General features: G+C 35.9%; 1 protein-coding gene across 2 annotated transcripts; it reads left to right on the top strand.

Annotated features, from left to right (window-relative positions):
* The first annotated feature begins 42,652 nt into the window (after positions 1 to 42,652).
* LOC104898850 (E3 ubiquitin-protein ligase RSL1) lies at positions 42,653 to 60,612 on the top strand. 2 transcript variants are annotated; one of them, XM_048633708.2, is made up of 4 exons: positions 42,653 to 43,064; positions 43,145 to 43,569; positions 44,395 to 45,164; positions 60,019 to 60,612. In XM_048633708.2, the coding sequence occupies exons 2-4, from the start codon at positions 43,159 to 43,161 to the stop codon at positions 60,404 to 60,406; spliced, it is 1,569 nt and encodes a 522-aa protein (XP_048489665.1). In that variant the 5' UTR covers positions 42,653 to 43,064; positions 43,145 to 43,158; the 3' UTR covers positions 60,407 to 60,612. The 2 variants fall into 2 exon arrangements, with proteins under 2 accessions (XP_048489665.1, XP_010684265.2); XM_010685963.4 differs by having other exon boundaries at positions 42,654 to 43,028.
* Positions 60,613 to 60,948: the final 336 nt, after the last annotated feature.

The following is a 60,948-nucleotide window of genomic DNA, read 5'->3' on the forward strand; positions in this document are numbered from 1 at the left end:
AGATGCGTTTAATCTACTAGTATATTTCAGAAAACGAGTTTGAATAACTTGGAGTTTAATAGGATAACATCGTTACATGTTAGTATATTATATTTGTAAACATTTACAAAATTAAATTAGTAAGTTGTGTGGGAGACATTTGGATTGTGATAGTAAAATGCAAGATCCAAAAACCCCCATGTTAGTTAATTGAAAAACCCCAAAGCACCAAGGCCTTCATATTTCTCCCTCGGGTTTCATTTTCCCCCAAAACCCCAAACCCTCATCACTCTTCCTGTCTCTCCCTCTTTGAATCTTTCTCGCCAGTGCTGCGCTTTCATGGTCTTCAGTTGGCCGAGATTCGTTCGCCGCCTTCCCGTCGCAAGCTACTGATGACCCAATCTTCTCCCTCCTCTATTCTTGTGGTCGCGGTTAATTTCGCGAATTGACGGTGATGTTGTCGTGTGTGGTGTTGTCGCCTTCACTGACGTGCGGTGTTGTTGCCGCCACTGTGTGCGGTGTTGCCGCTCTATCGAGATTCATCATGAGATGCCACACTCTTCCTCTCCTTTCTCCCTAGATTTATATGACATTGCTTAGGTTTTTAGAATTTTTGATTGTTCACATGTGAAATGAATTGAACTACAAAAACCTATTTCGTTAGTTATATTTTAGATGTGAGTTGAATTAATTTGTATATTGTGATTTAATATTACAAGTTCTGGGAACTCAACTCTTTATGATATGAGAATTGGCTTTGAATTATGGTCAATTTATTGAGTTATTGGACAAATTATTAGAACTAATAGATACTTGTATACTTTATTGAGTTGCATTTTAAATTTTAAGATAGAAATGTTGGACTAACTTATCATTAAAACTAGTATGCATAGTAATTCTCGTGACTTGATTGTACAATGTAGACCTTGGAAATGATAAATCTTTCAATATATACCATGCGGAATTTTAGTTAGAACTTAAGATTATGGAGTCATGAACTATTTTGATCCTTAACCAGCCTTAATGAGATGTTGAGTTACTCGTTGAAAGTTATTATTGAATTTGTTAAAGAGTTACTATGGAGAGATGTGTTTTGTGAGATTTAGAGTATGTAAATTATATTATTAAAATTTACAAGTTTATGAGTTTGTTATATTCCGTTTTATGAATCATGATATTATTTGGGTACATTGACTTACTTGAAGTATATGTTTATTATAGTTGTAAATCAGCTTGATTTCTAACTGTTGGAAATGGATATGGAATCACATGAAATTGACTTGGACTCAAACTCATAGTTTAATTGTAATGGAATTACATGAATGATTGATTTTTTTTTTTTTTTTATCATTGACACCTTGAAAATATGGATGGGACTAGATTGAATTGAGACCCAAAGAGGTTAGTTGTGTTGATCATTATGAAAGAAAGATTGTACCCTTGTTCTTCTTGATTTCTTAAAAGATATTAATCGTGGAAAATGAAAGATTACATGGACTAACTATTGGAAATATAGATGTTTTATTATATTATCTTTGCCCGAATTGGGAAGATATTTGATTGATTGATATTCGCGTATGTGGCAAGATACTAAACTGTCATCTTCTCTAGCGTGGTCGGCCGGGGCTCCCGGATCACATAAAAGCTTGAGTTGAGGGGTGTGCACACTATAGGTTATTGGCCATTGATATTATTGATAGAACGGCCGGGCTCTCGGGTTTACATTATCATAGACCAGGCGGGACTCCCGGGTTTATCATCTGCTATTTAGTGGGTCGGCCGCAGCTGTCGGATCCACTCTGACTTTATCTTTGGACTATTTGATAACTCTTGTTTAATGGAATGATCTTTGGACTTGATAATAATTGATATTTACTTCACGTCTTGTATTTGATTATCAAAGATGAATTACTCATGAGTATGGACTCAATAAATCGTTATTAATATCTTAAGATACTCAAACGTTGTGACCTTCGTAACTTGTCTCTTGATTACTTGTGATTTCAGTGATGAAACCTTTGGTAGTTCTATTTGACTTTATTCTGGTCTACATGGTTTACATGGTTCTTTTACTTATCATGATCATGTAACTTTTTTTTGTAAGTTTAGGATTATGAACATTGAGTATAATTAGTGTAGCTTCAAGATACTAATCCTTTAGCTTTGAATGGATATAGATTGACATAGAAAGTTTATAAAGGGAAAACTTCAGATAAGAATATAATGAGAATTTGAGTTATACTTTTATCTTTTGAAGTATATATTTTGATGTTTTCTTGTTTGCTTAAGGTGGAGTGTTGGTACTCAGCTTTTGCTAACGTTTGTTGTATTTGTTTTTGTTCGTGGTTGTTCCTTCCCTTGTGGGGTTGAACCTGTGATGACTCATATACTTTGTATAATGGTGAGCAGTTGATACTAGAGCAGGTTTCTTGTTGGATTCGCGAGGTTTAAGGTGAGGATCGAAATTCATAAAGGAACTTTATATCCGAAGACTTTCAAATGTAAATTATACTTGGGTTTAAATATGTATTGATTATGTGATTCTTGTTAAGGTTTCGATTAAGATTTCTTAGATTAATTTGTAATATTGATTAGTTTCATTGGATTTGATTCCCTCTTGAGGTTGTTTCCGTCAACGCGTCGACAGTTTAGGTTTTGAGATTGAGAATATTATATTTTATTGAGTTTGTAAACAGGTTTAAATTATTTCCCATTTTTGGGTTGTCCAATTTTAAGAGAAAACGCTGTCGAAATTTCGAATCAAATTAGGAGACTATTTTATTAAGGTTTATATTAATTGAAGTTGAGGATCGGGCGTTAGAAAGAAAGATTGGGTCATCAGTAGCTTGCGGTGGGGAGGCGGCGAACGAATCTCGGCCAGCTGAAGGCCATGAAAGCGCGACACTGGCGAGAAAGATTCAAAGAGGGAGAGACAGGAAGAGTGATGAGGGTTTGAGATTTTGGGGGAAAATGAAACCCGAGGGAGAAAGATGAAGGCCTTGGTGCTTTGGGGTTTTTCAATTAACTGGCATGGGGGGTTTTTGGATCTTGCCTTTTACTTTCTATCACAATCCAAATGTCTCCCGCACAACTTACTAATTTAATTTTATAAATGTTTGCAAATATAATGTACTAACATGTAACGATATTATCCTATTGAACTCCAAGTTATTCAAACTCGTTTTCAGAATTATACTAGTAGATTAAACGCGTCTAAGGTATTGTTTAATTAATTTATAATATCAATAATAATAAATTATAAGAATAACGTTAATAAATATAAACTTCATATTCCAACTTAAATATGATAAGAAGATCTAATATATATAATTTTGAATAATAATGATAATTAAAACACTCTTAAAAATCTGGATTGTTACACTCTACCACCCTTATAAGAAGTTTCATCCTCGAAACTTGGAAATAATTATTTATAAACAACAATAAGTAAAACAATTAAGAAACCATCCTAAATTAAGAAACAATTAAGAGACACTTCATACTCATGTGTCAAATTCATTTTAATAAAATAGACATCTCAAACTTTTAGGACATTAAGCATCCAACCTCCATTTTGCCATCATCTTTTGTATCTCTACTTCAATTTGACTCACCAAATGGAGGAGCAAACAAGACAAAAGGGGCAAACTTGTGGGCAATGAATTCTGATAATCTCATTTGAAGCAAAACTTGTTTTAATATTTTTTTTAAAACTGTTCAAATCATAAAAAGTCCACAAAGTTCATACTTCAATCCAGCAATTAAAATCATACACAATTACAACATACAACATAAAATACAACATAATTTGAGCTGTAACAATTATAGAAACATATAAAACATTACATATAATGGAGTACATCATGGAAATGTCTCATATTGTTTCAAGGCTTAAGGTCCTAAAGATCGAGATATCGGAAGATATTCTCGTGCATTTGGTCTTGAACTCTCTTCCAAACGAAACTTTTGAATCATTTAAGGTCTGTTACAACTGCCAAAAGGAGAAGTGGTCCCTTAACGAGCTTATTTCATTTTGTGTTCATGAGGAAGAGAGGTTGAAACAAAACAAGACTGGAAGTGCTCACTTGGCAAGCACCTCTAAAGAAAAGGGTAAAAAGAGGAAAAATGGTGCTTATAAGTGTTGGAATCAAGGCTTGAAAAGCCTTGTTATCTTCTGTTGTTAAATGTCCCACATTGCTTGTGGGAGGAAATACTTCCTTGCTTTATATATTCCCCCCCTCCTTCCTCTTATTGAGTTGGTACTTGAGATGTTATGTGGTTGGATGTCATGCTTGGGTTTGGGCTTGCTATGACAAGCGCGTGCGCCGCCCGCCCGGACGCCTTGGGCCTTGGGGAATAAACTTAACTTAACTAACTTTTTGGACACAAGCTCGCTGGGCGCGTGTGTGACTGATGAAGATTTGTAATGTTTTGAGTGTTAGGGTATTAATGGCAATCCCGTGATATCCTCCCCTTTTACTGCCTTCCATTTTTTGCCTGATTTCTTTTTATAAAATCAGGGCCTTCTGATCAGTCCAATACACACAAAAATATTCTCTTCCTTCTCTTCTATCTCTTTTCCTGGGTTTGTGTTATTCTCCAAAGTCTATACTGCTAGTGGTGGCAGTTTAGGCTGCTGTGTTAACCTTGGGGAGCTTTCCGATCAGATCGGTTACCACCATTGTTGGGCCGCAATTGCTTTCAAGTCAGTGGTCTACTACCACGGCATAACCTTGAAATCATTGTCCCTCTGCCATTGCGATTGTCAGTTTCTAACAATTTGGAAGCAATTAAATAATTCGCAATGGCTGATAGTTCAACCAAATCCATGGCTCACCTTTCCAAACTTGAGTCTCTTGATAGAAATAATTACAAACGTTGGGCTCAGAAATTGCTCATGTTTTATGAACAATTGGACATTGACTATTACTCACTTTTAAATAAATAATTTAATAAATAATATTTGAGTAATTTAGGAGTATTACCGCCACGTGACTAACACGCTTTCGGCAACCAACTACTAACTAACCAAAATAACTTGCAGCGGAAGACTTTAACCAAAAATAATAATACTTCTTTATTAATAAAAGTAAATATTGTCTCAATACTCAAAATATATGAAACACTCTAATCTAGGTGAAGATCCCTTCCTAGTATGCTCCCATGCACATCCAAAATTCACCTGCAAATCTGCTTACCAAAAAGGTAAACAGGGCAAAGCCAAATAGGAAAAAGAAAATACGCGTCATATAAAACTGAGTACGAAATGTACTAGATAAGTAACACATTTGTTAGTTCGTAACAATTTTTCATTTCGAAAACTCCATCACCAATAATTCAAGAATAACTCTTTAAGAATAAACTTTTTCAAATACTTAATAATAATTCAAGAATAACATTTTAAGAACAAACTCTTGCCAAACACTTGAATAATAATTCAAGAACAACCTTTTAAGAACAAAATCTTTCCAAACACTTGAATAATAATTCAAGAACAACCTTTTAAGAACAAAATCTTTCCAACACTTGATAGTAAATCAAGAATAACCTTTTTAAGAATACAAACTCTTTCCAAACAACTTGGATTAAAAATAATCCTGAAAACAATTCCTCTTCTTATCTCCCCTTCTATTTTGCTAAGTGTGCACACCCCCCAAGCTAGTCATCCCATCACGGAGCTATATCAAGGGGTGATTTTAATTGCCAACAAGTGGACTTTAAATCTCTTGTTATTAATCAAGCGGAAATAATAATAATATGACTTGTAAGTCATGAGTAAACCTCCTTCCTCATAAACAACTTTTTGAACATTCAAAGTTCATAAAAACCAATCAACCTTTCCTTGTAAAAATAATTTAATTTTCCAAAAAGGATAACAAAACTTCTATATAAAATGATTGATAAAATCATTCATTCTTTTCACTTTCAACAGTGAATAATAAAACATTGTAACAATTTAAATCAAATTTCTAAACCAATCCAACTAATAAAATCAATAAACAACTTTATCATATAAACCACATTTTAAAAGATCTAGCTACATAACGTACCTTGATCTTGCACAAACTAATACTAGTATCTTCACTCATTCTTATACTTGAGCTTTCTCATAGCCAACCAACAAGCAATCTACCACATGAACTTAATCATGAATTTAAACATGAATGATCTATCATGAGCATAATATTTTTGAGTAAGAAATATGAAAATATTTTTCTTAAACAAAAGAAAATTGAAACTTGAATAAGAAATATAAAACTAGAATAGATAGGAAGAGAAAGAAGAACTTTGAAGTAAGAGAATATGAATTCTTCAAAGTTGTTGTGTGGAAAAGATGCCTTAAGGTATGGGGTATTTATAGGAGTAGAATAGGTAGTACTTAATTTCAAAAATTAAATAGTTTGTAACCTTCACCATAAATTAGGGGATTAAACCAAGATTTGTAACATCCATCATAAATTTGGAAGTTATAGGAAAACAAAACTCCCTCCATTCACCATAAATCCCGTAGGAATATATGGCCCCTAAAAAAATTTTTTTTTTTTTTTTTTTTTGGTTTTCTAAAATTTTTTTGACTAGGATTTAATACCAAAAGCTTAACAAATTCAATTTTGGCGCCATATTCCCGCCAAAATAATTAAAAATTATTGAAAATACTAAAATACCCTTTGTTTAAAATATTTATTTTAGAAAATAAATATAAAATAAATATTTTATTATTTAAATAAATACTAAAAATATGGGGTATTACAACTATAATCTGTTCGACGACTGTCCTGCTGCCATTACTGCTACATGTGATTCATCCTCTTCTCCTTCTGCTACTGTTATTAAGCAGAATGAGGACGAAATTTTTAAATATGAAAAAGATAATAAAACTGTTCGTTTCTATCTCCTTAATCTAATGATAATTAATCTGTTTGATTTATTCATGGTGTATAAGTCATCTGAACTGATTTGGGAGGCCCTTGAGAAAAATATGGGGCTGATGATGCTGGGAAACAAAAATGTGTTGTCGGAAAGTGGCTGGCTTTCCAGATGGTTGATGACAAACTTGTCATGGACCAAGTTCATGTCTACGAAAATCTGTGTGCTGATATTTTAAATGAAGACATGAAGATTTGCGAAGTTTTTCAAGCGAATGTATTGCTGGAAAAATTTCCTCCTTCCTGGAGGGAGTTCCGTAACAATATGAAACATAGGAAAGAGTTTATGTTTGTTCAGGAACTAATTAGCCATATGAGTATTGAAGAGGCAAACCGCATCAAGGATAACCAGGACTCTGTTCTTGTTAATGTAACCAAAGCTAATCTGGTGGCACTGTTGCTACTTTATCAGGTTCTGATAAGTTTAAGGGTAAAGGTAAGAAGGTCAACAATAAAGGTAAGAAGCAAGGGAAATTCAACAAACCTAATGATAAGATTCAGAAGAGATTTGTCCTTTGCTATGTATGCGGCAAGCCTGATCATAAGGCTTATCAGTGTCCTCAACGCCAATGGTCTGTCCAAAAGGAAACACCTCAGGGCTAACCTTGCTGAATCTAATGATATTGTTGCTAATGTGGTCATTGAAGCGAATCTGATCGAGAATACTTCTGATTGGATTTTGGACACCAGGGCTTCAAGGCATTTCTGTTCAAACAAGGAGCTTCTCCATGACTTTCAGGATGCTACAGAAGGTGAGTGTGTCTACATGGGCAATGCGGCAAATACTGGAGTGCTTGGACAAGGAAAGGTCACTCTAAAACTTACCTCTGGAAAAATCGTCTCCCTTTCAAATGTCTTGTATGTTCCTACTATGCGTCGCAACCTAGTTAGTGTCTGGTGCCTTGTTAAATAAAGCTAGTTTGAAAATTGTTTTTGAGGCTGACAAGGTTGTAGTGACTCGTGGTGGGGAATTTATGGGGAAAAGGGTATTTAAGTGGGGGTTTATTTATTTTGGATGTTGCTTCTTCTGTTGTTCCTTCTATTAAACTATTTGTGTGGTTCTGCTTATATTTCTACGTCTTTAAATTTATGGCATGGTCAATTAGGGCATCTGAATGTTGCTTTTATTAAGAAACTAAGGACCTTAGCTTTAATTCCTAATCTGTCCTCAATAGAGTTTTCTAAGTGTCCAGTTTGTGTTGAAGCAAAATTTACTAAGAAACCTTGCAAAATCGTAACTTAAATGACCACACAACTTCCAGAATTGGTTCATACAGACTTAGCTGACTTTCTGAACACTAGAAGTAGAGGAGGAAATTTTTGTACATTTCCTTTGTTGATGATTACTCGAGATACACTAAGTTATACCTTCTTAAGGCCAAAAGTGAGGCAGGGCAATCTTTTATAAAGTATAAGGCTGAGGTAGAAAACCAACTTGATAGGAAAATCAAGAGGGTAAGGTTTGATGGGGGTAGAGAGTATGAGAACTTCTCTTTGAATGACCATTGTGAAAAATTGGGTATCATTCATGAACTTAGTGCTCCCTATGTACCTCAACAAAATGGTATAGCTGAACGGAAAAATAGGTCCTAGAAAAATATGATGAATGCTATGCTTGTAAGTTCTGGGTTGCCTGATAAAATGTGGGGGGAAGTAGTTCTTTCAACCTGACATGTTCTTAACCGAGAGTTAGATAAGACTCCTTATGAACTATGAAAGGGATATCTTCCGAACTTGAGTTTCCTTAGAGTGTGGGGATGTCTAGCTAAAGTTGGGCTACCTGACTATAAGAAGTCAAACATTGGACCCAAGACTTTTGATGATTTGTTTATTGGCTATGCTCATGCTGCTTATAGATTCATGACTTTGAGTGATAGGTCTATCTCTAAATACAAAGATGCTGAGTTTTTTGAACATGTTTTTCCTTTGAAAAAGGGGGATATTGCATTTGTGCCTTCTTGTTCTTCTCCTGCTGTTGAGTTATCTACTTGTTCTACGCATGATGTTGTTTTACCTACTAGTGATAATCCTGCTGATATGATTTTAAGTAGTACTTCAGTTGACATGCATGCTAGTAGTTCTTCTGCTGTAGATGAGCCTAGGAGAAGTAAAAGACCTATAGTAGCAAAAGACTTTGGTTCTGATTTTGTCACTGCTTTTTTGTTTGAAAGTTATTGTGTGAAGAGGCAATGAGATATGTGGATGCTAGTTTTTGGAAAGAGGCCATTAAGAGCGAGTTAGATTCCATAGTGTCTAATTCTACTTGGGAGCTAACTGACTTACCTAAGGGATCAAAGACCATAGATAGTAAATGGATCTTTAAAAAGAAGTTGAGACCTGATGGGACTATTGAGAGGTTTAAAGCTAGGCTTGTCATTAGGGGATTCACTAAGAGGAAAGGACTAGATTACTTTGACACTTATTCTCCTGTGACTAACATAGCCACCATTAGGACCCTGCTAGCTCTTGCTGCTATTCAAGACTTAGTTATACATCAATATGGATGTTAAGACTGCTTTCCTGAATGATGACTTAGAGGAGGAGATTTACATGTCTCAACCTGAGGGTTTCATGGTGCAAGGTCAAGAAGATAAAGTGTGTAAGTTGAGAAAGTCCTTATATGGTCTCAAACAAGCACCAAAATAATAGTATGAAAATTTTGATAGTATTATTGTGTGAAATGGCTTCATTGTCAACAACTCTGATTCCTGTGTGTATTCCAAATTGATAGGATCATATTATGTTATTATATGTCTTTATGTGGATGACATGCTGATTTTTGGTAACAACTTAAAGGTGGTTAATGATACTAAACTTTTCTTGTCATCAAAGTTTGAGATGAATGATTTAGGAGAAGCTGATGTGATTTTAGGAGTAAGACTTAAGAAAATCTTCGGTCGCATTTCCCTTAGTCAGTCTCATAATGTGGAAAAGGTGCTTAAAAAGTTTAATTCCTTTAATGTTGTTCCAGTGAGTTCTCCCTATGACTCTAGTATTTATTTGACCAAGATCTTAGGTGAAAGTGTCTCTCAAAGTGAATATGCGAAAGTCATAGGTAGTTTCATGTACCTCATGAGCTATAGTCGACTTGACATAGCTTATGCAGTGAGTAGATTTAGTAGATATACTCATAACCTTAGTAATGAACACTGGAATGCTCTTCATCGTCTTCTCAGATACCTAAAAAGAATTGTTGATTTTGTCTGCATTACTCTAAATTTCCTGCTGCTCTTAAAGGATTTTGTTATGCAAATTGGGTATCTGGTAATGATGAGATCAGTTCAACTAGTGGCTATGTGTTTACCCTTGGTGGTGGTGCTATATCGTGGAAGTCTTCGAAGCAAACTTGTATAGCACGTTCCACCATGGAGTCTGAGTTCATTGCCCTTGAGTTGGCAGGGCAAGAAGCTGAATGATTAAGAAATCTGTTGTCTGATGTTCCCTTATGGGGAGGACAGGGTGCACCTTCTCTCTTTATTGTGATTCTCAAGCAGCCATTGTTATTGCTAAGAACAGTGTCTACAAGGGTAAGAAGAGACACATACGGATCAGACATGGAGTCGTCAAATAACTCCTGAAAAATGGGGTGATTTCTTTGGACTATGTGAAGTCCGAAAGAAATATTGCAGACCCCTTTACTATATGAGAGTTGTCCTAGAGTCGTCGAAGGGGATGGGGCTAAAGCCCATTAGTTGAGATTATAAGGTGGATACCCGTTTGAGGTCAAACGAAGCAATAAAATCTTAACTTGCACTACATCTCTCATCCATATGATGCATGGTAGTGTTTTTTAATCCATAGCCTATAGGTGGTGCTATTGTGACGCACTTGATGGATTCATATTGAGAGGTTGAGCTCTTGCTCTTAATAGTTCCATATCCCTTCGAGGTGGTGTTATTGAGAAACACTTGATGGACTACCTATGTAAGTGTGGAGGTTAAGCCGCTTCTATGAAAGACTGGGATGTCTTTCTAGAGCACTTATTAGACCCAAGGAATGCACATGGCTATAAAGCGCTTGTGATGTATCGCGGAGACTGCACGATCTTAAGGTAGGTATGTGTTATGGGGGTCTCAACGGAACTCTAGTGAGTTCAAGAAAAATTCACTCACTAGATAGTAAGTTGTTGCCTCATTTCACTATGCATTAATTCAAATCAAAAGATATTGATGCTTAAGTACTTTCCTTTCCTTACCCAGTAATTTCTTTTGCTTTTCAGAGCCTTTGTAGGGGATTGTTGGAATCAAGGCTTGAAAAGCCTTGTTGTCTTCTTTTGTTAAATGTCCCACATTGCTTGTGGGAGGAATACTTCCTTGCTTTATATATTCCCTCCCTCCTTCTTCTTATTGAGTTGGTACTTGAGATGCTTTTATGGTTGGATGTCATGCTTGGGTTTGGGCTTGCTATCACACACACGCACGCGCCGCCTGTCTGGATTGGGCCAGGGCCATGGGCCTTTGGCCTTGGGCTTTGGGGAATCTAACCACCGTTGTCGGGCCGTAATTGCTTTCAAGTCAGTGGTCTCCTACCACGGCACAGCCTTAAAATCATTGTCCCTGTACCATTGCGATTGTCAGTTTCTAACAATAAGAATGAAGCTGCTAAAGGCCCAATACAAAAGAAACAAAAAGAAGGTGAAACCAATTGTTTTTTCTATAAAAAATCTGAGCATATGAACAAGGATTGTACCAAATATCAAGCTTGGAAGGTTAAAATGTGTATGATTCTTACTTTTGGTTTGTTCTAAGAACAATTTAGCTTCAGTACCTAGAAAACACATGGTGGTTAGATTCCGGTGCAACTACTAACATCAATGTTTCAATGCAGGGTTGTTTGAGCCACCACAAGCCAAGTGATGTTGAGAGATACATCTATGTGGGAGATGGCAAGTCGGTGGAGGCTGAAGCTATTGGGCATTTTAGATTGTTATTGTCGCCTAGTTTCTATTTGGATTAAAGACACTTTTATTGTACCGTCTTTTAGGCGGAATTTGATTTATGTTTCCTATTTGGACAAGTTGGGTTATTATTGTTCTTTTGGAAACTATCAAGTTATTTTGTCTTTGAATTCAAATTTTGTAGGAACTAGTTCATTCATGGTTTATGAAAATCTTTATATGCTTGATACAATAGTTTCTTATCATGAAAATTTGAATGTGGAATCCCGAGGTACTAAGCGGAAAATTGATAATGCACAATCAGGAGCATTATGGCATAAACGATTAGGAGACATCTCTAAAAATAGAGCTGAAGGACTCGTGTCTAATGGGATCCTTAATTCCATCGATTTTGCAGATTTTAATGTCTGTGTTGAGTGCATTAAAGGAAAACAAACTAAACATAAGAGATTCGGTGCACGATAAGCTACGGATGTCTTAGAACTCATACACACTGATATTTGTGGACCATTTCCTACTCCATCATGGAATGTTCAATAATATTTTGTGTCATTCATAAACGATTACTCTAGATATGCATGTTTCATTCTTATACATGAAAATCTCAAGTCTTAATTAGATGTGTTCAAATCATATAAGGATGAAGTTGAAAATCAACTCGACAAACGCGTGAAGAAAGTCAAATCCGACCGTGGTGGTGAATATTACGCTAGGTATGACGGTTCAGGTGAACACCGTACATGACCTTTTGCCAAATACTTAGAGGAATGTGGGATCGTCCCTTAATAAATCATGCCAGGTTCACCTAGAATGAATGGTGTAGCTGAAAGGAGAAACAAAACCTTTAAAGATATGGTAAGAAGTATGATTTGTCATTTTATCTTACTTGAATCACTCTGGGGTGAGGCATTAAAGATTGTAGCTTACATTCTAAATCGAGTACTAACTAAAGCAGCTGCTAAAACACCTTATGAGCTTTGGACAAGAACATAACCTAGTCTAAAGCACTTCTGTGTATGGGGTTCCCCAGCTGAAACGTTGCCTTATAGGCCACATGAAAAGAAATTGGACCCCAGGACTACAAGCAGCTACTTTATTGGTTATTCAGAATGATCTAAGGGCTATAAGTTTTTTGATCCCAAGGAAAACACAATTTTCGAGACGGGAACTGCGACATTTTTTGAGGATGTCGAGTTTGGGGGAGAAATAAGGTTAGAGACATTGCCTTTGAGGAAGAAACGGTCTCACTTCCGCAGCCGTTTCATACAGATGTTACTTATGAAACTATCGAAGAACCTCAACAAGATAATGTTGTAAATTCTCCTAACCAAATTGAAGATGTTGCTCGTAATGAGAAAACTCATCATCCTCGAGAGAACATAGAGCAAGAATAAGTGCCTTTGTGACGATCCACTAGAGAAAGATTCCCTATGCATCAGTTGTAGGGAGTCGATTATATGCTCACGTATAAGAGATCAGAGCATTTGGAGATCATTGGATACTCCGACTCTGATTTTGTGAGATGTGAGGACTCTAGTAGATCTACTTCTAGATATGTTTAAATACTAGCAGGTGGTGCCATATCTTGGATAAGTGCTAAGCAATGTATAATAGCCAATTCTACGATGGAGGCAGAATTCATAGCATGTTTTAAGACATCAAATCATGGAATATGGCTACATAATTTTGTCACAGGGCTGCGAATTATAAACGAGGTTGAGAAACCAATAAAGTTATTTTGTGACAATAAGTCTTCAGTGTTTTATTCCAATAATAATAGGAGCTCGACTAAATCAAAGCACATCAAGGTTAAGTATCGAGCTGTTAAAGAAAGAGTTGAGAATAAAGAGATTTCTATAGAATATATAGGGACAAACTCCATATTACCATATCCTTTAACCAAAGGTCTCCCTCCAAAGGTTTTCCATGAGCACACTGTTCACTTAGGAGTCTTAGAGTTTGAGGAGTCTCAAGCTCAGTGGAAGTTTGTCAAATGAGTTATATGTTAGACAATATACGTATGTTTATTTTGTATTTTTCTGATCAGAAATAAAGTTGAGTATTTAGTTTTATATGTGTTCTGAACAGTTAAGTTATCTATAGTTGATTAAAGTGTGAAAGGGCCAGTTGAAAATCAACATGTACAAACCACCTTCGTGCGATTTTCATGCTACTCATTTCATGATTGATCTATGTCATTTGGTTTCATTCCTATAAATGATTGTTTTTGGTGAAGTTATTATTGAAATAACCAAGCTGCAATGGTCCTATATTGATGTGGCTAATGGACAAGATTGATGCGGTTATGCAAAGTTTATGATGATTAAATTTTTGAGCTCATAAGGAATAACACATTTAATTAAGATGCATACATGGCCTAGTAGGAGATTTTTAGAATAAAATTATACGGCCACATATGTTACTAATTAAAATGTGAATCATCATATATAAATAAGCCAACTAAAGTGGTTTATGAATAATTTAACTTGGCTTAAAGTTGTAATTGTCATGATATAATTATCATGTAGATACGGGAGCAATATCACTAATTTGGTGACGAGTCAAATTAGAAATATTGCACTTAAGTTAATTATCAAAAAATGGTTATGGCCCCCGTTGCATGTTTATTAAGTTATGCTCATAAAGTTTTGAGTTCTAATGGGTGAATAAAGGGAGAACAATAAAGGCAATTAAGGTTCAAACTCCTCATTCTTCCACAACCGTTACACTTTGGGCCTATGCATCCCATTTATGGAGATCCAAAGGAGCATCGCAAAATTTAGAACAAAACATAGCACTGGAAGGTTATTTACCGGATATAAGAATCAGTTATTCAAAGAGTTAGAATTGATCATTCTCATATGGCTGCCATGGAAATTCAATGTAGGTTTTTTCAATCAATTCAAATTTATACCTTTCATGGAATTACATGGTTATATGTATTTTATAATTAATAATCTCCTTTAAAAGAGAGGCGATGAGAGAGATATGAGGATGAGTGGACGAGTGAGGAGAGAGGTTGTGCGTGTGTACGATCATCGGCGAATTGCTGATGCGACAATTATCGGTGATAGAGGATGAGAATTGAGAAGATAGCGAGGAGAATGATAAGCTTTGTGTGAAATGGGTTAATTCTTGTTATCTGAAAAGGCATGATATTTATATTATTGATATTAGTAGCAGTTGCGGATTATAGAAGGGGAGGGTGGGGACTTGGCTCCCCATAACTATATAAGATAAATTAAGAAAATTGCAGTTCATGTCACAAAATAAATTGTGGCACAGTGGCAGTAAAGCAAGGTGTAAAAGGAAGTTGGAGCTCTTGAGGTTCCAAGTTCAAACCTTGCATCAACACATTTGGACTTTTTTGTTTTTCTTCATTTTAAGTGCTTCTCTTTTTCCTTTTTTTCTTTTTTCTTTTCCTTCTTTCTTTTTTACTTCTCTCTTTCTTCATCTCCTTTATCTTTGGCTTATATCAATTTTTCTAATTAAAAAAAATCTTTTCCATTGATTGCACTATCTTCTATTCATCTTCTCTAAAAACTTCCTTTTTATATAACTATAATAGTACATTTTTTTTCCTCAAACTCATTCCTAAAAATCATAAAATATAAGTTTTATCTCTTTTTTGTGACTCAAGAAAGCAATTTGGTAATTTATTAGTTTTTTTTACTGGATTAATTTATTCAGTTACTAATCAACTATACCTTCAGTTTCTTAAAAAATTACTCAATTTCTTGAAGATTTCATAATGGTCAAACAAATAAATGGAAACATTTCTTGAAAATTGTACCATTGAGATTTTGATTTATTATATTAGCTACTAGCTCTTTGTAGCCACTAATAATAGTATATTTATATTTTGGTGTGTATTAGTGTTTTTATTCATCATTTAAAATTTTAGACTAAAACTTTTAATTCATCAACTCGGCCCCTGTTAAATAGTTGGTCAAGATCCGCCACTGATTACTAGCAACATCTCATGGCTGCTCAGGAAAATGTTGGATACTAAAGAGTTGCATATAGTAGTTGGAGAATGGGATGTTGTTGTTATTAGTGGCAAATTCAGTATTAAGAAAGTTTGTTCTATCCTTTAAGGGGATTTAGAGAAGGTGGAGTGGAGGAGGCTTATTTGAAACAACAAAGCAAGTCCAAAGAGTAAGTTTGTTCTTTGGATAGCTCTTCAAACAGATAAACCACTACTGACAGACTTAGTAAATGGAATGTTGTTTGTAGCTTACTGTGTTGTTTATGCGGGAAGACCATGATACAATTCAACATATTTTATTTAGCTACCATTATGCTTCATAAGTTTGAGTTGTATCTTACAAAGGATTCACATGAGGAGTCAAGTTTTTGGCTTTCAAGAAAAATGCAGAATTGCTAAAATTAAAGCTCATATTAGAATAGGGGTGTCTAAAGTGTATGCAACACTCTTAACTTAGATTGTGTATCGAGTATGGTTGCAGAGAAATAGCAAGGTGTGCATACTGCTACTTGTATCCCTCTTCACCTTCTTGTAAAAGATATTATTTTCAAAGTTGTTTGTAACTGTATAGAGGATGAGAGAGTAGTCCTCCTTCAAAGAATGTTTTGTTGCTTTAGTGTGGTGCTTTAGTTTTTGATTTCGTTTGTGTGTAGTTTAATTTGTTGCTAGTTATTTTATGCCTCTGCATAGGCTTTGCTTTCCTTATATTTTGGTTGTAATTGTAAGTCCTATTGACTATCAATCGTAAAATAATAATAGCAAACAATAATAGAATATCAAACAAGAAAGCAGGAAATAACACACCAAAACTTTTAGGTGGAAACCCAAGAACTGGGAGAAAAACCACGAATATGCACTAGGAATCGATGAATATTCAAGAAAGATTACAAAAGCGCTCAAGAACTCTCTATATAGCCTTTTCTCTCTCTAATATGTGAATAATGATGAATAATCTAATAAAAGGCGTATTAGGGAACCTATTTATACCCCTACTAAGAAAAACGAGTTTTCGGAACTCAACCCGCGTAAAATCAGCCCCGCCCGATCAGGTCGGGCGAGACCTGGCCGATCGGGCACTTAAAACCAAAGTAAAACGTGCCTCGGGTCCCGACCGGGGAAGACACACCCGAGTCGTAATACGTTGTCTCGCCCGATCGGGCGAAGTGGCCCGATGCCATCGGGCGAAGCACAAAACACGCTGCGCTGGAATTCGTTGCGCGCCCGATTGCGCTTCCTCGCCCGATCTGATCGGGCGAAACGTAAAACAGCCACAACTTCTTCGTTTCTCAGCAGAATTGGGCATATGCCTATCGTTGGAAAGCTCTCGGAATAAGCTATCACCTCCAATTTGAATCACCTCAAAATCATTTATATATTGAGAGATATGTCCATTCAAAGTTAGCCTTATGCCACATATGACGTTTTCCTTCTACGCAACCTCATCTCCACACCCATAACCTCCATGAGCTCCATATGACGCCATATACCCAATAATCTCCCACTTGGAGATAGGTGTAAGTGAAAAAAACTTCATACCTTCATCATCCTCTCATTCATCATCCTACACACAACTCCTACTGCAAAAGCAATCTCTAGTCGTGTCCAAGCCATGCCATACATCAAGCATCCCATGACAACATCTCCCCTACAACAAGGAACCTGACATTGAAGTTTGCACTAACTCCAATACAAAAGGTGTTGAACCCTAGTTTTGATAATGACAAAGAAACAAAGGAACAAACTAAGTAGTGAACTAATGAATTATTTAAGTGTATGGTGTCTAAGGTATCAATGCAAGGAACTGGGAGAATACAAAGTCAATGAAGAAGTCAAGAGAGGATTTCAAAGGCTAAGTAAAGAAGTTTCTATGTTGATACTGGACAAGCATTGGATCAAGAATAATAGAAGCTAGGCGTTTTATTTTCTAGTTCCAATGTAAAGGAACAAAGAAAGAATGGTAAGGAACTGTGGCAGAATATTTGAGAATGAAGTGTTTGTTCCTCTGTAAGGAACAAACTCAGTGGCACTTAGTAAATATGTTAAAGGAACTGAACTAATATAAGGAACTAGACTTAGGCGTGTAACGGTTAAAAGATAATGGAGTTAGTCATGCCTAGATTATAGGAAATTAGTTATTTCTAATTTCAAATGATAAAATCAGTTTTATAAAAAGAAAATCTGTTTTGGAAAGATATTATTTTTCGGAAAATAAGAAAATAATTATCCGGTTGTTAGAAAGATATTATTTCAAAGATATTATTTTCTTAAAGATTAGAAATTCAGATTTAAAGATAAAAAGAGTTTATAAAAACTGATTTTCGGATAATGTTGAAGGAACTCCTATTAATTAGGAGTAATGGCTGCATTTTATCCACGTACATTTATAGTTCATGGGATCATGGGACATGATGTATAACGTGTTCCTTAGGGGAAGGAACATCATGGGTAAATGGATTAAAACGTGTACCTCAAACATTACTCCCACGTTCTTCATGATTACCACTATAAATATAGAAGTCTAGATAAGTTCCAAATTGTGTCTGACTAAGTAATTAAGTGAGTTTAACTTATTAAGTGTCAGTGCCTTCATTCTCTCATAATAGCCATTTGTTCTTTGCCTTCTTACTCTAATTCCACTAAGCTTATTTCGATCAATTGTATTTTGGTTTTTGGGGTAAGGGAACTTTGAGTGAAGTTCTGTAAGAGAAAGGCTTTGAGTGAAGCTTGTATGTGTGAGAAAACTTCGAGTGAAGTTGAGAGGAACTGCTGTTAAGGGAACAGTGGTTCAGGAACTTGAGTTTAGGAACTCAAGGTAGGGCTCGAGTTAGAATTAGGTTGTAACAGAGTTGTTTGGCCTAATTAGTGAAAGTGTTGAGTTTAAAATCCCTAGTGGTCGAGGTTGTTTCTTCTTGTTGGGCCCAAGAAGTTTTTCCTCGTAAAAATCCCTTGTGTTCCTTTAGCTTGTTTATTCGTTTAAGTTTTAATTTCCGCAAAAAGTTACGTTTATTTCTACACCTACAATTCACCCCCCCTCTTGTAGTGTTCCTAGGGAAATAACAAAAGGCATCAAAGCCTACACCGACTTTGATTCTTAATAACTAACCTCCAAATTATTGCACCATCACTACATGAGCCTGCACACCCTCCTATCCCGGAGGTCGGATCACCTTAGAGACAAACACAACCAAATGAAGATCCCTTCCTTTACAACAACAAAAAAACCACTTCCTCTCCAACCAAAGAAGAACATTGAAGTCTCATCAAACTTCAATAAAACAAATTACCACCTAAGCCAAAGAAGCTTCTCATTGTTCTTAAAGCAAACTCACATTGCTCCCACTCGAACAATACACCCTTTGTTCCACTTAGGATATCCGGCACAACATGCTTGTGTGTCGTCCTTCATCTTGTGCGCTTACCGCCCAATGACCTAGAGCTTAAGAAGAAGATTCTCGAAGAAGCTCATTGTACTCCCTATTCTGTTCATCCTGGGGGTTATAAGCTTTACAAGGATCTTAAGGCTAATTTCTGGTGGCCTTGTATGAAGAGGGAATTGGCGGAATTCGTGGCTAGATGTCTAGTGTGTCAAAAGGTCAAGATCGAGCACCAAAGACCAGGTGGATTGCTACAACCATTACCTATTCCTGCATGGAAGTTTGATTCTATCTCGATGGACTTTGTTATGGGTCTTCCGAGAGCTGCTAGTGGTAAGAATGTCGTATGGGTGATCGTAGACCGGTTGACAAAGGTGGCTCGGTTTATTCTGATGAAAAATACTTGGTCTATGGAAGAGTTGGCGGAAGCTTATGCTAATGAAATCATTCGATTGCATGGTGTCCCGAAGGATATAGTATCTGACCGTGATCCTAGGTTTTTGTCTCGTTTTTGGGTTGCTACGCAAGAGGCTTTTGGGACTAAGTTGAAGTTGAGTACCGCTTTTCATGCTGCTACTGATGGGCAAACTGAGAGGAATATTCAGACTACGGAGGATATGCTTCGTGCTTGTGCCTTGGAATTTCAAGAGTCCTGGTTGAAGTCGTTGAATTTGGTAGAGTTCTCTTACAATAACAGTTACCATGCTAGCATCCAGATGGCTCCTTATGAAGCCTTATATGGGCGAAAGTGTCGTAGTCCTACTTGTTGGAGAGACATAAGTGACTCATTGGTGTTGGGACCAAACTTGATTCAAGACACCGTTGAGCAAGTGAAGGTCATTCAGGCTAGGATGAAGGCTACTCAGGATAGGCAAAAGTCTTATGCAGACCTGCGGCGGAAGCCTATTTCTTACGCCGTTGGAGATAGGGTGTTGTTGATAGTGTCTCCGATGAAGGGTGTGGCGAGATTTGGGAAGAAAGGCAAGTTAAGCCCGAAATATGTTAGTCCCTATGAAATTCTCGAGAGGATTGGGGAGGTAGCTTACAGATTGGCTATGCCACCCGAATTATCGAGGGTGCACGATGTGTTCCATGTGTCGCAGTTGCGGAGGTATCGCAGCGATCCGTCTCATGTCATTCCTATAGAGTCGGTCACTATTGAGCCGGATATGACTTTCGAACAGCGACCTGTCCAGATCTTGGACCGTCAAAATCGTGCCTTGAGAAGAAAGGTGATACCCTTGGTTAAGCTATTTTGGAGAAGCCAAACGTACGAAGAAGCCACTTGGGAAACGGAAGAGTCGATGAGGCTTAAGTATCCCGAGCTTTTTGTCCTAAGTATTTCCTTGTTATTTTAAGTTTCGAGGACGAAACTTTTTCTTATGGAGGGGAGATTGTAACACCCCAAAATTTCTCTAAAATTTTCACGCGTTAATTATTACTATTGAGTGTAAAATTATATTTTACTAATATGTATATATATATATATATATATATATATATATATATATATATATATATATATATATATATATATATATATATATATATATAGTTTTACACCTACATTTTTGTTTGATAATGTTTCAATGCTTCTATAATGTGTTTTTATGTGTGGCATTGTTTAGTAGGTGTACAATGCTCGTAAACGGGCAATGTAGTGCTCGTGTTTGTACAAAGTATAAAATGTGATTGTGTGGTAAGTACGTATTTGTAATTACGTTAATAATTATAATTTTCAATTATAAATTACTTATATATATATATATAATTTAGATGATTTTACTTCATTTTTTGAAACGAACATTGTACTAGTGTTTTCGTACATTGTATTATTTGTATTAGAGGGTCCGATTTTCTAATTTTTTATTCATGGTTTATGAAGAGTTTTTGGACAGCCATATATTACTCTCTTGTAACGTTAAGTTTACCAAGAGTCATCTCTTCACTTACCTCTCTTAATATACCTTTTAATCACCTTCTCTTCATATTCTTTTTCTGAAAATAAAATCGGAAAAGTCTCCTCCATTTCACCTTCATTTCACACGCCTACTACAAAGAAAAAGGGCAGAGGAAAAGTTCTTGTTCTTCCTTCATATTTCTCACACAAAAAAATCAGTCCTTGTTACTTGTTTTCAAGCTATTTTTGCACCGGTTTTCAAGCACACGTTGAGTTCGTTGCACTTGTGTTCGTAGGAAACGAAGGTGGTGATATTTCACAAGGCAACTAGATTACTTTCGAAGCGTTCTACTACATTTCTCTTCAAGAAAAAGGTAACTAGCGTTATTCTAGTTCGATAGAGAATAGAGTGTGAACTTAGGATGTTAGAATCGCGTTAGAGAACGTAGTATCATGCTAGGTGGAACTTAGAGGATTGTATGTTTAAAGTCAAGTATAGTATCATGATTGTTAGTGTTACTTGTCATATCTTGGATTGTTACTATGATCATCTTGCTAGTCGTGTTGATTGGTTTGTCTCCTTGTTGTTGTGTGGTGGGATTGATTTTTGGTTCTCTTTTGTTATTATTGGATTTTGAAGTAGTTGGATGTGATGATGTATAGCCCTTGTTAGAGTGATTAGTGTGGAGAATGGTATGAATTTGGGTTGGATTGGATGCGTGAGACTAAGCGTAGAATGTATTGGAGTTTTGGTTGGCGTACGAGCACGACTCGCAAGCCACGAGCAGTCGCAGCTCGCGACTCGCGACGGCAGAGTGTCGCGACTCGTGACGCTCGTCGCACCTCGCGACGAGGGTCTGTTTTTCCCTGGTTGCGTGTTTTGATTTAATTCCAAATTTGTTTACAGCATGGGTATTTATTGAAGGATGGTCTTAGGCATGTACGTTAAGCATGTTTGAGTAAGTTTGGGTTGGTTTGAGTTATTATATTAGGGGTATGTGCCTTATTTGTTGAGTGACCTATGGTTGTTTTCCTTGGAGTGTGTTGAATGCTTGTGTTTTGGTTGTGTATTCTCACGATTGAACCTTGTTGGTTAGCTGGATTCCATTTGCTTGTGTACCATGTTGTGTATACCTATGGAAGTTGGTTTAGTCGGATTGTGTGTATACCTTGTCATGTATATCTTGCATTTGAAGAGTTGGATTGATCCTATGAACGGTATGGTTCTAGGAATTTGGGTTTGATGATCCTAAGGGTGGCATGGTCCTGGGAATTTAAGTTTGATTATCCTAAGGGCGGTATGGTCCCTGGAATTGGTTACTTAACCTAGGGCGGTATGGTCCATTGGTTCACTTACGGGTGGTATGATCCGTAGAATTTAGCTATAAGAAGGGGCGGCATGGTCCTCGAATATGCAGCGTAGGCCTTGGGCGACATGGTCCAATGAGTCTACTCACAGACGGCATGGTCTGTTGTGTTGGAGCTTGTTTGACCGCATTTGTTGCATGGTTGACCGGGATTTGGTGTGATGTTGGACTTCCTTATTGGTTGCTTATGATTATTGTTATTTCACTATTTTGATAATGACATATAATTAAAGTTTACATATTTTTGGTTTATTATTTCAGTTTTTAGTTTTCTTGTTAGAAGTAATTTGTTTATGTCTTAGATCTATTTCTCTAGTTTATTTTGTTATGTTTATTTTAATTTTCTAGTTTTAATTAGTGTAATTATCTTTAGGTTTCACAAATAAAATGATAAATACTTTATGAAGATTTGATTAGGTGTTTAATCAAGTTTAAAGTTATTTATAATTTATTTGTGTTATCCGATTGATATTATGGATGTAACAAATGAAAATATTAAGATTCCATAATATTGTTTTTAGTTAAGTGCTTGTGCAGCATCTATGGTTACCTAAAATCTAGGAGCCGCAAAACACTAACCTAAGGAGGCGCTTACATAGTGAACGTTGAGGTAGTTCCTATAATTTAGGAACCGCAACAACCTAACTATTTGTGAGGCGTGTGAACATGGAGAAGTGGCTGAGATCGTGGCTGAGATGTGGAAGCCAAACTGAACAACTATCAACGGTAAAACTGCAACGGAAAGATCATGGAGAAGTAGCTAAAGCTACGTGTGATCATGGAGAAGTTTTGAAGAAAATCGTGGAGAAGTGTGAGAAATAGGTCTCTACAAATAGGCATTTGTAACGGATCTTTTAGTAATACTTTCAGAATTTTATGTAATATTCTTTGAGAAAGTACATTCAGTTTTCTTCTTCTTAGAAATTGATGTATTATAGATTGGGTTGAGTGAATCTAAGTCTGTAATCATTTGAGAGAAAAAGAGAAAGAGAAGGAGAAAGAGAAAGGCTTTGAGTGAAGTCAAGGGAGAAGTCAACTGTTCAGGGGAACAGGCTGACAGGGAACCAGTTCCTAGAGGAACAGAGTTGGTCCGAGTTTAGGTTGTACAAAAGAGAGTCTTTTGGCCTAAAAGTTATTAAAGAGAATTGAGTCAAAATCCCTCGTGGTCAAGGTTTTTCTTCCTATTGGGCCTAGGAAGTTTTCCTTGTAAAAATCCCTGTTCCTAGTTCTTTCTAATTCATGCAATTATTTCTTTCTTACTTATTCATTCTTTATTTCCGCAAAAAGTTTGAAAATCTCTCCAACTACAATTCACCCCCCTCTTGTAGTTGCTTAAGTGTTCGTCCAAGACTAACAATTGGTATCAGAGCCTAGTTCCTCCAAAATCAGTTAACACTGTGGAGCTAGTTCCTGGAAACGATGAACACATCAGGGTAAAGATTGGAAGAAGGTTACTCAACTCAGCGTCCACCCATGTTTAATGCCAAGTATTATCCATACTGGAAGAATCGCATGGAAATTTTATTAAGGCTGAAAATTATCAAGTTTGGAGAGTAATAGATATTGGTGACATCGAAGTCACAGAGAAAAATGAAAAAGGTGAAGAATCCCAAGCCTTTCTCCAAAATTTGATAAAGATGACTTCGACAAGATGGAGATGAACAACTTGGCCAAGAAAATTCTTCACTGTGGTCTTGGTCCCCATGAACACAATCGAATCATGGGATGCAAGTCAGCCAAGCAAATGTGGGAACTTCTTCAAGTTACTCACGAAGGAACAAAGAAGTCAAGAGATCAAAGATTGACATGCTCATGCACAAATATGAGCTATTTCAAATGAAGCCTAAGGAGTCTGTTCAAGAGATGCTCACAAGATTCTCCAACATCATAAATGAGCTTGAATCTCTAGGAAAGATCATCACTCCCATGGAACACGTAAAGTTTTACGAAGTCTTCCTCAAGATGAAAAATGGATGGCAAAGGTCACTGCCTTGCTCGAAACTAAAGATTTCACCACATTCAATATCGAGCAACTTTCCGGTTCCTTGTTAACTCATGAAATCCATCTAGGAACTCATGAAGTTGACTCTATAGACCTAAGGCCTTGGCTCTCAAGTCCGATGATCTGGAGGATTCAGATACTGATGATGAAGAGGCAGCACTGATCGTGAAAAGATTCAAAAAGTTCTTTAACAAGAACTACAAAGGGAAGAATGAAAAAGTCAGGAAAGTTAAGCTGTCACAAGTGTGGAAGTCCGGATCACTTCATAAAAGGAATGCCCTCTCTGGGAAAATGAAAAGACAAAGGAAAGTACAAGGAAAGGGAAAGGAACAACAAAAACCTTTCTCAAAAGTTGATATGAGAAGGGCCATGGTAGCTGCTGGGGAGAATCCGATTCAGACGAGGAGCAGGAACAACCAGAAGAGGAGACAACTCACTTATGTCTCATGGCAAAAACAGACGAAGAAGAAGACTTGCCAAACAACAAGGTACGCATAAATGTTATTGAAGAAGAGTTAAAAGAACTTTCAAAGAATCTAATAAAACTACTTTTGGAAACCTTAGATGACTACAAGGCATTTGGTTAGAGAAGAAAATTTAGAAAAAGCCTTAGAAGTCACCAAAGGTCATTCAAATTGGTTTAAAACGTGAATGCAAACATTGAGGAAAGATTCTTTGAAGTCTTTGATGAAAACCGACGTATTCGAGAAGCTTTTGAAAATGCTAAAAATGAAAACTACTTCTTGAATATGGAAATGGCTGAATTGAAACTATTCGTTCCTGAAGGAACCAGTTCCTCTATAAATACCAGATCCGAGTTCGAAAAGTTAAAATTCGAACATGAAAAAGTTTTGAGTAAATATCTGGTACTTAAAGAGAAAATGGAATCTTCAAGAACGACTCTTCCTGATCCAGTAAGCTGGATACAAAAATATAAAAATGAAGGAAGAAGTGGGCTAGGTTTCAATCACAAGAAGAAAAACAAAATGAAAAAATATGTTGATCTTCCAAGCAGCCGAATATGCTTCTTACTGTGGGAACATGGACACTTAGTGTCTGACTGTTCCTCCAGAGAAGAACATATTGAAATGAACACCCACTTAGTTAAACAAGTTTGGAAAGTCAAGAGAAATATAAGCCCGACAGAGGAACCCAAGTCAAACTGGGTTCCTACCACTGACTGATTGCTTTGATGCAGGCTAAAGTGAGGGGGAACAACCTGTGGTACCTCGATAGCGGTTGTTCTAAACACATGACAGGAGATAAAGAAAATTTCTCTCGCTTTCAGCCTATGATGGAGGAACTGTGACCTTCGGAGACAATCTTACCGGTAACATAGTTGCAATTGGGAAGGTAGGAAAGTCTAAGTCACATTCCATAGACAATGTATTTTTGGTCGAGGGTTTAAAACATAATCTGCTTAGTATTTCTCAATTTTGCGACAAAGGGAACAGTGTAAATTTTACTGATGAACATTGTATAGTAAGTAATGCAGGAACAGGTACCAAAATTCTAGAAGGAACAAGGAAAGGGAACACCTATGTTGTGGATCTCAACCTTGTTCCTAGGAACAATCTAACTGTGTTTAAGTGCCTGACGATAATGAACCACTTCTTTGGCATAAAGATGTGGTCAGCAAGTATGACATTACTCCAGAAGCTAAGTGGTAAGGACTTGGTATTGGATTACCAACTATCAAAGTCTCAAACCATGAAGTTTGTGGACCCTGTGCAAAAGGTAAACAAGTTAGATCCTCGTTCAAATCAAAGAAAATGGTAAGCACACAAAGTCCCCTTGAATTGATTCATATGGACTTGTGTGGCCCTGTTCGAATCCAAAGTCGATCTGGTAAGAGATATGTGCTTGTAATAGTTGATGATTTTTCAAGATACACTTGGGTTATTTTTCTTCATAGCAAAGATGAAACATTTGATGAATTTGTTAACTTTGCTAAAAGAACTCAAAGAATAAGTGGTTTTAAGATTAAGCACTTGCGTTCTGATCATGGTAAGGAGTTTGAAAACTCAAAATTTGATGAGTTTTGCAGGCATGAAGGTCTTGATCACAACTTCTCAGCTCCTAGAACCCCACAACAAAATGGCGTAGTAGAACGGAAGAATCGCACTTGGAGGACATGGCAAGAACGTGATAATGCAAGCAACTTCCGAAAAATTTCTGGGCTAAGCGTGAATACTGCATGCTACATAATCAATAGAGTCATGCTAAGACCTATTATCTTGAAGACCCCTTATGAGCTACTTAAAGGAAGAAAACCCAATATCTCATACTTTAGAATCTTTGGCTGTAAATGCTTTGTACATAACAATGGTAAAGACAATTTAGGAAAGTTTGATGCTAGAAGCGATGAGGCTGTTTTTATTGGATATGCTTTAAGTAGTAAGGCATATAGAGTTTACAACAAAGAACAATGTGTGTTGAGGAAAGTATCCATGTTATTTTCGATGAAACTAACTCTCTGCAGGAACCAAGTCATGAAAATGACTTTGAAATAGGACTGACTCGTATTGAGGAGTCAGTAAACATTGATGAGGAACTAACACCTGCAGGAACCGACAAAAAGCATATTTCTGAAGAAGAGATATGTTCCTGATCCTGTTATACAGGAGGAACAGGCACCAGAAATTCATCCGTAGACGAGACAAATGAAGCTCCTCAATCTGGAGGAGCAGAGACAAGAAGATTTGAACCAAGACCGTGGAAACACTTAAAATCCCATCCATTGGATTTAATAGTAAGTGATATTGAAAAGGGAACTCAAACGAGATCCCAACTGAAAAATTTCTGTGCTTTCCATGCCTTTTTGTCTATGACAGAACCACGAGATCACAATGATGCCCTACTGGAGTCTGACTGGATAAACGCCATGCAAGAGGAACTGAATGAGTTCCAGAGGAACAAGGTCTGGCACCTTGAGACCAAGCCTAAGAACCAAAAGGTAATTGGACTAAAATGGGTCTTCAGGAACAAGCTAGACGAGCATGGAACAGTCATAAGGAACAAAGCCAGACTAGTAGCCAAAGGGTACAATCAACAAGAAGGTATTGACTTTGATGAAACCTTTGCTCTCGTAGCTAGAATAGAAGCAATAAGAATTTTGATTGCCTTTGCATCATTCATGGGTTTTAGGTTGTACCAGATGGACGTCAAATGTGCCTTTTTAAATGGATATTTGATTGAAGACGTCTATGTGGAACAACCTCCTGGTTTTGAAAACCCGGATCTTCCAAATCATGTCTATAAGCTAGATAAAGCTCTTTATGGGCTTAAGCAAGCTCCTAGATCATGGTATGAAAGACTTTCAAAATTCTTACTTTCTAATGATTTTATACGAGGCAAAGTTGATAGGACCCTGTTCCTTCGATCCAAAGGAACAGACATCCTAGTGGTTCAGATTTATGTGGATGATATAATTTTTGGTGCAACTAACGAATCTCTTTGTAAAGAATTTGCTGAGTTAATGCGTAGTGAATTTGAAATGAGTATGATGGGAGAATTAAACTTCTTTCTTGGTTTGCAAATCAAGCAAACTGAAACTGGAACAATGATCCATCAACAAAAATACGTAAAAGAGTTATTGAAAAAATATGGAATGGATCAAGCAAAAACAAACCATACTCCTATAGGAACAGGTACAAGGTTAGATGAGGATCAAAGTGGTAAGTCCGTAGATCAGAAACTCTATAGAGGTATGATTGGCTCCTTACTCTATCTAACTGCAAGTAGGCCTGATATATCCTTTAGTGTTGGTTTATGTGCAAGATTCCAATCAAATCCTAAGGAATCCCATTTGACAGCTGTTAAAAGGATTCTTAGATATTTGAAAGGAAGTGATGACTTTGTTTGTTCTATCCTCGAAGTGACATCTTTGATCTTGTAAGCTATTCCGATGCTGACTATGCTGGAGACTTGGTGAATCGCAAAAGTCATCGGATTATCCAGTTCCTAGGATCAAGCTTGGTTTCTTGGAGCTCAAAGAAACAAAAACCGTTGCTCTTTCCACAGCAGAAGCTGAATACGTGGCAGCTGCTGCATGTTGTTCTCAGGTATTGTGGATCAAGCAACAGGTACGTGACTTTGGCATAAAATTCAAGTGTGTTCCTATATTTTGTGATAACACTAGTGCTATTTGATTTCCAAGGATCCAGTTCATCACTCTAGAGTCAAGCATATTCACATTAGACATCATTTCCTAAAAGACAATGTAGAGAAGGGATTAGTCAAAGTTGATTTTTGTCCTACTGAAAATCAAATAGCTGACATATTGACTAAACCTCTATCTAGGGACAGGTTTGAAAAAATACGCTTGGAACTAGGAATGATAAAAATTGTTTAAATGTACACATAATGTTTCCCCCAAATTGTTTCTTACTAAGTATGTCCTGCAATCTTCATGAATTAATTTTCATACACCTAGGGTCAAGTATAAGGACTCACATATGTCTTGAATATTACCCTTAGTGTCCTTGCACATATTTGGTATGCATGTAGTTTGTATATTATGGACACATTTTTATCATATGCAAGAGTAAATATTTTTTAATTTTCCTCCAAATTTCCTTTTTTCTTTTTCTTTTCACACCTTCCGTCCAAAAATAAACACATTAATATGATTTATGCCCAAAATTAAGCGTTTAATTAATCTAGAGTTAAGTGAAGTAACTTCATTAATTGCCTTCCGAAAACCCATAAACCGCTTCATTAAACCTATCCTTCCACTTCTTTTCACACGGATCATGATTACTTTATAAACCTAACACATCAAATCACTGACCCTTCATATTTCTCACACATCTCACAATCTCTCTCTCTCTCTCTCTCTCTCTCTCTCTATTCTCATCTTCAACCTCACCAAAACTCTGTCACTCTGTCTTCCAAAACTCAAACCTCTGATGCATCATGCAAAATTTCCGAAAGAGAAACACCATCTCCTGAGGAATTAAGTGCTCAAGAATCCTCCAAGAATGACGTAGATTCCTCTGGGTCAAAATCGGCATCCTCTTCACCAGTTTCTCTCTCCCGAAAAAGGAAGAGGTGATCATGAATTGAAACGATAAGAACAAGAAATCTTGTACCTACAAACGAGGTAAGAAAACAAAATCTTCACAATTTCTTGTGGGTTTTTGTGTAGACATTGCATGGTGCAAAAAGTCTAAATGGAATGAGTTGTTGAAAATTTTAAAATTTCAGAATGGTTAAAAATTGTTAGCATAGATGAGGGTCTTTATGGAAGAGATGAAAGCTTTTTGTTCTGGGTTTACAATAACAGAGGGTGTGTGTGTGTCGATTGTTAATGGGTCAGTATTACCATTACTGAGAAGAAACTGGGGAATGGTTTGATGTTCCAAGAGGGTTACAAGGACTACATTAAGGGTAGGGCTAAGTTGAACATAAATGGAGTCACAATGCTAAAATTCTTGCTTCTTTAACGGCAATTCTAATGCTTTATCTTTAGATCAAAAAGAATTGTCTCCATTTCATAAGCTGCTGTTTCAGTTGGTTTGGCGTTTTATTTTACCTCGCTCCTCCAAAAGAACCCAGGCAAGTCTAATGGATCTTTCCATTATGTATTGCCTTGCTGAAAACATAAAAATCAACCTTCCTCTCTGATAATTTCCATCTCTCTCACTGCATTACCCATAACACCAAAGTGGGTTATGGTAATCTTCGTCCTTGTCTTCAAACAATGCAAGGTTAAACTCCTTCCTAGTCCCTCCTTTTCCTTGAGCCAGAAAATATCTTACAAAAGAAACTTTGACTAGGCTGAGTTTAAGGTTGGTGAATGGGAAGATAGATTTTGAGAGAGAAGAAACTCCGGTTAAGGTTGAAGTAGGGAGTAAGAGAAAGTTGGATGAAGAAGGGGTTGCCAGTGGGTCTGTCAGAAAAAGCCAAAGGTTGGCTGGGTCCAAGTTCCAGAAGGAGCAGGATCAAGGTGACACAGTCTTTATTCACCTAGATTCTTATCCTGTCCCTTCTACTGTGCGTGGATTTTCCCTTACTTTCTACAACTGGGCTTAACAAGCTGCTCCGGGAAATTCAGGATTCCTTGACCCTCCTGCACACCAAGATCAATGCCATTGAAGCTACTGTTCATGTTCTGGACTCTCAGCAGCAGGATCAAATGCTTGCAATCAAGAATGCTGATACTGGGATCAGGAACAAGGTGGATGGTGTGCTTTCCAAGATAGATTATGTGGTGTCCTCTCTCTTCAAACGAACCAAATCCTAACTTCTCTTACTTTGGATATTTGAACAATTTTTTTGGGCTGTAATTATTAAACAATCTTTTGGATTCTCTTCTTATGTCCTTCTGAGACATATGAAGTACTTTAATATTTTCTTTGCTTTCTTCATTTCTTTTTCATTACTCTGCATATTGACTTATTTTGCTGCCTATATACTCTTTGCTGCATATTATGTTTGTGTGTTTGGATGGCTAATATTATGAGATATCTGTTTGAGCAACTTGCTTGTGCCTAGACTGTTGACTCTCTAGTGCTGCAGGTACAACATTTGGTTTTGATAATGACAAAGGGGGAAGAGATAGTGTGTGTACACAAAACAAAAATTTTATCATAGTTCCTTGTATATTTTGCTCATCTCTGTTCCTAAACATGTCTGATCCTGTTCCCAGTCTCAGTAGAGTTGTTTAAACTAGGTTAGATTGTCGATAGTTTGTATAGTTTCTTTTTTTGTGTAGTTTAGAGTTTTTTTAAAAAAAATTGAAAAAACCTTTAAAAAAAAATTAAATTATTTGTCATAATAAAAAAAAGGGGAATATTGTTATTTCACTATTTTGATAATGACATATAATTAAAGTTTACATATTTTGTTTATTAATTGGTTTTTAGTTTTCTTGTTAGAAGTAATTTGTTTATGTCTTAGATTCTATTTCTCTAGTTTTTTTGTTATGTTTATTTTATTTTTCTAGTTTTAATTAGTTATATTATCTTTAGGTTTCACAAATAAAATGTAAATACTTTATGAAAGTTTGATTAGGTGTTTAATCAAGTTTAAAGTTATTTATAATTTATTTGTGTTATCCGATTAATATTATGGATGTAACAAATGAAAATATTAAGATTCCATAATATTTGTTTTAGTTAAGTGTTGTGCAGCATCTATGTTTCCTAAAATCTAGGAGCCGCAAAACACTAACCTAAGAGCGCTTACAAAGTGAACGTTGAGGTAGTTCCTAAATTTAGGAACCCAACAACCTACTATTTGTAGGCGTGTGAACTGGAGAAGTGGCTGAGATCGTGGTGAGATCGTGGAAGCCAACTGAACAACTACAACGGTAAATCAACGGAAAGATATGGAGAAGTGGCTGAAGCTACGTGTGATCATGGAGAAGTTTGAGAAATCGTGGAGAAGTGCTGAGAAAATAGGTCTCTACAAATAGATTTGTAAGATCTTTTAGTAATACTTTCAGAATTTTATGTAATATTCTTAGAGAAAGTACATTCGGTTTTTCTTCTTCTTAGAAATTGATGTATTATAGATTGGGTTGAGTGAATCTAAGTCTGTAATCATTTTGAGAGAAAAAGAGAAAGAGAAAGAGAAAAAGAAAAGCTTGAGTGAAGTCAAGGGAGAAGTCAACTGTTCAAGGGGAACAGGCTGACAGGGAACCAGTTCCTAGAGGAACAGAGTTGGTCCGAGTTTAGGTTGTACAAAAGAGAGTCTTTTGGCCTAAAAGTTATTAAAGAGAATTGAGTCAAAATCCCTCGTGGTCAAGGTTTTTCTTCCTATTGGGCCTAGGAAGTTTTCCTTGTAAAAATCCGTGTTCCTAGTTCTTTCTTAATTCATGCAATTATTTCTTTCTTACTTATTCATTCTTTTATTTCCGCAAAAAGTTTGAAAATCTCTCCAACTACAATTCACCCCCCCTCTTGTAGTTGCTTAAGTGTTCGTCCAAGACTAACAATTATTTGTATCTCGTTGTGAGTATGATACCTTGGTAATGTGTTCTTTGGTGTTGTTTCTAATTTCTTTTAAGTTTATTATCTGTTTCTATTTGAGCTGGGAGAACTGCTAGTTACTCCCCACTGATTGTGGAAGTTGTTGATTTATTATGCAGATGGTGATGCTGTTTAGGATCGTCATGATTTGGACCGGGGTTGTGCGTTTTAACCTTGTGAGCAAGAAAGTGGTGCTAGTCATAGTGGACGAGCACTTCGAAGCAGGAATTTGGACTAGTTACTTAGTAGATCTTAAGTAGCTATCCTTCTTGTTTTGTCGCATGTTTTGAGCTACGGATTTTAGTTGTCCTTTGGTTTGGTTTTTCTCTACTTTGAGGTTTCTTTGAGAATCATATGTTGTTTTGAGACTTTGTAGGAATGAGGGTATGGGACCTCATTTCCCTTTTTATATATGATTTCGGAGGTTGAATATTGTCTTTGAAGGATTATCCTTATTTATAGTTTCATATTCTACTCCTTAGAGCAGCATCTCCGTCTTAGTGGTATTTCCCCTGCCGCTAGTTGCATTGATTCTTTTACTTTAGTCTCTACTCTTATTTATATTGGACGGGATGTTACAATTGGTATCAGAGCAAAACGTTCCAAAAACTCTCTTTGAGTTGCTACTTATTCCAAGAGAAATATGTAGACTTGTAACTAGGATTACTAGTGTCTCAGGCTTCAAGTCTAGTGCTTATTGAGAGTCACTTGGGTAGGAAAGTAAACCTTGGGAACCATTTTTGTTTACCGTATTTGTCGATTAAAGGCTTTCTTATGTGAATTTGGCTAATTTAAAAGATTCTGTTTTGTAGAATTCCTCCACGACAACAATTGGCTGCCAGAAAGGAAGCCGCTCGTCGTCGTCGTGTAAGTCTTGAAAATGCATTCATATCCTTAACTAATAGAGCTACTACTCCCGCTGGTGGGCAGTCTACATTTGACCGATTTGACTGTCATAGGCCCCCTACTTATGATGGTGTTGCTGACCCTGTAGCTCTGGAGAATTGGCTAAGGGAAATGGAGAAGCTCTTTACGACAACAAACTACCCCGTTGCTGAGATGGTACCTATTGGGACGTATTACTTGAAGAGAGAGGCTGATAATTGGTGGGGTACGGTAAAGGCTGCGTGCGTGTATGGCTAGTGTTGGATTTGGGTGGACTCAATTCTCCGCCAAGCTGAAGGAGAGGTTCTACCCTGATGAGTTGCTCTGGCAGAAGCAAGAAGAGTTTCTATCTCTGACTCAAGGGAATATGGATATCCAAAAGTACACTGACCGCTTTACCGAGTTGTCTAAGTTTGCTGGTATTGTCATTCCCACTGAAGCTGAGAGGGTTACGAGATACATAAAGAAGATGGATCCTAGGGTAAGGACGCTTGTGCTGTGTTCGGGTGTTACTACTTTCCAGGCTGCTTATTTCCAGCCGTAACTCCTGATTGTCCAACTTTAGACGTGCACCGGTCTAAAGTTTATCACTATCCAAATTTCACTTTACATGATTTACCAATTATTACTTGTTATGACACACAAGCAACACATATAATATATAATCAAACATTCACAACTGTTTGTCTTTCATCTTAGGATTAAATAAGTGATCATACAACTTACAACCCAAGATTAACTAAAGCACGTAATCAACAAAGTTGAGTACTTACATAATAAATAAAACATATAACCTAATATGATACTAATAAGCATTGAATCATAGATAAAAAAAAACGATATAACAAAATATCAGACTCGCTATACTGAACTTGACTCCACGAAACCAATAAATTAATTATAAATAAATTGAATAATCAATGGATAGAGTTGTCCAACCAAACCATGTCTTCAATATAGAAGACGAAGTATGGGCGCGACTCCGTACTCCCGCGACCAACGATATCGAGGTACTAATTAAATAAAATAGGGCACGGTGATCAATCCGGCCCCAACAGAAGTCATTGGCTACCAACATGTACTCTAACTCATACTAGTACAACACTTCAGACGTGCACAAGTCTAAAGCTTATTGCTATTCACTTTCCACTTTAAGTATTGATAAAGTATTTACTGTTGAGACTCACAAAATAAGGTAACCAACATAAATATCATAAATACACCAAAATTTCAATTTTTATCTTAGGATTAAATGATGTTATCATACAAATCAATTAATCCAAGAATAATTCCATTCGTTAATCATAGTGTTAATAACCATCTAGCCTTTATTTGTTGACTTAAATCAACAACCAACCAACTTGTCAATAGGTGAATACTGAACTTTACCAAACAAGGCCCACAATTCTTATAAAATATATAATATAATAATCCAAGGGAATAACATTATACATTTCATGATCTGAAATAACAATATATTTATTAATCTCTCATGTGAATTAATAAAATAGACGTTCCCAACCCACATGTTTGCATCAATCATCCATACAAACATATAATATTCATCATAGACAACATGCCTTGCATAAGAGCATAAAAAATGCAAATTCACTTAAATATAAGCCACATATGAACTATAAAAAGTTCCCTATACATGATATTATATCAATCCTTATAACCCTATGACATGATACTAGTCTACACAAGACCCCACTTTGACTGAGGTTTCTAAAATCAAAAGTCAAAGTATTCGTGTCGGGACGAAGAATGATTCTAGATGCTCTACAATTTAAAACCAGTCTTATAACACCAATACCTACAAAACAAGCATAAGTTTGCAGAAATAAATTTGTATGAAAGGCTTTTGCAAAACAAGATTAAGTTTGCAAAAATGAAAGGATATATGATTCGGGTATATTATGAGCTATGTTCGGGCCATGACGACATAGAGCTACATCCCACTCCAAGGGTATATATACTTGGTTGAAGACTAGCACATGACTTTGACCGTTGTTGTTATCTTCAGGAACACGAACCATATTAAAGCTGTATTTTTCGTTGTCTCGGCCCACGGTTTAGAGCTTCGTCCCGCTTTAGGGAAAGAAAAAAAAGACTAGAGTTTAGAGAAGAGTGTACAAGAAAGCGTTAATTCCTTTAAGATCTGCATCATGAATACTCGATTGTTAGTAAAGTAAGAAATTAACCGGATTTCACCCTCGGGAACTATACCTTTGTTGTCTGGGTCTTGTATAGTAATCCGCAAAAGGAGCAATCCTGAAGCTTTAATGGTGTTTGAAAGTAAATCGATGGAGTTTGAATGTATTTGAATATGTGTTTGTGTAGTACAAAAGTGTAGCTGTAAAGTCATATGAAAAGTGTGTGTGAAAGTCCTAAAGCGTTCATTGAGAATAGACTATTTATATGAGAAACATCTTTGAAAATCACGTGGAGAAGGGCGAAAGAGGCGTGTGTCAAGCGACGCCGTTGCATACAACTACCGTGCGCCTGACGCAGCAAGGCTACATGCCACGCAGGCTTATTGCATCAGACGCAACCCCTAGTTGTGTTCATCTGCTTTGTAAATTGGTTTTGAGTTATGCGCATTTGGTGCGCTTGACGCAACACAGATCTAAGCCATTTTCCTAAATTAATAGATTTATTTTATCTTTGATAAAGTATTATCTTTTGAAGTGCGAAATAATTTATCTTTAATAATAAAAATCTAATTTTCGATATCTTTCAATTTAGAATATATATTAATTATCATGTATAAATAATATTTACTGAAGATATAATTAATTATAAAAAATAATTAATTGGGTTTTATGAAAATGGGCTTGAACTTTCAATGAATTATCATAAATGATTAATTGGGCTCTTAAAAGTGGGTTTAGAATGGTTTTACACAAATATAAATAGACATTCTCTTTTCAAAAACAACTTTGGGTTTAACTTATTTGATTGTTTTTCCTTTGGATCGGACCAATTAGGACGATGTTATGTTTCATAATTTGGTACTCAATGGAAAGACACAATTTTGCGTTTTATATTAGTCAAATAAGCTCTAATCTCGCATAGGCAATAAAACATGTCTACACCTAAGAAAACAATTTATAATCAGGGTATATCTTGGGAATTAAGCATACTTAAAAGATTAGGTAGCCGCATAAGTTGCTAAGGTTTAACAGGATGACCTCCTAATTTGTCTGTGTAATTTAAAAGCTCATTGGCTTCAATGGTAAAGCATATGGGTGAGTGTGTGTCCAAGATATGACTCTAAGTAATATTAAAATAAGTACTTTTTTTCCTATTCTTGAGGTAGGCCATAAATCCTATAGATAAGTAAATCAATGTTGAAGGTTTGAATTTTACATAAAAACGAACAGATCGTTCGACGAGGCGGTGGATAAGGTCAATATTATTATTGTTCCATGCTACCAAATGTCTCTATAATGATTGCAAGAATCAATTATGAGTTTGTTATCAAAATGCAGAGTTTTGAGGATATTAATGTTATTTTGCCGATTGGTCATAATTTCAAGGATGAACATTATATCGAATTAAAATTAACTTTTTAAAAGAGAAGTTTGGCAATAGTTTCAATTTTCTTGCCACCCTGTATATTCCAACTAATTATGCTCACAAGTCATAGGGGTGGAAGGAGAGCATCCATGATCCAACCAACTAGGCCAAACTTGATTCATATAAGAAATATATGAGTAAAATACTTCCATTGCATCTACTTCTCTTACTCGTTCTCTTCCACCCTTTAATATTTATTAACTTCTTAGGCCTAGGGGTGTGCAAAAACATCCGATCCGAAAATCCGCCGTTTCGAAATTTCGGATATCCGATCCGATTTTAAGATTTCGGATATTTCGGATCGGGTATCCGGAAAAAATTTCGGGTTTTCGGATCGGATGCGGATCGGGATTTTTCAAACATGTCAACGAACCCGATCTGAAAATCCAATGATCCGATCCGAAAACGGTACCCGATCTGAAAACCCAGTGATCCGACCCAAAAAGTTCGGATATCCGAAAATTTCGGATCGGATCCGATATCCGACATTGAACACACCTACTTAGGCCCAAGTTATGCACAAGGTAATTATACTTTTTCATTTAGTAATATTTTTCTATAAAATGATAACATCAAATATAACTTAATTTGGTGGTTAAGATTTTAGTATATATTTCAACTTAAAATCATGGACAAGCAACACGTGGCACCATTCCTTCTTTAAGAACGCCTTCTAATTTACTTTTATGAGTATCTCTATTATATATGGCAACAAGAGTTAGACACAAAAAAAAATAGAACAAAAAGAGATGTAACTATCTAATTAATTAAAAAACAAAAATAAAAAGATAAAAAAAAAGGAACAATAAAAAGAATACAGTGATATTTTACAACACAATAAGTTACTTCCATCTCATTTTTTAATAAATTTCAAAGTCGATGATTTACTAGGAGAAACTGATTGAGAGTTTAAAATCTTTGATGTAATAGATGTAATTAGAAATTAATCCTGATATATTAGAAATAATTAGAAATTAATCCTGATATATTAGAAGTAATTAGAAATTGACTGAAGTAATTTTGAAGTCCGTGCGTTCTACAAGTTATTGTTTATTTTATTTTTGCAAATTTTTTGTTAACATTGTTGATTTTTTGTTGATGTGAAATGTGATTTTTCAACACATTTTTTATATAATTTCTCCATTCTTTTTCTATTGCAACAATTACCACTTTGAGTAGTTTTATCTGTTCGAATCACTTAACTTTTGGTAAAAAAAAGCAATTATAATTGATAACATCGCCTTTATTTATGTTAATAAAATCATCATTAATTACACAAATTGCCTCATAAAGTTGCATTTACTTTATTAAGGATTTACTTATCCCCTACTCTAGTTTAATCCTTTATGCTAAACTATCCTTTTTTATTTTCTTTCCAACCATGCCCAAACTCATTGTTGCAGTAAAAAAGACAGAAAAAGTATTTGTCGTTATACTTTAATTTCTAGATTTTTTGTTGTGATATATAAATTTTATATTTTTAATATCAGTTGAATATTGTAGCTAAGTCTATTATTAAATAGTATTCCAATAATTGGTATGACTAACAATAGCTAACACATTTTTAACATGAAAAATACCCGAATGATACTTTAAGAAAGTAGAGGGTAAAAATTTAATGAATGCAGGATAGAAAGAATATAGAAAAAATATGAGTGTCAGCCACAAATTCAACTTTTAATTATTAGCACATAAACACTAACGCATATAGAATAGAAGATGGGAAAGCAAAAAAGAAGATCATAACATCATGAATAAATTAAATTAAATATAAAAATAACCTCTATTAATAATCGAAAATACTATTTAAGAGAAAAAATATATTCATCAATCATAATCATATCAAGACTTATCTAACTTTCCCTTTTTTATGATCCGCGACCTCAAATAGTCTAGAAACTCGAACCCTGATTTCCAAATTAGTTTTAGAAGAAATAAGTTTATTGAGAAAAAAAGATTTTACATATAGATATATGAAAAATAAAAACATAAATATTTATTTATACAATAAATATTTCAGGAATAAAATAATTAGTCAATTGCATAATACCTCTGCAATGTCGTTGACAAACTTTCATTTGATTTTTCATGTAATATCATCATGGTATGTTATATGTTCAAAACTATATGTTTGAATTTTTTATCTTTATATAACTCAATTTTTAAAAGTATGATTTTGAAAAGCATAATTGTTGTTGATACGTATAATCTGCTATTTTTACACTTAATTTTATATGTTTTTAAAATAAATAATACGTTATTGTTCATCTAAATAAGTATATTTTCATAAGTTGTAAAATAATATTGTATATGGAACTTATCTCGAAACATATTTTAAACACTCTCGATGATAAAAACATATAATATTGCGAATTATGTAGCAAAAGCTATATTCAATTTATATAGTTGAATAATTTAGGTTGTTTATTCAAAATCATAGTGTAATCTTCACTTATTAGAAACACCTTATATATATGTAATTATATCTATGTTAAACACTATTTTTTTTAAATAAAAATTAAAAAGAATGACATGTCATGCTTAGGTGGAGCTCTCTATAATATTCTAAGGTTGTTTTTGTAAAATCATACTCTAATTTTTTCAACATATCGCTATAGATTTTATTTTTTGTTGTAACAACAAGATTTCCTTGATAATTTTTGTTTGAATAATAAATTGTTTTGGTTCAGTTGAGTAAGGTTGATGTTTGGATCCTCTAGACCTCTAAAAGAACTCTACAATGTAATGTTTAAGCAACATCAACATTGAATAAAAAATCAAAAGCTCATATATTATCTTTCCAAAACCCACTCTATTTTTTCTCATCAAAATCCACCCCCTTATTTCTCCCTTTTCACCAATACACGCTCTTGTTTTGAAAATGTATGGTTCATATACAACTCAACCTTATAGAATTTTATTAAAACTCTAGAGGATCTGGACTCGTAAGACCGAGGTTTTGAAAGATAATATGTTTAATCATGTAAGTTGAAACTATGATAAATGCTATAGTCACATATAGTACACTATAGTTCTAACTATTATTATATTTATCTAAAAGAAAGAGTAAACAATGCATCACCATTCATCTAGTTAAATATATTTTTATGAGTTGTAAAACTATATTATAAATGAGCCTTATTTTGAATTGTATTTCAAGCACTATCAAATGGTGAAAAATTATATATCTTGAATTTGGTAGCAAAAATTATATTCAATTTATATAATTTAGGTTGTTTATTCAAAAAGAAACTCTAATTTCTCGTTATCCACAAATCTTTTTATGTATTTAAATATATGTATAAAATAAAAATTAATGACATGACAATCCTACGTGGTGCTCTCTGTTTCATAAGTTGTAGAACTATATTGTAAATGGATCTTATTTCAGATAATATTTCGAGCACTATCCAATGGAACAAAAATTACAATATTCCAAATTACGTAGCAAAAGTTATACACAATTTACATAATATAATAATTTAGGTTGTTCATGCAAATCAAGCTCTAATTTTAGCTTATTTAGAACTCCTTATATATTTAAGTCTATGTAGAACTCTATTTTTGTAAAAGAGTTCTCGTTATCCAAAACTCCTTTTATGTATTTAAACTAGTTATTAGGCCGGGCTATGTCCCGGGTAAGAAAAAAAATTCATTTATTAATATAATACTTTATGATAATAACACTAAGTACAACTTAGTCTAGTGGTTAAGACTTTGGTATATGTACTTGAGGTCTCGGGATCAAACCTTATACTATGCAATTTTCTAAATTTTTTATTGTACATGGATTACATGAACTAAAACTCCCTAGCTAGGGAGAGCTCCACATGTCACAGTTTCTTGTTTATGCACGCCTTTTAATATATTTGTATAGATATATGTAGGACTCTCTTCTTTAAAATATTTAAAATAAAAATTAGTGACATGACAATCCTACGTGACGTTCTCTATTTCATAAGTTGTAGAACTATATTGTAAATTGATATCATTTCGGAGCATATTTCGAGCACTATCCAAGGAACAAAAATTATAATATTCCAAATTACGTAGCAAAAGTTATTTACAATTTACATAATATACTTCCTGCGTATCATAATATTTGCAACACTTTCAAATTGCGGATTGCAAGGCAATTTTTCTTAGTATACAATAAGATGGGAAGGGGCATACAATTAGACTAACTAATTATATTTCAAATGAATTATATCAAACATCTGGGATCCACCCATCCGTCCCCACCTTACCACCGCCAGTCGCCACCATCCCACCACCACTACCACCGGAACCACCTCGCCAACACCACTGCCACAACCATCCTGCCGCCACCACCACCACAACCATCCTGCTGCCACACCATCAGAACCACCACCCCGCCACCACCATCTTCCATTTTACACAAATTCACAAAAATTCACCAAGATCTTCATCTCTATGTGAGCAAATTCAAAAAAGACAACAGATCTAATCTAACCAAATTATAGAAAGATCTAACCAAATTACAGATCTAACCAAAAACAGATCAAAGATGAAGGAAGAAAAAGGAGATCGAAGGAGAGAGAAAGAAGGAGAACAAAGGAGAGAGAAAGGAGGACAAGGGTCGCGTTCGTCTTCTTCTTCGTTAGTTCCTCAGTTCGTTCGTCAGGTCTTTATCCGGTGGTCGACTTCGTTCGTTTGCAGCGATGTCGACTCCGTTCGTTCGTTCAACTTCGCAGCGTGAGGGAGGAGAGAGACTAGGGTGCGGAAGAGTGGCTTTAGTGGGGGAATGTATTGGGTTTGTGTGGTGGGGTGAAAGAATGGTTGTGGGAAAAGAGAAGAAAGTTGTGATTGGAAGATCATAGAGTAGTTAGGGAAAAGATCAAATAGTTTAATTATTTTAGATTAGAGTAGGTAATCAACTAATCAATACTAATTTCATATAGTACGGGTATTTAAGTATTTTCACCCCCAAAAACTTACTAAATAAGGAAACAAAAAAAGTGTTGCATTTATTTTGAAACATCCCTAAATGGAAAGTGTTGCAAATATTATGATATTGAGGAAGTAGTAATTTAGGTTGTTCATGCAAAATCAAACTCTAATTCTAACTTATCTAGAATTCATTACGTGTATTAAAATCTGTATAACTCTGTTATTGTAAAAGATTAAAATAAAATTTGATGACATGACAATCCTACGTGACATGCTTTATGGCTCAAAATTTTGAGAACTTCCTATACTCCCGAAAAGTTTCTCTTTTATTGATTTACGTATATGTATATTGATATATTGATATAAAGATTTTTTAACAAGAATAATACAAACTTTTGCCTGTTCTCTCGCAATAATACAAACTTTTGATTATCTTTTAATAATACAAACTTTTGATCAAAATTCCTCCAGTAGGACAATACTGGTTGTTAACTTGTTGTAGGAAGTAACAGCTGAGGTGGTTCAGGTGGGTGGGGGGGGGGTTGGGGGAGGAGGGAGAAAGAAGAAAGATCATTTTGTAATTTTTTTTGACCTATTTTACAAGTTACAAGTCAAACTTGACCTATTGGAGGAATTTTAATGTATAGTTTGAATTATTAAAAAATAATCAAAAATTTGTATTATTGCGAGAAAACGGGCAAAAGTTTGTATTATTATAGTTAAAAAATCCTTGATATAATGATTTATTGATATATTGATTGATTTTGTACATGTTTTTTCATACATGGTGCATATAAACAGTTGTAGATATTACTTTAACCATTCTCATGGTTTTATAAGCATTACTCGAGAAAAAAATTCCCTAAGCTGATAGTGTGTATATACCGTACATAACTGACACCATTCTTGAGTTTTTTTTTAAAAAAACAGAAAGACAGACACAGTTCTTATTTCTTAATGTCTGATTAGGGTTTAAATTCCTTTGAATTCACAGGAAATTAGATTACTTATTACGTCAGTCACTGACCATCGAAGCTTCATGTGTTGGCATGTAGCTTAACAAAAACTTACCCTCATCTTTTTTCTCATTGTCCTTTCATCCACTGGTCAAGTGCCAGAGAATTAGATTCTTTATCATTTCTCTTTTTATAATCTTCTATAGTGCGAATTTATGGTTCATAAATTCTCATACTTTAAAGCTGGATCTTTAGAACCTCCTATAGTGGGTTAAAAAAAACAAGGTCGGAATTTTGCTCTGAAGGAGAATTATTTATTGGGTATATTTAATGGGTTTTTTTTTCTGGGTCAGTAAAATGGCACCCTGAAATCTGAAAAGTTTGCATTTTTATTTTTTCAGATTTGGTTGCAAAAATGGAAGATCAGGTGATTAGTTCTAACAGTTTAGTTGGTGAACAATTGAATTTAGTTGTAGAAGAAGAGGAAGAGGAATTTAGAAGCTGTTATGGGGAGGAAAGTGAGTGGAAGGAAAGGGATGAAGCTGTGAAGGAAGAATCTTGTGATGAAGAATCAACAGTGAAGATGTATCTGAAGGGAATTTCAAGATGTGGGTTTGGTGAATCTTGTTCTGGATTTACTGGAATTGGGGTTGTTGTTGAAGGTTCTAGAGATTTTTCTGTTACTTGTGTTCAGAAGAATCTTGATTTTTATGTTGAGGATTCTATTGCGGATTATTTGGCTTTGATTGATGGTCTGCTTGAGGTTCTAAAGACGAATATTCGGCGTATTATTGCTATTAGTGATTCTAAGATTATATATGAACAGGTATTTCTGTGTTGCTGTTCTTGTGGTGTTACATAATCTCCTTGTTTCTATTTTATCCGTTGAGGGAAATTTGACATGAATAATCCGAACATGGATTATTTTGAGAAGGTACCCTAAAATTGGGATTATTTTAAAATAATACCAACCTACGCTTTTTTTTGGGAGTTGGGTGAAAGTTGAGATTATTTATGTCAATCTTTACATTATATTGTCCATTGAAACTTTTGTCAATTTTTATCGAGTTAGGGTCTAATTATGCTGCTGAGATTTGAACATATTTGATATTCAACTAATTTATTTCTAACCTTTTGTTTTGATATTTATAATGAAATAAATCGTAGAAAGATTATAAGAAGATGAGAAAGTTACTGTTCTTTGCTTTGATGCAAGATTGGATTTGCTTACAAGCTTTTGAAACGAATCTGAATGAGCCTTTTGTACTTAATGTAAATAGGAGTTGTTGATAAGCCTATATGAATGAGTATCTATATGTTCTTGTAATAAGCAAATTTGGAAAAAGAAGCTTCAAACTATGTACAAGCTCAGTTCATAATTAATAAACATTAAACAAACAATAATGAATTAGGCCGAGCTTGAACTCAAGTTGTTTCCGAGAGTCTCGCCTCAGTTAGACCCCCCATGGACATGGTGGTTTAGGCTGTGCGTTATGATATGCAATGTGAAGGGGCACATAGTAAAGGTTTGTAGGTTTATCTAAATTTGTTGATTTACATAATAATTTATTTTGGTAGAAATTTACTTGCACATACTTGTTCATCCATTTCCTTGTGTGTGTCAACATACTACTGATATTTTGTTTTACAGGTCATGCTTAAGGAGAGCCTTGATATCCCTCTCATGGCAGCATTGAGAGAGAGGGTTTTTGAACTTGTAGGTCAGTTAGATGCTTTTAGTTTAAAACTTGTCCCAAGTTCTGAAGTGGAGAGGGCTTTACAACTGGCTCAGGTGGCAATTGGTTTGGTCTCTTTAGATGAGGAGAGCCATGGCTCACTTCAAAATTGTTCAAGATGTTCCTATGACAAGCCACTATCAATGATGCTCACGTTAAGATGTTCACACAAGTTTTGCTCCCTATGTCTGAAGACGTATGCGAATGAGAAAGTAGAGGCTGGTCAGGTCCCAATTAGATGTCCTCAGATTAGATGTAATTATTTACTCTCAACCTCTGAATGCAAAGTATTTCTTCCGGTTGTTTCCTATGATGTTCTAGAAAAAGCAATGGAAGAACACAACACCCGTAGTTCAGAAAAAATTTATTGCCCCTATAAGAACTGCTTGGCCCTGCTTGATCCTCGTGAATGCTTACCTGCTGAGGCAAGCTTGTCTGATGCGTCTGATGCATCTGATGATTGTTGCATAGAGTGTCCAGTTTGTCAGAGATTTATCTGTGTAAATTGTGGGGTTCCTTGGCATAATTCATTGAGTTGTGGAGAGTATCAGGATCTTCCATCGGACGAGAGAGGTTGCGCAGATCTTGCTTTGCACTGTTTGGCACAGGATAGGAGATGGAGGCGTTGCCAACTATGCCAGAGGATGATTGAGCTGGCGCAAGGTTGCTACCACATGACTTGCTGGTAAGGCTGCCTATTTCATGAAATTTTTCTTAAAATATGCTATATGATATCTTTTGAGGTTTTGTTAATTAAGAAAACAATAATCGCAAGGTTGGTCCATACATTAGAGAGACAAGAAGAATCCCAAGTTTGAGTGGTCTTCTCATATGGATCCTTATAGCTACACATCTTTATGTACTCAAAATTGACTCACACACGACGTTATTGAGCTTGTTTTACCCATTACTGTAACATGTGATTTTAGAATACTCCTGCCATCCCGTATTAGATCACATACTCTCAATTGATAGGGATTCTCAATCGATAGGTGTCCCTAAATTTTTTGCGTACTCTCCTTTTTAAGTGTGCTTTGTCGTAATTTTTCTTTCTCCGTCCCCTATTGTTTAATTAAACTCTAGACAGTTTGTTCATCTTGGTTTCGCTATCTATTATTGGGTGTGTTGTTTTTGCAGGGAATTTTGCTGTTGTCTATGTTTTATATTATCTTTTACTCCTACCACAAGTTGGTTTATATCAGGGGCGAAACCAGAAATTTATAGTTGCGGGGGCTGGATGAGTATTTTTTAAATAAAATACATAGATCTTAGCTACTTGTATAGGGATTTTTGAGTGAAGTTCCTGGAGTTGCATAGCATAACAAAAAAGCACCTTACACGTTTTTTTGTTGGAAGGTCTGCTGTTTTTATAGGGATTTTGCTCCAATCAACGTGAGTTTCCTCTATAGCCTCCCTGCTTCTTCTCTTAACCAATGAGAATTCGACATTCTTAAGAAATTCTTACTGGTTGATGAACCAATATTCTGGGTCCATCATCTCACCAAAACCAGCTTCTGAATTTCGCTTCAGCATTAATTAACATTAATAATGCTGAAGCTGTTGTTAGGTACTAATGGTTCTCAATAATTTTCTGTGCTTCAAAAATCTTTACGTCTGTTTCCCACTTCGTTATTAATTAAATTAAGGAAAGAGGCAATTCCCCCTTATTGATTTGCTGGCTTCAACTGTTTTTGTTTGTGGAACTGAATCAAGCATTGCTGCATTGACTGCTCTGGAACTCTACTGTGCTTGAAGCTTTTATCAGTTTCTGTTTGTGGAAGAAGAGTTGCCCTCAAGTCCGTTTGAATTGCGTCTTCATGTAGTGTAAGATCAGCCACTTGGTGATTGAGACATCATAGTCACCTGCAGCTCTGCCTTGTAAGCATACTCATGAACCATCTCCAAGATTCTGAATGTTTCCCTTGCAATCTACATCAACTTAGACTTCCATCTGCTAGCATGAACCTAAATTAGATCCGTTAGTTGAAAAGCAGCTAGCTTTCTATGCTTTTGGCCTTGTCCCTGTATCTCTCATTGGAACTTCTGGATTTCCTGCACCTTTTGATCGACTCTTACCACCTGGTGTAGCAGATCTTGCAAGGGGGTTTTGCAATCCCTTTGAAAAAAAGCTTGGCCAACAATCTACTCATTTCCCGGCTACATGCTAGTAGACACTGAAACATGTTGTCCCTTCCAATCTTGAGGAATAGATATAATTGCTTGTGTGGGACAACTTTAAATGCGGAACATTAACCTTTCACAAGGACTCTCAATGCTAGGTGACCAATTACATGTTTAAAGGATCTGTATAGTTTAGTTCTGATTATAATCTACAGGGACCTCAAGGCAACATAAGCCTGTGTGGAAAAGTATAACTTTCAAAGATAACTGCGAATTTGTGACCAGCAAAGTTCTCAACAATTATTATTAGGAAAAATCGAGATGGGGGTCCCAACTATGGGCCATTGTCTTTTATAGGTCCCAACTATTGATCATTCTCTGTAGGACTTAAGTGTGGGCTGTTGTGATTTAGTTAGGCCTAGATTTTTTTTTTTTTTGGCAGATGAAGATATAAATATATACCATAAAACATGTGTAACATGGACTGTACACATGAAGCAGACAAGCAATCAAACCAAACAAATAAAGGAGATTACATTAGCAACCTACACCTATCCTCCTCTGAGCATCTAGCAGCAACTCTGAATAAGACTTCCCTAATTACAATTTTAGGGTCCTTACGAATAGATCTAAACAATTTGTTATTCCTCTGCCTCCAAATTGCATAAACACATTCAGTGAACAACATGACAAAGAGCTTTCCTGACTTCTTTCTGGCATATTTGCAGGCCTGAAGCACAGAATTCTGAAAATGGCATCTAGCAGCACTATAACCCATCTTCAAACAAATTCCTTTCCAGACCTCAGCAGCATATTCACAATAGAAGAATAAATGTTGGACTGATTCCAAGTCTGCCATACATTAGCAACAATTAGTATCACACTCTACACCCCATATACTCAATCTGTCGACTGTGGCTAACCTGTTGTGCAGAGCAAGCCAAAGTATGAATCTGCTCTTAAGAGCAGCTTGATTGTTACTAATCAAACGTTTCCATCTAACTCTTTCACAATCCCCTGAGAGGAGTATGTAAACTTTCTTCATAGAGAATTTAAGATCAGTGCTATCCTTACTCCAGCCTCTAATTTCACTCACAACAGTTATGATCTTTCTTAGAATCCACGAGGTCTGATTACTAAGATTGACAGTAAGCACATTCTGTCTCTTGATGTAGTAAGAGTGAATCCATTTGACCCACAATTTATCCCTTTTGAACTCAATAGTCCACAAAAGCTTAAACATGTTGTCCAAGCAACAGGGGCTTTTTTTGAATCCTCAGTCCCTCCTGTCCATAAAAATCTCCTGCACACACTTTCCACAACCTTAATAATTTTCTTGGAAAGAGGAAACAGTAGTTTTGCATACTTAGGATGCTTTTCACCAATTGTAACCTCCCTGCATATGATAACAAGTGCGCCATCCAAGTTTGAGCCCTACTAGTAATCTTTTCAACCAAAGGTTTACTTTGAGCATAAGAAAGCTTTTTGGAAGTTAGAGGCACCATTAAGTACTTAAAAGGGAGCTCACCGATAGGCATATGCATAATTTCAGACAGCTCTCTAGCAACCGAATCCTGAATACCACAGATGTATATGCTACTTTTCTCCACACTAGCAACAAGGCTAGAAGCTTCAGAGAACTTTTAAAAGGCATTAAACATGAGAGAAATAGAACTTGCATCAGCTCTACTAAATAAAAGTAGATCATTTGCAAACATTAAGTGAGTAATATTCAATCTCTCACATTTGGGGTGGTAGTTGAAGTCAGATACATTCTTTAGCTCATTCGAACACCAGCCCTTTTGTTGCTCTAAAAGGAAAAGAAGAAACCCCATTCATCAAAATTGCATATGAAACACTCCTTACACATTCCATTAGCCATCCAACAAAAAGTCTAGGAAACTCAAGCTCATACAAAAGAGTTTCTAAGAAGCTCCACTCCATAGAGTCATATGCCTTCCTAGTATCCACTTTCATAATACATTTAGGATACATGTGAGCTCTAGAGTACCCTCTGATGAGTTTAGTAGCTAAAAGAATGTTGTCTGCAATGTGTCTATCTGGAATGAACCCGGATTGAGCATCATTAATCACTTCATCTTGTAACCTGTTAGTTAAAATTTTCGAAATAATTTTCTACATAACAGAACAGCAGGCTATAGGCCTGAAATCTTTAACCTTTGTTGCATTTTGAGTCTTAGGAATCAGGGTAACAGCAATGCAATTCATTGGCTTATGCATAGTAGAGTTACTGAAAAACTCTTTAATTCCAGCATAGATGTCATGCTTTAAAACTTCCCAGCTCTTCTTAAAGAAATAGGAATTAAACCCATCTAACGTGGGAGCTTTGTCATTATCGATACCAGCCAAAGTAATATCAATCTCTTCATTTGACACTTCTCTAACTAGAGCCTCTCTTGCCTGATAAGAAAGTGTACTACCAGCTCTCACTATGTTGAGGTCAATGCCTGCTAAGGAATCAGCATTAGACCCTAAAAGCTTCCTATAAAACCCAAGTATTTCGTCTTTAATAGCCTGAGTCCCTCATATCTGCCTACCCGACCTGCCTACCCGCATCATCACTAAGCATATTAATCCTATCGTGAGCAAGTCTTGCTTTGGTTGCAGCAAAAACGAATTTTGTGTTTGCATCTCCTAATTTCACCCAATTTATTCTAGATTTCTGCGGTAGGATTCTATCTTCGATGTTGGACCAGTGCCTTAGCTCCTCGAACGAAGCTTTCTCAATCACTTGCTTCAGCATTAACATATAAATCCTCTTGATTATAATTTGCAATAAGCTGCTCTCTTAGACTCTCCACTTTTTCACGTGCTTTACCAAATTTGGACACTTGTAGCCGCTTCACTGCTGTTAGACCAAGAATAGAAGAGGCCTATACTCCTAGCCTCAATTGAACTGGAAGAAAGAAGAAAATCTTCAAAGTCCACAGTTTCTGCATCTGTAACCACAATACCATTAGCTCGATGTAAGAGACCTGCATTATCATCTCCAATGACAATCATAGGCCCTTGAAATTGCACAGGTCCTAATAATCCAAACCATAACCTCTTCCTATTAATGATAGTGTGTAAGCCATAAAGTGCTATCATTTTGATCTTATGAATCCCATTTTGAGCAGTAAACACCATGAATTGCTCCTGAACATCCTCCATTTAAATTTAACCAAAGCATGTTTCCATTATATCCAAATTCTTCCCCTGGGAGAATGACTGTAATTACAAAACCAAGACTAATCTTTCCCAAATTTCTTTTGCACTTTATCAACATTATTACACCTCACTCTAGTTTCTAGCAAAGAACATAAGCCAATCTTATAAGCAGATAAATAATTCTTTATCTCTTTTATTTTAAAGAGATCATTCATCCCTCTTACATTTCATGAGGTGCAAACCATTAGGACAAATAAGGGTTTGGTCCCTTAGCACCCCGAGCAGCAGTTGAGTTGAGATTCCGATTCCTGAATGTAACTCATATTACACAGAACCCGCAGCAGTTGAGTTGAGATTCCGATTCCTGAATGTAACTCATATTACACAGAACCCTTGGGTGATTGGTATGCAACTTGCTTACCTTTATCCTTGGTTTCCTTGTGACAACTTTCCAAGCTCCATCCTCTACTGAGTTCTGTCTCTGAGTAGAACGTATTGGCATAGCCACAAAGGTTACATTAGAAGAAAGAAGAGGATTAGGGAGCCCCTACAACCTCCTCCTTCCTAATACCATCCTTACTAGTAGAGGCCAATGTTGGGGCCATAGTTGCTTTTTGTTGCACAGGAACCCATTTTTGTGTCACTTTCCCTTTTTGCACTTCCTTTTTGTCTTCACAAATGTGCCCAACTTTTTGACACTTAGCACAAAAGGGTGGAAGGCAGTCATACAAAATCTTCTGTTTAATCACTTTGCCATTAGGATCCTCAACACTAATCTCATTAGGGACCTTAATAGTGACTTCCATCTCAACAGGGATTCGTGCAAAAAAAATCTTAAGTTGTTTGGTTGTACACTCATCAACATATTTTGGTACCCCAAGAGTACTTCCTATCCTTCTTAAATAATCTCGATTCCAAGAGTTTAGTGAAAGATAGGAAGTTTTATCCATATCGGGATAACCTTCAAAATTTCGTGGTTAAAACTAAAATTTGGAGTCCATTGTTTATCATAGCTTTCGCAAAAAATAGGTGAGGTCCTGAATAAAGAACAACATCCCTATCCTCCTTTGAATCCAATTTAACCACGAAATGCCCCTCATCATGTTTAAAAAGTTTGGGTTCAACTTCAGGTGTTCATTGGGATTTATAGTAATTAGTTAATGCCATAAGACTAGGGTTTATCCAATAACATAAACTATCAAAGGATTCATCTAGGTTTCAGTCATTCTTTCAACATCTTGCTTATCAAGGTTTGCTACATTTTCACCATTAACAACACTAGGAGCAACAAAGCTTAATCCCATACCTTTCTCGGAGATTGTACTTTGCGTCAGGCCTTTCCAAAAGTTTCGATTCTTTTCAGCAAGTTCAGCTCCAATCTCCGTCGCCTCAACCACCGGAATCGAGAAACTTGAACAGAAATCAACCCCCCAGTTACTGTTTCATTGGGTTCATGTAGTCCGCGCCAACAACCTTCTTCTTATTGCTATTCGTAGTGGTAGTGTCACCTCGCCGGCTGCAGAGTTTTTCTTTTTCCGACCCATTTCCAAAGGCTCACGATAGTAAACTCACCTTATCGTGCGCCTAGAGAGCATCTGGAGGGAAGAGAATAATGAATCGTTAGGCCTAGATTACTTATAACAGGTTGCACAAGTTAATTTGCCCAGTGGGTCCCAGTTATATCCCACCTTTTTGTTTGGTTAATTCATGCTACTAATGAAGAGCAAGCCACTAATCAATCGTCACAATTCACTATTTCTAACACCTTAATCACCGTGGGTGATCTTTGCGGGTTTGAAATTTCCAAATGGGATTCATTGTTGATGGAAAAGAAGACTCCTTAGCTTGGTTTCCATCACAACACTTTCCATGTGAAGGTTCTTTGCAACTCATCACTTCACCTTACCCAGTTATCGTCCATTTTTTCCTCTCAAATCTATAGTGGAGAGAGAAAAATAAAGAAAGAATCAAAGAGTGCCTTGCTTGCTAAATTATGGGCCATCATCAATTTATCAATACATGTATGGTTGTTTAGATCTTGTTATGGAGAGCTTTATGATTGGAGAGTTTCATATATCTTGCCGTCTTCTTTAATTGCTTGCTAGTTTGAGTGGTGGCTATGGTGGTGTTCACCTCCATTAATGAATTCCGCATAAGGTCAGGTGAACCCGTTTTTGATGGAGTGGGTATTCAGATCTTTGTCGAATAAAAATAGATCCTCGATAGGTCGGATTGAGAGGAGTAGCTGGCGGTCGGGAACTTTGATGGGTTTAGAGGGGAGGTGGCAAAGGTAGAGGAGGAGAGAGATTGTGGCGGAGATTTGAGAGGAATGGGTCGGATAAAATAAGGGAGTTCCAGAGTTTGCAAACGGGTTTGAATTTGTAGAGGATTAATGGGGAGGTGTGCCCAGATTTGGTGGTAGGCGGCCATTGATAATGGGTTTTCTCGAGTGTAGAATTGGGATTGTTTGAGTTTCAAATGATTAGTTGGCTTCCATGGTTTTGGCTTTGTTGTGTTTGGTTTTTGGGTTTTGTGTTAGATACAGATGAGAGGATGAGTTATTAAAGGGGGTAGATTCAATTTTGAAGTCATGTGCTGATTAAATGAAGTCCCGTGAGTTGTGACATGGTTACTTGCCACGATAGGTTGGTTACAGGTTTATTATGTGGTAGACCCAATTAAAATCACAACCACCCATACTTAGGTTCTACATAGAATAATCAAAATAGTTGGACCTATAAAAGACAATGACCCATAGTTGGGGGACCCCATTATTAATTTTTCCTTATTATTGAAATTGTCACATAAGTACCTCTATATAAAGAAAAGTTGCTGCTAACAGTATCCTAATGTTCACCCTAATTAGATATATAAGAACATCTAATTCAAGAATTTAAATCATGTATTCATATGTAAGTAAAACCCTTCCCCTAGTAGGAAAGTAAAATCGCTTGTCCTAATTCTAATAGAAACCAAAATTGGAATGTAAATGTACTTCTAATTACTTATAGAATACTCCAGTTGCCAAAAAAAAAAGTACTTCTGAATACTAAGGCTTCTTGTAAAAATGGATCTTACTCCATCTAAGCTTCTTTTTTGGTCAATACAACTTTAGTCTCGCCTTGTTGTCCATGTTCATGTTATATCTCTTGCTCAAAGCCTTTTCTTTCATCCTTGGTGTAAGCAACATCTATATCTTGAGCATCCTGAATTGCCATTATTCTCTTTTAGGGCATTCTATTTGGTAGCGGCCATTAGCCATGACATTTGAAATGTATTTTGTAGATATGCTGGTTTCAAGTTACTAGGAGCCTTGCCTTTTGAGAGTTCCCTTTATTAAATTTTGGCCTAGAATTTGTCCCTCTTACTGAAAGCTTCAGACTTATCTCTTATATGGTTTTCAATTTAGATTTTTGTAGGTTTATTATGCTTCTCCAGTGTCAAAGCTATCTTACAAACCTTGTCCAAAGCACGAGGATCCAAATGAGCAATAAAATATGCAGTTTTGTCTTTCAGTTCTTACATACCACACATCACAACTAGAAAAGAAATTGTGTTCAAAAGTTTTCATATCTAAGTATAACTCTTGTGTCCAATTAGAAGTTGTTTCAAACATATATTTTCTTTTGAGTTTCAATCTTAACCCATGTTCATGAAGAGCGGTCGCTCATCGAGTTCTCGGTCTCACCTACTGTAAATGAGTTGTATTGCAGAGACAAGTTGGTTTGACGACAAACCCATGGAGGGTTGTGACTTTGTGAGAGACTCAACTAGGTAGGAAGAATGAATCCCCCATTTTTTAGTAGGAAGACCTGGAAAGATGCTTCTCCAATACGAGTCATTTTCGGAGGGACTTCCACAGACGATGAGAAAATCCTAACTTAACGTAATGGGTTATTTACCAGGTGAACCCCATTTTAGTGATATCCCTTTCAAGCATGAGTAGGGTGGGATCTCTGATGTTGGTGATAGTAGATTGAACAAGTACAACAACTTTGGATCTTTTTTCTTGTGGTTAAATATTTGCTCTACTCATCTTTCCCGATGAAGATATTATATGATTTAGGCTTCCTTCGAACGTTTGAAATCTGGCTTCAAACTTCTATCATCAAATACTTTAGTACTTCTCCTCTAACTTGAGTAAATCTATTTGATTTCGGCGAAGGATCTTGTCTTTTCAAAATTTGACAAGATTTTCACATATGCAGGCTGTCAAGCCACTCAAAATCTCTCAGTCTTGTCTTGTTTTGAGCTTAAAGCAAATTTGAAATCCTTTTGATGTCATCCCTCACAGCTAGTCTCACAAACGGATTTACTAACTCTAGCTCCGATAAGGCTTCCTGGAAACAAGTGGCCTTACTCCAAGCAAGCTTTATCAAGCAAAAATATAAGGAAATTGATTAACATAAAAAATAGCTTGCCTTAATCAAATTGAAAAACATGTATATCACATGTTTTGCAACAAATCTTTTCAAGAGTCAAGTTTCTGTGAAACAAATTTAATAAGCTATGAAACTATAAGCGTACTTAAACACCCATAAAACACCCATGTAGCTAAGATAACACATGAAATATGGCACACATCAGTCATGAGCATGTCACTAAGGCGGTAAGGCCTATGAATCTCTTGAATTCACACTATCCATTGATGCTCCTGCATTACGAATACACAACTGATTCCTATTAAAATGGAAGTCTTTGCTGAGCTCACTCTTCCTTAGGACTTTCACTGCTTCCTGAAGTTGGAATCCGTGCTGTGTTGCTCTATCAGATGTCAAAGCCTAACATTGTGGCCTCTCCCTGTCTACCACCCGTATGATTAAGTGCCTTCTTTACAAGGCATCAGCAACCACGTCACCTTTACCGACTTATGTTTAATGACAAAGTTAAAGGTTTGCAAGACTTGTTGAAATTCTACTCATCTGGCATGTCGCAAACTTAGCTTTTGCGTTGCTCTTGAATATACTTCAAGGTGTCATAATTTGAATGGAGACATTGTTCTAATTTCTAAAGCTCTATTGATGTGATGTCATAGATTTATTATCACTGGTAGAATACTACCTCTTCGCATCACTCGGTTTCTACATAATAGATCAAAAGCCACCTTCTTGAAAGAGCTTTGCTTTTATGCCTGCTCCTGCAGACTGCAGCATCACATTCCGCATTAAGACCTTCTTAAAACCAGCCAAAATTCATGGGGTTCAAACTGGTCAGGCCTAGCCAAAGTCATGTGATAGGCATCCATGAAAATAACGTTACACACTACATTATGTAAATTGGCAAATTGTATGAGATTAAGAATTTCTTTGTTATCTTTAGTGTGGAACAAGTTCTCTTTTTTGGCTCTTCAAGCTTCCTTCTCTAGCAGAGTTATGCTACTTAAGGACCTCTCTGCTAGCCATCTGTTTATAGGACTCCTTGTCTCTAATGCACCCTGAAGATGTTGGACCTTCATCCTTCGCTGCTCTCTTCCCTCCAATACGTTTGAACTTGGAATCAGAACAACATCATCTCAAATGCAAGGACATTCTACCACATTAGCCATTAGATCCTGTTATAAAATCCACAAAGTTAATTGACAACAGTTGAATTCACATACTTCATCTTTTCCATATTAATTGCAACATATAGGGGACACATTTTAAGGAAGCCATGTGAAGAAGGAGCAAGATAGATATAATGAGGGACCCATGTGATAGGAAAGTGATGGAAAGATTATTAAATAAGGTAGTGTTGCAATTATTGTGAAATTTCTTAATAGAAAAAAGGAAAATTTGTCTCAAAGAACCTTTTAAAAGTGACATTTTGTGAGAAATAACCTTATAATTTTTTTTCTACGAAACAACCTTTAAACTCTAATTTCTTATCAGAGAAAACCTCGCAACCTTATTCGGCATTGACAATATTTCTCAAGCATTGACTTTTTTGTGTACCAATCTCCTCATTTTTCCTTCAAGTTCTATCTTATATAACCCATCTTCTTTTAATTCATTTGCTGGGTATTGATGAACTCTATTGAAGAATTAATCTCACACCGATAACGTAATCAATTATTGTCTACAACAAGAAGTAACAATTAATCTCCCCTCCTCCTTTCAATAACAATTTGAAGGAATACTCCAATTCAATTGAAAAGGGAAGCCCTAATTGTTTTGAAGTTTTTAAATAAATTGAGATGAAGAACCCTAAAACAAAGGAGCAAAGAAGATTGTAGGAATCAAGAACCCTAAACTTACTAATTGAAGATCCAGATCGACGGGATTTTTTTTGGGAAAAATTGAATTTGGGGTGGGAAAGAGTGGTTAAGTATGGAAGAATAGGAAAGAAGATTATATATGGGAAAATATGGAGGGAAATGAAACTCCAACTGAAATAAAAGAAAGGGAAGGAGGGGGTGGGGGGAAAGGTCAATGCCAGAGAAAATATTTGGCAATAAATTAGAGTTTAAAGATTGTTTCTTACAAAAAAAAAAATTATAAGATTGTTTCTCACAAAATATCGCTTTTAAAAGGTTATTCTTGACATTTTTTTCTAAAAAAAATGATGTAATTAATATGGATCCATAAGATTTCTGCACAAAATAAGAATGGGTTAAATAAGTACTCCATCCATCTCATATTAGTTGGTACACTTTGATCGACACATAGTTTTAGGAGTTCTATTAGACTTCTTAATATGTTGTTGGAAGTTGTAAGGCTTTAAGTTATTGAAGGATGAGTGTGTGGGTGCGTTTCTTTTATTGTTTGCCCCCCCCATGAAAGACATATAATATATAAGTGGTGGGACGTTGCCGTTCTAGGAAGTGTCAATTAATGTGGGACGGACGAATATGGGTGGTGTCTCGATTCATATGGGACGGAGGGAGTCCTCCCCCCCCCCCCCCCCCACCTAATAACATGCATATTTTCCAAATTTCTTAAAGTATAATGACGTTATCCCTCTTTTAATGAAGATTGTTAAACATAGCCCCATTCTTAAAATCACCCCGGGCCCAACATCACTTTCCTATTTTACCCTTGTTTTTCTTTACCCCACCATGTGCCACCCCCGCCAACCCCCACCACCCACTTCTGATTTTTTTTTTTTTTAAATGATGGCTGCCAGGACGTTCCAGCCATCATTTAAAGAAAAGTTCCAGTTAACGGCGGTGGGGCTGGTGGTGGTGGCAATGGGGGTGGTGGTGGAGTGAGGTGACCGGAGGTGGTTTAGGAAAAAGAAAAGGTTATAATAGTAATTTCAACTTTTTTTGGGAGGCGATTTTAAGAAGTTTTGGGACGATCTTTAGCATTCCAGCTTTTAATTTGGCAAATTACGCCACAATGGTAGATATCACTTGCACAACATTGTGACTCGTACCATAATCGTGATTACAGCCGATTGCATCTCTATGTTTTTGAAAGAATAGGGCCAGAAACTGTAATTTTATAATGGTTTTACTGTTATCATTTTATCCCAAGTCTAGATTTTGCTTTTGTGCTATTTTTTCTCTTTGAGGCTTTAGATTCTCCCACTATTGAGAAGCATTTGTTTTCAATTAGACCTCTATTAGTCTATTTTGAAGATTTTCTCTGAAATCAGAATCTGTTAGAAATTCAAAATCAGAATCTCTCAGAAATTGAGTCTTAAACTCATCTACATCTGTATTTCCTTTAAATTGTGGAATATTACTCTTGAATTTGTTTCTTCCTTGTTGCTTATCTTTGAAAGCATACTTTCCTTGAGTTCTTGAACTGAGCATTTAGACTTCTGTTCTCTAGCCAGTCAATGATGATGACCTTGCAGTTTCATGGCCTCTCATTTAAATTCTAATTTAGCCTTGGTGCTGAACTGCTGACCAAAAGCTTGTACAGCTCTTCCAACCTAAAGCTGTTATACGGGTGTACTATGTCGAAGGGGGAACTCATGCCTATACCAGCACCTAGCTCACCATGCGCCTAGGAATCTGATTAGCACATAAATGGTCTGAAGAGCATGCAGGATAATCTTAATCTTGGCGAGGTTCTTTGCTGGTTTTCAATGGAGAAAGAAGATGGATGAAGCTTAAGACCAAACGAGAGGAAAAGGATATAGACTCTTGGAACTAATTAGCTCCCTTCAAAATTAAGCTTTGCAACTACTTTTGCCGGATCTAGCTTATCCACACTAAGCATGGAACACAGCTTACTATAAAGATTAGATAAATTTGAAGTTTCGAGAGAAATTTCATTTGTTTTTTTCCAGGAATGGCTATAACTGAGTCAAGCACTGTTTCAGTGACTGCCATCTGTGCTGCTTATGAAATTCCCATGCTTGAGCTGCAGCACCCTTTTCTATTGGTCAGAAATTAACCCAATTAAAGTCATGCTCTACTATTACTACCTTCTTTGCCATTAAATTGGACTCCCATGATCTTATCTCATTTATGGATCTTTGAAATAAGCAACAATATTGTTGGGTATATAACTCTATGCTATCGATGCTTTCTAGAATATAAGTACAAATATGGGCATATAGGTTTCTGATCTAGTTAAACAATGTGGATGTCATCGTTGATCATAATTGATCAAGCACCAAACTTTGGGGTGGACTCCTTCCATCTTGTTTTGCAGTTTATTTTTTGGGAATATGAATTGAATAGAAGATTATTGCGATTCTCATAATGAATTTTGTGCCTTAGGAGTCTTTGGTTGAACATTTAGGTATATTAGAAGCTCTTCCTTTTTAAAATTTTCTTTTCTGTGTTGGAAATGTGTTATGCTGTATGTAGTTTTTTGCGAACTTCGAGATAACATAGTGGTAATTTTTCTCATATAGTATAAACTTGGAAATGTTCTTACTGTTTTAGTGACTGGCAAATCATCCTTACTAATCAAACCCTAAAAACTTAGTGGCCTTAAGAGTTGATTATGGGGTTTGGCTCCGTATCCTTAAATACTAAAATATCAAGCATGAACTATCAAAACCTATTTAACATTGTTAAAGCACTATTCAGCAAATATTTCATGAACAGATTATTTTGTTTGTAGTTATAACACTCCCATTAACAAATTGCTCTGCTTTGCTCTCTTTGCCTGTCGAAAGCTCTAGCAATTGTGTATTTGTGGTCTTCCCTATCTCGAGGAGAGCTGCGTAGTCTTGGGCTTTATCCATGTCAACCTTGAAGCTGCATAATAGTCTACTTTTCATGGGTGGAACTCATATAATGTACACAAATCATCTATTCTACTTTGCTGTATCTTAGATCGTTGGTTGTCCTCCTATTCCAGTCAAATGACCTATTCTTTTCTGACTTGTTTCAAACTTGGCAAATATCAAGGGCATCTTATTTTGATTTGGGAGGTTGTTTCCAGTAACAATACATTGTTTAAATATGCTATATACTGGAGTTCCTTTGATATTCGGAAATCAGAATCATCTCACTCTTGTTTCAATTACAAAGCTAAAGAGCCCCATCTTCCAATTCTCGATACATGTTTTCTAATCGATGGCCTATTATTATTTATAGCACACACTATTATAGTAGTTTACTCTAGGGCTCTCCAAGCTACTGAGATAATTTGAGACATGGTTGATCTGTTCTGTGGATACATCCAAATGTCAAGAGCTTGAGATATCTACTTATATAATTATAAAATTATAGATAAAATTATGGAATGGTTCTATATGTTTAATTATATCAGAGATTTTCCACATATACCAAATAAAGGTTCTTATCTATTATATGTGAATCATGGTTATGCTATAATTGACAGAAGATGCACTTTCCTATAAAATATACAAACACTTGGCATTTGAAAGAGACGCCAATCCTTCGTGAATATATCTGATGTATATAAACTCCTTTATTTCTTTTCAATTTCTCACTTCACTTTGGGGGAGAACCAAGAAAGTCCAGAAGTGGGAGAGAGAAACTGAAAAGTGTGAGAAAGAAACCAAATAGGTAGAGAGAGAAATGATAAGGTGGGTTATGAAAAAAGAGGAGAAAATAGATGGGATATGTTATCAAAAATAGAAAAAGCAACAGTGTGTTAATTAAAAAGTAACTGATATAGAAAGAAAAGTGTATAAATTAAAAAGAAATGAAGGTAGTATATAACTAGATGATTAGATTTGATGTCACTGGTGAATATGCATTATTCAAGCGCTCAGGAAGTCTCTTTACTCCTTTGGTAGGTTTAGTAGTCTTGAACCCCATATTAGTTGATGTATATAATTCATAGTAGGTTCAACTTAAGCTGATTGTTATTTTATTATTTCCTCAATTGCAGGTGTGGCCATGAATTCTGTTATTCCTGTGGAGTGGAGTATAGGGATGGGCAACAAACATGTCAATGTGCTCTCTGGGATGAAGGCTGTTCCGAAGATTCTACTGGCCCAACAACTTCTGAGGCTGACCATTGGACATGGAACTCGTTCGAGACATTTCCCATGATCCTAGATGCCTACTCCGATCAAGAGCGTTCGCAGTTGGCTATCATTCAGAGATTCCTTGCTGGTGGCTTCAGTCTGAGTGATCATCACTCGTGTCAGTTGCCTACACCTCCACCCTGTACAGATTCTTACATTGATGCCATGAAAGATCTCCACCAGCTTCCTTGGTTGGAGAGATTTGTATCTGTGATTAGTGATAACTACTATGATGACTACATTCATTGATACAGCTATTAGGATATATTGAGCAATTCAGCAACATTGGGGAATTTTATTAATTTTAGATTTCCCAAATATGCCATGATGGGGTAGCAAGTTTCTTGCACTCTCTCCAATTATTGAATTGCATAATCAACTACTCTTCACTTTAAATGTAGTTTTCATTGATAATATATGTGATTATACCAGCAAAAGAACCCTGATTAATTCTATTGTTATAAATGTAGGAAGTGATTAAAAGTGTAGATCATTGGCGGTAGACTCTTGTAGCTTCTATGTGTACAATAGGGACAGTGCTTCTATGGTGCTCCATGTTCCCTTCAATCTCTCCAAAAATTATAACAGGGATGGTGTTTATTTAAGATTGTATTTTTCTCTCTTCTTCGATTCGATATTCCAACTAATTCTAGACACTTCTAATACTGTAGAATTTCACACTTGTTGAATGTGTCACTCTACCTCCTCTATTAAGTATTAAACCATAGGATGGGTTGTCTCAATTCTTTTGGCTTAATGAGGGTTTTTTGGATCGACCAAGACAAACAAGT

Source organism: Beta vulgaris, chromosome 7 (assembly GCF_026745355.1).
Source record: "Beta vulgaris subsp. vulgaris cultivar EL10 chromosome 7, EL10.2, whole genome shotgun sequence".
NCBI classification, from domain to species: domain Eukaryota; kingdom Viridiplantae; phylum Streptophyta; class Magnoliopsida; order Caryophyllales; family Amaranthaceae; genus Beta; species Beta vulgaris.

Bases quoted from the DNA above. Each gene is read 5' to 3' on its own strand.
- LOC104898850 (XM_048633708.2), top strand. From the start codon at position 43,159: ATGGAAGATCAGGTGATTAGTTCTAACAGTTTAGTTGGTGAACAATTG. The intron at 43,570-44,394 runs GTATTTCTGTGT...TTTGTTTTACAG, and splicing joins CTAAGATTATATATGAACAG to GTCATGCTTAAGGAGAGCCT. The intron at 45,165-60,018 runs GTAAGGCTGCCT...CCTCAATTGCAG, and splicing joins TGCTACCACATGACTTGCTG to GTGTGGCCATGAATTCTGTT.